The 72089-nt window shown below is 30.5% G+C and overlaps 3 protein-coding genes and 1 pseudogene across 4 annotated transcripts; 2 read left to right on the top strand and 2 right to left on the bottom strand.

Moving 5' to 3' along the window:
• Positions 1–7034: 7034 nt before the first annotated feature.
• Positions 7035–12994, bottom strand: LOC145957688 (uncharacterized; annotated as a pseudogene). The gene is made up of 9 exons (XR_014433716.1): positions 12988–12994; positions 12071–12200; positions 11895–11924; positions 8619–8693; positions 8388–8529; positions 8151–8183; positions 7923–8027; positions 7608–7758; positions 7035–7484 (listed from the first exon to the last, which is right to left on the bottom strand). The product of XR_014433716.1 is annotated as an uncharacterized LOC145957688 (transcript).
• Positions 12995–25205: 12211 nt separating this feature from the next.
• LOC109818148 (transcription factor bHLH18) lies at positions 25206–27030 on the top strand. Its single transcript, XM_020383551.3, has 4 exons — positions 25206–25391; positions 25480–25854; positions 26397–26699; positions 26810–27030. Exons 1-4 carry the CDS (start codon positions 25335–25337, stop codon positions 26906–26908), a joined length of 834 nt encoding a protein of 277 aa, XP_020239140.1. The 5' UTR covers positions 25206–25334; the 3' UTR covers positions 26909–27030.
• Positions 27031–39406: 12376 nt separating this feature from the next.
• On the top strand, positions 39407–41577 carry LOC109818142 (ethylene-responsive transcription factor ERF084-like). Its single transcript, XM_020383547.3, has one exon. It carries the CDS (start codon positions 39427–39429, stop codon positions 40039–40041), a length of 615 nt encoding a protein of 204 aa, XP_020239136.1. The 5' UTR covers positions 39407–39426; the 3' UTR covers positions 40042–41577.
• A 9977-nt stretch (positions 41578–51554) lies between these two features.
• LOC109818135 (uncharacterized) lies at positions 51555–56970 on the bottom strand. The gene is made up of 5 exons (XM_020383540.3): positions 55722–56970; positions 53558–53605; positions 53278–53340; positions 53119–53187; positions 51555–52931 (listed from the first exon to the last, which is right to left on the bottom strand). Exons 1-5 carry the CDS (start codon positions 56148–56150, stop codon positions 52572–52574), a joined length of 969 nt encoding a protein of 322 aa, XP_020239129.2. The 5' UTR covers positions 56151–56970; the 3' UTR covers positions 51555–52571.
• Between the last annotated feature and the right edge of the window lie 15119 nt (positions 56971–72089).

Genomic DNA, 72089 nt, shown 5'->3' with positions numbered 1-72089 from the left:
GATTGAAACACTTGAACAAGTGTTAGAATCATTGGACAACAAATCTGTCACTAACTTGGTCACTAAAGCCGCCATTTATTGCTTTCTAGGCTAGTTTAAATTTTTGCAATCTCTCTTGTATTTTAAACCAATTTTTAAAGCTTGGAGGGAGTATTAAGAAGCTGGTCAAGTATATCTAACCCTTGGTAGCCTACTCACGTGTAGTACTAGTGGAAGTGACTTGAAAATTTCATATGTTTCAAGCTTCCACTTAGGGAAAACCGACTAGTTGCTTATCCTTGTTTCCTTTAAGTTTCTTGTCTTTAAATTTGTTTACTTTGTTGCCCTAATTCGTCTAGACTTGTGTAGTTTAATTGCTCACGCTTAGTTTAGCTTTAAAAAAAAAAACAAATTGTGAAAAGCATAATCATAAAAAAATTTGTGAAAAGTTTTGGGGAATTGAAAGTACCACAAAGGAGTTTAGTGATTTCCACTTGAAAAGGCTTGGTTATTAAGTGGCTCTTTGTAGCTCACCTCCCTTGATAGTGCAACTTGTACACTTAGACTTCCAAGTGCTATTTTTGTTCCTAGAAAATACAAAAAAATATTTTATATCTTTTGCATAGCATATAAAATTCTTATTGCTTAATCATGAGTCATATTTTTCAAAGTAGTAGTGACTTTGAATCTCCTAAAAGTTTTAAAAGAATTGTCAAGGAGGTTGAAGCACTAAAACTTTGGAAGCAACAAGAGGTACTTCAAAAAGAAAAAGAAAAGATTGAAAGAGAAGTACAACTTATTGCTCTTGAGGAAGAGATAAACAAGATTAAGCAACGAGAAGAGAAACTTTTGAAAAAAATTCATAAAAATAAAAGTCCAAAAAGTTCTACAAAGAGTTCAACAAAAAGTTCTAATGATTCTCCTAGTCAAAATGAGGATAGTCTAAATCTTGATGCATATTACCAACCTCATCCTAGAAGAGTCATTAAAGAACCCAAAGGGAGGGAATCAAGGGTTGATCTCCCTTACTTTCATGGTAAAGAGGATGTAGATGCCTACTTGGATTGGGAGATGAAAGTGGAGCAAATCTTCACTTGTCATAAAGTAGGTGAGGAGAGAAAAGTTTCCCTAGCCACCCTATCTTTCCAAGGACAAGCTATGTATTGGTGGACATCCTTGGAGAGAGAGAAGAATTCACAATGACCCTCCTATTACTTATTGGAATGAGTTGAGGAGTGCTATGAGAAGAAGGCACATACCTTCTTATTATAGTAGGAAGCTTATGGATAAGCTCCAAAGACTCCAACAAAAGAACATGAGTGTGGAGGAGTATAGACAGAAAATGGAGTTGTATCTCATGAGGGTTGGGATTAGGGAAGAAGAAAGGTTGACCATTGCTAGGTTTTTTAGTGGTCTAAATTTTGATATAAGAGATAGAGTTGAGTTACTCCCTTATAGGGACCTTGATGATTTGATCCAACTTTGTATAAGGGTGGAACAACAAAATTTAAGAAAAAATTCTTTCAAAGGAAAAACTCAATCTAGCTCTTATGTCAAGAAGGACTACAAGAGGGAGGGTCAATATGATTCCTCTAAGAAATTTAGCAAGGGTCAAGAAAAAGAAAAAGAAAAAGAAAAAGAGAAAAATAAAAATGTTGTCACTTCTAGTAGTAAGACTAGTGACATCAAATGCTTTAAATGTCTTGGGAGAGGCCACATAGCTTCTCAATGCCCCACTAAAAAGGTAATGATTTTGAGAGGGCAAGACATTTATAGTAGTGTTGATGAATCTAGTTCCACTACTTCAAGTGATAGTGAAACAAGTGAGGAAGACCATCCAATTGAAAGAGCATATCCTTATGATGGTCAACTTCTAATGATTAGAAGGCTTCTAGGAAGCCAACCTCATGAGTCTCACCTTTCACAAAGAGAGAATATTTTCCACACAAGGTGTAAAATTCTTGAAAAGGCTTGTTCTCTCATTGTGGATAGTGGGTCTTGTTGCAATTGTTGTAGCACAAGGTTGGTGGAGAAGCTTGATCTTACTCTTATTCCCCATCCGAAACCATATCAACTTCATTGGATTAATGAAGATGGGGATATCAATGTAGATAAACAAGTGAAAGTCAAGTTCTCTATTGGTAACTATGAAGATCAAGTGGTTTGTGACATAGTTCCAATGGAAGCTTGCCATATTTTGTTGGGAAGGCCATGGCAATTTGACAAGAAAACCATGCATAATGGCCTTACCAATGAAATTACTTTCACCCATAAAGAAAAGAAGTTTGTACTTCATCCTTTGTCTCCTTCACAAGTGATAGAGGATCAAGTACAAATGAAAATGAAAAGAGAAGAAGAAGAAAAAAACTTGATAAAAAAAAAAAAGAAAAGAAGCATAAATCTTCAAAGAAGAAGAAGGAAGAGAAACCTCTTCCCATAGAAGGAATTCAACAAGAAACTTTAAAACAAACCCTATTTGTTGAAAAGCCTTCTTACCTTCTTCTTTGTAGAGGTATGCTTAATTGTCATAATTTAAGTATTGAGCCTAGTCCTTTACCTCTTGAAGTTTCTCAATTATTAAAAGAATTTGATGATATATTCCCTAGTGATGGTCCAAAGAGCCTTCCTCCTTTTAGGGGTATAGAACATCAAATTGATTTTGTGCCTGAGGCTAGTCTACCCAATAGACCAACCTATAGGACAAATCCCCAAGAAACTAAGGAGATAGAGAACCAAGTTCAAGAATTATTGGATAAGGGGTGGGTGCAAAAGAGTTTGAGTCCCTGTGTTGTGCCTGTATTGTTAGTGCCCAAGAAAGATGGAAAATGGAGAATGTGTTGTGATTGTAGGGCCATTAACAATATCACAATCAAGTACAGGCACCCAATCCCTAGACTTGAGATGATATGCTTGATGAATTACATGGTGCTACTATATTTTCTAAAATTGATATTAAGAGTGGTTATCACCAAATAAGAATCAAAGAAGGCGATGAGTGGAAAAATACTTTTAAGACCAAATTTGGATTGTATGAGTGGCTAGTTATGCCTTTTGGTTTAACTAATGCACCAAGTACATTCATGAGGCTTATGAATCATGTCTTGAGAGAGTGTATAGGTAAATTTGTTGTTGTTTATTTTGATGATATTTTAATATATAGTAGGTCTCAAGATGATCACATAGGACATCTTAGAGAAGTTTTGATGATCCTTAGGCAAAACCACTTGTTTGCAAATTTTGAAAAATGTACTTTTTGTGTAGATCGTGTAGTTTTCCTAGGGTTCATTGTAAGCAAAGATGGGGTTCGTGTGGACCCTGAGAAAATCAAAGTCATTCAAGAGTGGCTCAAACCAAGGAATGTTAGTGAAGTTAGGAGTTTTCATGGACTTGCAAGTTTTTATAGAAGATTTGTTCCTAACTTCTCTAGCATTGCTTCACCATTGAATGAGCTTGTTAAAAAAGATGTATTATTTGAATGGACTTCAAAGCATGACCAAGCATTTCAACTTCTTAAGGATCAACTTACAAATGCACCCACACTAGCTTTGCCAAATTTTGAAAAGACTTTTGAGCTAGAATGTGATGCATCTGGAGTTGGCACAGGGGCTGTGTTATTGCAAGGAGGACATCCCATTGCATATTTTAGTGAAAAACTAAAAGGTGCCTCCCTCAATTACCCCACCTATGACAAGGAGTTGTATGCCTTGGTTAGAGCCTTACAAACTTGGGAACACTACCTTGTGTCTAAAGAGTTTGTCATCCATAGTGACCATGAGTCACTTAAGTATTTAAGAGGGCAAGGTAAGTTAAATAAAAGGCATGCCAAATGGCTAGAGTTCCTTGAACAATTTCCATATATTATTAAATTCAAGAAAGGAAAATCAAATATTGTAGCTGATGCTTTATCTAGAAGGCATACTTTGCTTATGTCTCTAGGTACTCAAATTCTTGGATTTGATAATATTAGGGAGTTGTATGAGGAAGATCTTGATTTTGGTGATAATTATAAAAAAATGCCAACAAAAAGCTTTTGATGGTTTCTATATGGCTGAGGGGTATTTGTACAAAGAAGGAAGGTTATGTATACCCCAAGGATCCATTAGGAAACTATTAATTAAAGAGAGTCATGAAGGTGGGCTTATGGGGCACTTTGGTGTTGATAAAACCCTTAGTTTGCTAAAAGAAAAATTTTATTGGCCCCATATGTGAAATGATGTCCAAAGGCATTGTTTTAGATGTTTGGCTTGTTTACAAGCCAAGTCTAAAGTGATGCCTCATGGTACATACACACCTTTGCCTGTTGCTTCTTCCCCTTGGGTAGATATTAGCATGGATTTTGTGCTAGGTTTACCTAGAACCCAAAGGGGAATGGATTCTATCTTTGTGGTTGTGGACCGTTTCAGTAAAATGGCTCATTTTATTCCATGCCACAAAGTAGATGATGCAAGCAACATTGCAAAACTCTTCTTTAGAGATGTGGTTAAACTTCATGGACTTCCTAGGACAATAGTTTCAGTTAGAGATACTAAGTTCCTAAGCCACTTTTGGCGTGTCTTATGGTCAAGACTAGGAACCAAACTCCTCTTTTCAACTACTTGTCATCCTCAAACAGATGGCCAAATTGAGGTAGTGAATAGGTCTCTGTCTATTATGCTTAGGGTAGTCCTAAAGGGCAATCACAAATCTTGGGATGAGTATTTGCCTCACATTGAATTTGCCTATAATAGGGTAGTCCACAAAACTACCAATATTTCTCCTTTTGAAGCTGTGTATGGGTTTAATCCTTTGACTCCTTTAGACTTGATACCTCTTCCTAATATTGAACAATTTATTCATAAAGAAGGGGCTTCAAGAGCTGAGTTTGTTAAGAAACTACATGAAAGGATTAAAACTCATATCCAACTCCAAAATGAGAAGTATGCTCAACAAGGAAATAAAGGCAAAAGACCTATGATCTTCGAGGAAGGAGATTGGGTTTGGCTTCATTTAAGAAAAGAACGTTTTCCAAAACAGAGGAAGTCCAAACTTAGTCCTAGAGGAGATGGTCCCTTTCAGGTCTTACAGCGTATCAATGATAATGCTTATAGACTTGATTTACCCTCTGATTATGGAGTAAGCCCTACTTTTAATGTTAGTGATCTCAAACCTTTTGTAGGTGCTAGTGATGATGAGGAAGAGTCTTCAGATTCGAGGACGAATCCTTCTCAAGAGGGAGGGAATGATGGAAAAGCATGGGCTAAAGGCCCAACCACTAGAGCTATGGCAAGGAGATTACTTGAAGACTTGTCTGCTTCAGAGCTTAGTGGGCCCAATGGGCTTGGTAGGCCTAGGGTGCTTCTCACTTGGGCTTTAATAGATTGACACCATGTTTCTATTGCATATTCTTAGCATAGGAAGTTACTTTGATTTTTGGGCTTGTATTTGGGCTTCATGGGCTTTGGACTTTTGATACCCAATATTGGGCTCATTCTCCTTCTTGTAATTTTTCCTTTTTATTGTATTTCTTTGACCATTGTATTTAGGTCATTAGCTTAGGATTTAAGGAAGAGTTTTTAATTCAAAGGATTAGGCAACATTAGGTTAAATTTAACTTGCATTTAAGTTGAATTTGGAGTCACATTGTTTGCGCCACCTTGGCTGAACATGTGTGACTCAAATTCAACCCTAAATGCAACTTAAATCCAACCTAAATGTATATTTAGCACTAATGTGACCGGACCTTAACATGTGAGTTAAGTTTTGAATTCAAATTCAAATTTGAATTCAAAACTTGGCGCCACATGTGAGGCTTTCACATTGGCGCCAAGTGTGAGCCATTCCGGATTCATTATAAGCTTCATCCTTCCCATTTTGTATTCACTTTGATGCATATTGAAATTTGAGAGCCATTGAGCCGAGTTTCCCTATCAAAGTTTTCTAGCTTCTCACCTCAAAACCTTAGGAGAGTTCCATTCTTTCCTTCTCTTTGAAGTGAGTAGTCCATTGCTTCTTAAGCTTGGATACTTCCCTCCATAGCTTAGGAAACCTATTTCCGAGAATCTCCTTTCTTCAATTGTTCATAGCTGCGGATTCAAGTCTCCTTTGAAGAGGTCCTAGCATTGTTGAATTCAAGGAGGAGATCATCTTCCACTTCTCTTAGTGTTCTCCATCATCCAACCGATAGATTGAAACACTACTAGAAAAATTAAAATTAGAGAGGGAAAAAATCCGTCACTAAACTTCATAAAATCCGTCACAAATAAGTTAGTGACGGAATTTGTGACGGAAATGATTCCGTCACAAAATTTGGCGTCACAAAATATTTAGTGACGGATTATTTTCTCCGTCACAATTAGTGACGGAATTAAGGCGTCACAAACAATATAATTTCCGTCACTAATTTGTAACAATAAATGTTTAGAAATTAATAAAAATCCGTCGCAATTTGTGAGGGATTAAATCCCTCGCAATTTGTGAGGGACTAAATCCCTCGCTATTTGAGAGGGATTGAGAGGTATGTGAGTCCGTCACAAATTGTGATGACACAAAATCCCTCACAAATTGTGATGAAAGAATCCCTCGCTATTTGAGAGGGATTAAATCCCTCGCTATTTGAGAGGGACTGAGAGGTATATGAGTCCGTCACAAATTATGATGACACAAAATCCGTCACAAACTGTGATGCCTATAATTGACTAGAATCCGTCACAATTAGCGACGGATTTTATCCGTCACTAACTGAGATGAATCCCTCGCTAATTGTTTGATGACTAAATTTGAGGAAACTATTGTTTAAGAGTCTGGTAATCGATTACCTATACATGTAATCGATTACCAGACAATGAAAATCATATGTTCGAAATTTACTTATTAAAAGGTTCTCTGGTAATCGATTACTCATTTATTGTAATCGATTAGCAGAGCCTATTATTGAAACAATTTCAATCAAAACAAACATATCAAGTCTTTTTTATGAAAATGCATGATATCATTTAAAATGAAGATAAAAGAACAATACAGACATCATGAGGAGTTCCCAAGTTTAATGATGTGCTTAATCGACAAGACAACACATGAAAAATAATGAATGACCTCTATCAGTGTAACTATGACAATAAAGCTTCATTGGAGTATATCCATAGCCATGATACTTTTCATCATTTAGAGATCAAAATCCACAAGGCACACATTTAGGCAAAGAAACCCCTTCAAACAATACACATGAAGCAACCTAATTTTACTAAGCTAGATTGCTTATATAGTGATGACCTTATACCTATCTACCAAACATACAATTAATAGAGGCAACATGTTCCAAATCAAATCATACAAAAATTCAAATACAGGGGAAAAAATTCTTAAAATTGATTACCTTTTTTCCCGGCCTAACAAGCCTCAAGGCCACCTCAACAGCAGTATTTGCAATAGCAATAACATCAGTTGCCCTTCCTGTGACAGGACCTTCCTGAAGAACATGAGTGTGAGCCACAGCTGCGATGAAACCATTTATATGACAAGCCAAATCACTACAAACAACCAAAGAAACTACCATCAACTTCCCAGTAATAGCGAAAAACACAAATTTCATTCCCCCATCACTCATAACAAAATTCCTACTGAGAAAAAAAAAACATGCTCAAAAATCTTACATTTTCAATATATCACCTTCTTCCAACACTGTCTCGTCACTGGCTAGTGGAGAGAAATGGCAGACCACATTGTTTACAGATAAGCAAAGTTGGGAAAGTAACACCTCTCTCAATCTTCCTCTTCACGTTCTTGTACACATTTCCAGTTTGTCTGTACACACACATAAAACAAACTCTATAAGCTATAATCCAAAAATATTAAAAATAAATAAATAAACAAAACAGCAATTCCGTATGCATATATGAACATGTATGTTAAAAAAGTATCACAATTCACAAATAATGCTCCTTCATATATAAATAATAAAACCTTACTCTCTAATATAGGAATCGTGTATGTTTACAGACATTCACGATTATTTTCTCTTGCTTGCCATGGTTTTTTGGGTGACAGGGGAGATCTTGGTGATGATGGTTGGTCTTCGAAGATTAAAGGACCCGGTTCACTATCCTGGCCATGGAGCAGAATGAAAAACATCAAAAAATCAACTGAAGTCGTCAAACAGTTTATAACAGAGCAGGATATTATAAAGGATTTCAAACCTTTCCACTACAATCACCAACAGCAAGCTTGACCTTCTCACACACATTAGATTTACAAGTGAAATAACCTCCATGTTCTTCCTCATTTCCATCATATAAAAAGACAATCCCTCTATAAATGTGCTTGACAATTCCTTATTTACCATGAAAAATGACATAATAGATAAGATATCATGTGAAGCATGAAGATTCCAAATATACCACAAAGAAAAACCTGCTCATTCAGAGATAACAGACCTTAGATGGACCCTCCAGAACCTTGACAGTATCATTAACCAATATAGTCTTACAGTGTTGATCTAGGGCAGTAAGTTTCAAATCAAATAGCCCACTCTTTATTTCTTGGCGTTCAATAGTTACAGCAACAGGTCCATCTGAACTATCTTTAAGAATCCATTAGACAGGGAAATTAGAACAGAACTTCCATTAAACAACAGGTACTCAATCAAAAAGCTTGGAACGAATGACATTGTATAAGCTGAATCCTGTACCTTGTAAATATCATCTTTCTCCATGCCTACTATTACACCGAAATCCTTCTCACTGCAATGACAAAGATTTGTCAGGAAGGAAAACAAGTGTAGGAACATACAGGCCCACACATGTGAATGCATCTGTATGTTTGCCCGTGTTTGAGCGTGTACAGGTGCATGCGCACACAAGAGAAATAATATATACAATACCATGAGTGTACTGCAATGGTAAAGATTTCAGCAAGTACATATGTGCATGGACGTAGATGTGCGTGCAGCAGATGAATCATGTGTATCCATTTTTGTGCATGCTTGTGTGGGTGTGGGTGTTCACGCATGCATGAGAGAAATAATTCATGTTACCATTAATTCTAGCTACGTAAAACATGGACTTACCCAAAACATACTAAATTTACATTCACTCAAACAAACAGTGTATGAGTACTTTTTATGCTTCACTCCAGAACAGAGACAACAGACAATCACAACCAGTTACACAAGTCCATTTTCACTTCATGGTGACTTACAACCATAAGTTTACATTCACTTCACGATTTCACAATATATCATATTGCAACGTTAAAATTGAATCACAGTTCCAGAACAACTGGAAAAAAGATGACAATCGTCATACTGTTGAATAAATGAAATGTTGAAACAAACTGTTGCAAATTAAACCCAAAGAATGGGAGACTAATAAAGTGGTTCCTCTCCAAAGAATGGGAGACTAATAAATTAAATCCAAAGCACTATTCTCTATCACACGGCAGCAGGATCGTAAGATCACTAGATTGCAACTTTAATTTTTAACAACATTCCATGGCAAAACAAATATAGTACAAGCAGATACCAAATGGAAACTAAAGGAAAACCAGCATCATCAAAGCAAATATATGAACTGACAAATTAAAAATATATATATAAGAAAAAATCATGTGGGCATAAGTCTTAATACAAGTGTTGGGAACTTCCCTGCAAAATGGTGCAAAATATCAAAATAAGGTTCAGCTAAAGCAATATTGAAATCAGAAACCCAAAATATAACAATTCTAAAAAGTAAATCCACAAACATACGGTCAACCAGTTGCTTGACAAGTAAATCCACAATTTCTGCTGCATCCAATGAAGGTAGTAGAAAGAAAAATAAAATTATCCAAATACTGTTGAGAATACTGGGATAGTTTATCAAAGTCTAAATTGATAAACTAATAAAAATTGACTGCTCATGCAATATATGTGTGTGTTCCTTTTGTCATCAAGTAGAATGGCATTTTTTTTTCTAATGATGTATAACAATATGTTGGAGTTTTACGATGTTTTAACTCAAGCATGTGAAGTAAATTAGCTAAAAAAATCTTACATGAGAAGAAAAAACAATCAAGCCATTTGTTTATGGAGTTTAAAGCTTAAAAGAACTCCAATCATACATTCGTTTCCTTTTCAAACAAATCTTACAATATGGATAATTTATTTTTAGAGCGGAAATTTAGAAAGACCATATCAAGACCATTCATTCCAAACTACTTTTCCTCAACTGGCAAACTCTGGTAGTTTAGATTATCCTGTGCAGCTAGCTATCAACTCAAAGATGCTAATCAGATCATACAAATACATTAACAAGATTAAGGAATTAAACCTTCTCATTTTGGAAAATTATTCTCAATGGGGAGGCATTTTTTCCAATGTGGCAGAAAAATCCATGTGCCTGCAAGAATCAAAAGGAAATGCAGTTGCAGCTCTTGAATGCATTCTACTGATTGAATGCATAGACAAAGGAGATCTTAATATAACTCATCAGGACAGAAACTAAAAACTTCCTGGTCATGTGTTGATGATGCCAATACGAAACCCATACATAATATAACTCATCAGCACATTAGACTAGATTGATGAAAGTAATTCATATCAATGTTTCTCATATTACCATCTCCAAAACCAAAACAGGGAATTAAGTTATCCTCATATTAACGTGATTGTCTCAAATAGAAGATTAACACAAATATAAGATAAAAGAGTCAAGAAAACAATGTTAATTATATGATTTTAAATAGAAGATTAACTCACAAATATTTTTTAAATGTTGTATATTGCTACAGAGCCCCAAATATAAAAGAGTCAAGAAAACAGTGTTTCCATGTTTTGGATTAAAGATTATTGAACTCGTGAAGCATGTCCATCAATCTCATCCAGTCATCCCACTAATGGCCATCTGATTTAAAAATCATAAACAAAAGAAGGAAAAAAAAAAAGATACGAAACAAGTGTTTGTAGGGCAAAGCATTTATTTTTACTAGTGGCATAATCCCATGATAGTTCTTTATTCCTAACTCTTTTTTTTTTTAATATAAATAGACTAACAGAGAACTTATTAACAAGGGAAAAATGCAAGAGGATACAAAAACCTCATAAAACTACACAAACAATTGAAAGGAATAAAAAACTAAGAACATGATACATGTAGCACGAAATTGTGATCTTTCTTTAGCTGTACCAAGGAAAAGACTTTATCAGAAAACCACAACTAAGCTAAGTGAACTGCTGAATCCCAAATGAACTCGAGAGGCAAAGTTTGACTAATAAAAATGCTAATATTTCTTTTCAACCATGTACACCAAACAACCCCAAATCAAGAATAATGTCAAAGCCTTTTACCATCTCTATCTATTGGTTCAAAACTTATAAAATTAAAACATGAGAATTTCTAGAGAAGGGAAACCACTGAGCAATGCAAAAACAAATGAGACGCATTTTCATAACTTGATTTGCACATGTCACAATGATGAGGAAACAAAGCAGTTAGAGGTCTTCAAAACTGAAATAAATCTTTCATATTAATTTGTTTTAGAAAAGCAGGCCAAACAAAAGATTTGACCTTTGAGAGAGCGATTGATTTCCAAGTTGACTTATCTAGAAGGAAAAAATCATTGCTATAAGATGAAGTGAGAATCTAAAGGTAAGATTTGCTTGAAAATAAACCTGAGGTATCAAGAGATCAAATTCTCTGGTCTGGATTTAAAGAGATATGGCTTGAATTCAGTAAGACAAAAAGAGTCTGTAGTTGAGAGAATTCCCTACATGCAAACTTCTAAAAGAGTGAACATTCCACAAAAGATTCAGATGAAGAATAAATTTAAATAATTGGAGCATCCTGCAAATTAGAGAGATAAAGAAATCTAGGAAAAGGAAGCCAATTCTTTTCCTATCTATCAATCATCAAATTCGTATCAAAACCATTCCAAAAACCTCAAATCTTAATTGATGTTATCAGAACCTGTTTGGGCAAGTCCTATCACATATGTTCCTGAAAAACACAAACCACAAAGAATAATCAGAAATTTAATAGGATTTCACCATTGTTAATAAAGCCAATCCCTAGAACAAAAGATAGAGAAAAATATAGAAGTTGGAATGGGAGACTATTGGAAAAAATAATGCAATCAACTAAACCACTCAAGCAGGAGGGAGCCGAGGCCGGAGCCGGTGCCCACGGCCTTGAAGACGAGGAAGCCCTGGAGGCCGGTGCAGTTGTCGGCGAGCTTGCGGACGCGATCGAGGCACAGATCTACGATCTCCTTGCCTAATGGAAATGGAAATTAGGGTTAGGGTTACGTTATTGGAAAAAGAAAAGGAAATGTAGAGAGAGGGGGGAGGTTACCTGTGTAGTGGCCTCGGGCGAAGTTGTTCGCGGCGTCTTCCTTGTTGGAGATGGGTTGCTCCGGGTGAAAGAGTTGGTGATAGGTGTCGGCGTGGACCTCGTCGATGACGGTGGGTTCGAGATCGACGAAGACGGCGCGTGGCCAATATGAGAGGGGGAGGGGGAGTGGGTTGGTTTTGTTTGGGGGGTTTTGGGGGACGGTGTTTGTTTAGAGGAAGCAGGGGGTTTGGGGGCGGAAGAGAGAAGATGAATTTCGGAGGTTGGGGGTAGTGTGCACCCTACACGGTATATTTTTTATTTTTAAACTCGTTCCTCTCCTCTCTGTACGTTTTAAAAATATATTTTTTATTTTGAAAAAAAAAACTACCATTTTAACTCCTATAAATAATATGAAATAAATATCTTTAAAATACAATTATTTTTAAAATTACTACCTTATATTTTTATTAATTAAATTAATATATAAATAATATTTTGAATTTAAACTTGAAAATAATGATTAATATAATTTTATTTAAATGCAAAATAGTAGTATTTCAAATTTAAAATAATAATATATTTATAAAACAATAATAATAGTTCAATTTTGAAATTTTAACAAAATTTTAAAGTTTTATGTACAACACTTTTTCTTTGGATATAAAAAAATTATATTCTCTCTAAATAACTACATAAAATCTTCTAACAAAAACACAAGATCGAGTAATACCTGTCATATTAATATTCTCTCTAAATGATTTAACACAGCTGGAGGTGTGGTGGCCGGCGAGAGACTGTTGGAACGGTTTAACACAAAAAGAGGTGTGGTGGCCGGGTGAGGGACTGTTAGAATGGTTAAACGGAGAAGGAGCTGTGGTGGCCGGCGAGGGAGTGTGGATTCGTTTAACAGAGAAGAGAAAGAGGTCTGCTAGGGCAAGAGGGAGTGTGGATTCGTTTAACAGATTTTAAATTTTATTTATTATGTTTTATAATAAATAAAATCCAATATTAAATCAAAAGATTATAAAAATCATAACTCAAATCTAGGTAAATATTTTGATATTAAATTTATTATATTAAAATTAATTAAATATTTTTATCAAACAAACTCATTCAGATTTTAAATTTTATTTACTATCTTTCATAATCAAAAGAAATCCAATATTAATTCAAAAGATAATAAAAATTATAACTAAAATATTTATAAATTTTCTAATATTAAATTTAGTATATGTTAAAATTAATTAATTAAATATTTGTATTTAAGAAATTGTTAAAGATTTTAGATATTTATTTTAAAGTTTTTATTTTATTAAATTAATTAAATTTTATCACTTTTTAATAAAGTGAGTGAATGATAATGAATTAACTAAAATTCAAAAATATATTTTAATTAAAAATAATTTTTTGGTTAATACGGTAACTAAAAAGTATTATAATAAATAATTAAACTAAAAAAAATAAATTTTATAATGGTTATTTTTTTAATGATGTTAAATTAAATATTTTAATTATTTTACAATAAATTAAATAAAAATAATAATAATAAAATATGTTAATTGATATTTTAAATAAAATATATTAAAATATCATAACCAAAAGAAATCAAGTATTATATCGAAAGATGAATAATTGATTTAGTATGTATATACCTAATTTTATTTAAATTATATATTGAATTTAATTTTTACGTATGAATTTTTTATTACCGAAACAATTAAATTCTTTGTTTAAATATGTTTATATTATAAACAATATAAATTGTTAAGATAATTCTATAAGATATAGTTTAGATATACTAGTTTATACTCTCTTAATTTATTGTTTAGTTTCCTTAGTCAGTTTTATCTAAATTCCTAAACTTTAGGGATTGATTATGTTTTATGCCTATTTATTTTATTGTATCTATCAATTCAATAACATGAAAATCATTCAGATTCAAGTACTAAGGAAACTAAACTAGAAATTAGGAGAGGATAAACTAGTATATCTAAACTATATCTTATAGAATTATCTTAACATAAATATATAATAAAAAACACAATATTTTTTAAAAATAATGTAATTTACTCTGCTCACATACAAAAATTAATAAACGTACAAAGTAATCAAATATATTTAAAATTAAATAGGCTAAAGTTTTTACTATAATATGTATTTAGTTTAAAAGCATAGGCTACAAGTTATTTAAAAAAAAACTTATATTACACTTAAAAGATTGATCTACCTGAATAAAAATGAATAATAATATTAGTTATTATTATTATTATATTAAATTTAATGACTATATATAATATATTAAAATTATATATACTATAATATATTAAAAGATTGATCTATTTCAATAAAAATGAATAATAATAATAATAATTATTATTATTATTATTATATTAAGTTTACAATAATATATTGAAATTATATATACTTTTATTTATCTTTTTAAATATTAAACTTGTTGATTTATATAATAAAGTGAAATTTATAAGTCTAAAAATTTGTATACTTTATAATGAGTGTGCATGCTTTGAAAATTATCACTTGAGAGTACAAACGAGAGGTTAGAGTTGTTTGAGGCTAATTTGATGGTGTTTCATTCTACCGTTGACTGTGGATAGTTATTACAATGTCAATTAATTCATATGTTATTTCCCTTCCTTTTTCTTTGAGATACATATGAATATATAGTTCTAATATTTATTCATTTGAATCAATTCTAACTCATATTTTTCACAATATTAGGATACTTGAAACACAAGATCGAGTAATACCTGTTATATTAACAACTTTCATGCAAAATAAAATATCTCCATTTTTTAGGTTGTGCTTATTTCTTTCATATATCTAAATTAGATTAATTTATAAGTTTGCTTTTAAGCATAAAAAATAAGAAATTAAAGGATATTATTTTATTAAAAAAAATAAGAAATTTTTAATTTTTAACTAAAAATTTAAATTTTAAAATTAAAAATTATGAAATTAGAAAGATATTTTTCAATAAATAACTAAATTAGTTAATTATTATTTATTTTAAATTTGTGGACATTATCTTCTTATAGTTAATGACTTTTATAGAGCGTTTTAAAGGTTTTTAATAATTATTAGTATTTTAATAATGAATATTTATGAAAATTAATTTTTATAATATTTTGATTTTTAAGTAGCCTAGAACGGGCCGTTCTCACACTGGAACATTTGTGAAATTCCTTAAAATAGTATAATTTCAAATTCTCGCAAAAATAGGAGAATTTGAAATATCTCATATTTGTTTTTCTTATTTCACCTATATATTTTATCTTTTCTTTTCATTATTTTAATTATTAGATATTCAAAAATATTTTTAAAATTATTAAATATTATCTTATATTAATTTTTAAAATTATTAAATATTTAAAAATTAGCTAATATTTGTTTTTATAAAATTTATTTTAAAAATCTCAACATATAAATATATTTTTAAAATTAATTTTATCATGATGGAATCAAATTATCATATCTAACCTAATAATTTAAAATTTGAGATATTTGAATTGACTTAATTATCCAAACAAAATATTTTAAGAATGATAGAAATTGAAATCAAAGTAATTCAAATACCAAGAATTTAAAATTCCTTGAATTTGTAAAATTCCTCATCCAAACACACCATAAGGGAATGCAATTGTAAGAGACAATTATATGAGTAAGATGTTTATTGTATGGATTAGAGTACTAGGTAGGTTCTTAAGAGAACCCTGAGAGAAACAAACAAACTATGCAAGTTTATATTTTGCTTTTTGATTGTTCTGTTGTATTCTTTGTTGCATGACATGTATGAATATCTATTTAATTCCACAAATACATGAGTTTTGATTTGAATTAAACATGTTTGGTATTTCAATTATGAAAAATATTATGTTATTCAATTTTTGTTATTTGTGTTATGGTATGTGGAGTAGAGGGTGTCACACAAATGATATATATTTATTATTAATAAATACATAAAATATATATATATATATATATATATATATATATTATATTTTTATAATATTATTCATAAATTAATATCAACAATATTATTAGTATATTTATACATAAACTAATAATTTGATAAATATAACTTATTATATATTAATATACTTTTACAAAAATATAAAATACATATCTTATCTACTATATTTATATTTTTGTAAAAGTATATTAATATATACTAAGTTATATTTATCAAATTATCAATTTATCTATAAATATACTAAAAATATTATTGATATTAATTTATTAGCAATATTAAATTATTAATAATATATAAATTTTATTTATTTAGTAATAATAAATATATATCATTTGTTACATTAATAAAAATTATAGTATATGTTAACTTAAATAAGCAAATAATTGTATAATTTAAAATTATTATTATATATATATATATTAAAATTTTAAAATTATTAAATTTTAATGGGAGAGATTCAAATTGTACAATTATGATTTTTGAGGGACTATAATTGTTCAATTAAAAATTAAACGACTAAAATTGCACAATTACAATCCTTTAGGGACTAAAATTATCCAATTAAAATCTTAGGGATCAAAATTGCACAATTACAATACTTGAGGGATCAAAAATATAATTAAGCCAAAATTAAATTAATATTCTTTTTTTTTAATTTCACAAGTTTTTTTTTAAAATATTTTTAATAAATGTCTTAGTTTCTTATGTTCAAAATTGACAATTTTTTATTTAATTAAATGAATTTCATAAATTTTTGAGTCCTTTAATGAAATAAAATATTTTTAATTTTATTATTTTTTTTTAAAAAAAATTTAACATATTTTCTTTAATTATGCATAATTCTTAAATATAAAATTTTCATAAATAAAATTTAATATTTTGAGAGCGAACAATTTGTCACAAATTTTTCACAAAATATTTTAACCTATTTGTGACGGAATTTTGAGAGGGAACAATCCGTCACTAAATTTTTTCATTTTAGTGACGAAATTTGTGACGGATTTTTTAGAGACGAAGTTCATTCCGTCACAAAATCTGTCACAAACATTTTTTTTTATTTAGCGATGAAATTTGTGACGGATTTTTGGAGACGAAAATTTTTCCGTCACAAAATCCGTCACAAATTTTTTTTTTTGATTCAGTGACGAAATTTGTGACGGATTTTTAGAGACGGAATATATTCCATCACAAAATCCGTCACAAAAGTCAATAAATTCTAGTCCGTCACAAATCATCTTGAATTCATATAAGATTCTGTATATATGATCTAAGAGTAAAAAACTTTCAATCTAACAGTTGAATATATAAAATTCACATTTAATATAAAGTTATTGAGCGATGTAATACTTAGTAAAAGTTACATCGATGTTATTATAACCCTTCTCTTTTAAAATATTATTTTTATAAATTAAATTTTAATACTTTAAATAAATTATTAATTAACTTAATATATCTATTCATCTTAAATCTAAGATATAAAATTCAAAAAATGTATTTATCCTTGTTTTATTTTCTAATTATCAACCATTAATAAAATACTAATTTAAAATTTAAATATAAAAATTCATTTAAAAATAAAGTTATCATAAGTTAGAAATATATATTATAAATATGAATCAAAATAAATAAGAAATTTTAAAATTCATGTACTCTAATTAAAAAAACTGCCTAAAAATCCAATCGTAAAACAAAACCTCTAAATATTTTTTCACATAAATAACTATTGGTATTAATTATGTAGGAGTGCATATAAATATTTTTTTAATATAAATTAATGTTTTGCTCTTACAAAAAAAAAAGAAAATGGGATTGGTACTCAACAAAAATATTATCATCACTTTTAAGCAATTTATAAATTTTTTTAAGTTTTACTTAGTAACCGAATAGAATTTCGTCACTAATTTTAACTAATATTTAGCGACCGAATAGAATTCCGTTGCTAATTTTAACTAATATTTAGCAACCGAATAGAATTACATCGCTAATTGAAAGAAAACATAACATTGTACAAGTATATAAATATGTACAATAATCCAATATTGAAAATAAAAAAACTAAATTGTCAATCAAGCAACCCATCTAAACTAGCTACGTCAGATTATCTTAAAAAGGCCACAACAACAATTACCAGACATGCCTCAAAAAGCATTGCCTCTAGCCTAACCCTACTTAGTTCCTATATAATTATGATTATCACAATCTAACCACAAGGAAAACATGCAAGAGTAAACTAGTTTTCAAAGAATAAACATATAACAAATATAGAAGCTACTATACTACCAAATGTCACACCCTCTACCCCACATTCATAATTACACAATAAATAGGAATAATTAAAATCTTTCATAAATAAAACCAGAATCTCAAATATCTTACGTAGAGCACGCCCAAATGACATCCTAAACTAATCTTAACTACGCCCCGATGTCACATATCCTATCAGAGCACGCCCAAATGAAGCCTAATTAAGCTTCATCATCACCAACATCCTCATGTTGATGGTCATCTGCAACACAGTAGAAGACACACATGGAACAAACACGAGAGTAGGAAACATCTCACTCAGGTTAAGGTGTAAAAATAATAGTCAGACAACACACCCACAAATCATAACAAAGCATAGCACAAAAAACACATTAATCAAGCACAACTCAAGTCATACATACATTAGTAGCACATACACAATCACTTATTATGCAATGATGTCATGGACTCAACTCACAAATGCATGCATGTGGCGCCAATCACATATCACATATCACTGGTGTGCTGCCTAAAAAACACACCTAAGGTAGTCTAGGAGTACATGTAGGGAGCTACCCATACACTCTTAACTAGAAGAATGTACTGCTAGGGTCTGGTCGGGATAACGAAGTTGCGCAAGTTACGTCTCGTGCTTACAAACGGGCGGAATGAGATATCCAAACTGCACTATCCCCTAGGACTCCCCTAAGTTGTTACATGAGGATGGCCTTCCCTAATGGTGTACTCCACATCATACCCGTCACATAGATGCACATGATGCATGTCACACACTCACACTTCATTGACTCATCATTTCACTTGTCATAATTACTCATATATCATGTCTCATTGTCACATATCATCATGTCTCATGTCTCATATTCACTTTTCACATTGTCTCATCATATTCACATAGTCTTATACAAGGGACTTCTCATAGGCATATACATCATAATAGCACACAAACCATAACAGGAAATTGTTGCAACTCGAATATTTCCGATCTTGCAACTAAATGGTTTAGACTTCATTTTGAAAATCTCATCAATTAAGGAATGCCCGGAGACCAGACTAATCCTTAATTAATGGTTTTGAAAATGGTTCGTAGGAGTTGCCACCAATGTTTTGCTCACAACATTGGAAAAAGATTTTTTTTTTAATAAAAAAAGTCCAATAATGGCCTTGACAACCAGAATCGGATTTGGGGGTCGGTTACATGTTGGGACGGTATTAAGCACCCCCTAAATTGGTACCCTTAAGATGAAGTTAACATGACAAGAATTAATTAATTAGACATCAGATCCCCTTTCATTAACAATTATTCATATATGCGGAATTTAAATTTATACAATTATTCTTCAAGAATCTACATGATGATAGTTGATTTAGGATGATATTTATTAAAATGAGATATATATAAAGAAAGTAAGGATATGATTGAAGTACCTCGTAATTGAGCTCTTATTAGATCTTCAAGTTTAGGAGTCAATAGACGCTTTTTGACTACCTTTCACACTACACTATTCCTCATATGATCTTTAGAAATACAAAAGGGAATAAGAAGAGAGAGAAATTTCGAGCTAGATGAAGTCCTGAAGCAATTTTTCTGACCCTGGGAGCAGTGCCTAAGTCTACTATTTATAAACGTCAGACCTGACCAGAATGACCTACTCTAGATTCAGAACGACCCATTCTAGGTTATTCAGTTATGAGATAAATTTAAACCTAGAACGGCCCATTCTTATGACAGAACGACCCATTTCATATTTGAACGTGTCTCATAACAAACTACACTGGAACGACCCATTTTGGGCTGTTCTCAATTGGGTTTTTAGGCCTTTTTAGTAGCTTGGAACAACCCGTTCCAGTTTAAGAACAACTCGTTCTAGCTTGGGAACGACCCGTTCCGATTTTGAAATAGCCCGTTCTAGGCTACTAAACCAAGTTTGTTTGGGCTTCAAATTTCATTGTTGTCATATGGTGCCATCTCCATGCTTTGGGAGCTCCTTCTTTTCATAGTAGAAGTCCACTTCATTATTTTGCGGGTTCGGACGAAATTGGGTGTCTACAGAAATTATTCAACTTTATACACATTCAATTCGTAATTCATAACATATGAAGCATAAAGGTCATAAATCCAACTTCATAATTTCACGCATTCTTTTACAACTAGCTAAGTAATATAATATTTCAATAGGTCAAAACATTTCAAATGTTACCCAAAACATGAATCCATCATCAATTTTATATATAATGCCTCAAAATTCATCCAAAGGTCATATCCCTAATTTCAATTCATAGGGTTTCCCAAAGGAACCCACAAAATACTCTAATTCATATCAAAATTTGTCTATTTTTGAAATTAAACACATATTTACACTCAGCAAACATCAAGGAACACAACAAAAAACTCAGAAGCCAAAATAGAAAATATTCAAAATTTGTCTGTTTCTCATAGGGTTTCCCGTAGGAACCCATAGAGCACTCTAATCCATATCAAAATATATTCAAACTCAAAATTAAACATGCATTCATGCTTAGTAATCATCAATGAATACAACAAAAAACTTACAAGCCAAAACAGAAAACATTCAAAATTTGTCTATTTCTCATAGGTTTCCCATAAAAACCCATAGAGCACTCTAATCACTACTAGAATTTCTCTTATTACATGCGACTTTTTCTGCAAATTTTTATGAAAAATTTGCAGGAAACGTTGTTTCTATAAATTTTTCTGCAAAATTCTATCTGCAGGTAATACCTTGGTGGATAATATATTTTTGCGAATTTTAAAATTCGCAGGAAATTTTCCTGCAAAATTTCTTGCGAAAAAAATTCGCAAGAAAGTTTCCTGGAAAAAAAATTCGCAGGAAATTTTCCTGCGAAATTTTTTGCAAGAAATTTTGCAGGAATATTTTTTATGAAAAAAATTAAAAAAATTACTATAAATTCTATCAATAATTCTTCAACTTTTAAATGCTCACAATGAATTCATCCGAAGCATTTGCTTCCATGCCTCCAATATGTGATACATAATCTTTTAAATTCTATGATTGTAGATTATAAGCCTAACACTCAACCATACAAATCAACTTATAAGGTAAATGTTGCCCCAACTTATATACTATTTAATTATTTTATTTTCAATCGATGTGAGACTTGAAATTTTTTTAAAATATTAAACTTATAAATTTAAATTTTTTTATTTTCATGCGGATTAAAATTTGCAGGAAAATCCGCAGGAAAAGTTACCTACAAAATTTTTCTACCATTTAGTAAACATTACTTGCAAATTTATTTTTGCAAGAAAATCTGCAAGAAACAAAATAAAATTCTAATTACAATATTTTCTGCAAATTTTTACCATAGAAAAAAATTTCTATGATTATTAAAATTGTAGCAAAATTTGTAAGAAATATCTGTAAATTATTTTTCGCAAATAAATTTGCAAACAATTTCTGCGAATATTTTTTTGCAGGAAAATTCACAAAAAAATTCTACGAATATTTTTTTTACAGAAAAATAACACTTTTCTAGTAGTGAATCCATATTAAAACTTATCTATTCTTGAAATTGAACGCATATTATCTGAGCTTTGAAACACGTACGTGAAAAGTGAAAACATAAAATCTAATATGTTCTCTCTCTCTTTTAAAAACTTAACCCCCTTTAACCCTTTAGTATAAATACTTTAACCATGATTATCTTTTTCTTTCCCTCAAATATTAAAACTTATAATTAAATAATATATCTAATAAACATATTTCTTCCAATCCAAATAATTATAATAAAATAAAATGTTTAATAATTAAAAAATATATAATATATAAAATATATCTATTTCTTCTAACACAATTATAATTAAAATAAAATATATAAATAATTACAATAAAACACATAATTTTCTCCAAATACTTATTATAATAAAATATCATAAGAATACATAGCTCTCTAATAAATATTATACAAAATAATTTTCATAAATATTTATTATTTAATTAAAATACTCATAATTATTAAAAACCTCTAAAATATTCTATAAAACTCATTTAATTAATTAAAATAATTATAAGAAAATAATCTCAATAAATATAAAAATAAATAATAATTATATTAATAAAAAATTCAAGCCGTTACATATACAATGTCAATCCACCAACATAATCAAGTTTAAAACTCATTACAATTTAGCATAGTTTAGGGTTTAGGATTTAGGGTTTAGGGTTTTAACCAATCTAGATGCAAATATCATATAACACTTGTAAATTGTAAAATTATACAATAATTTGTGTCCAATAACAATGTCATCATGAATTAAATCTAACGATTATAACTCAATTCAAATCATGAAACTGTCACAATAATTTTAATAAATATAAATTGAAATTTAACTTAATTATAACAATTGATGTAAATTAAGGCAAATTACAAACGTTCATGCACTATACAAGGATTAGAATAGTAATAACCTATCAATATCATGAATGTACATATATTCATTCCCATATCATTTTCTAATAAATATATTTTTTTAAAAACATATCAATTGTGAAAATAGTTTTTTTACTTAAATAATACTATTTAAAAAAAATTACCCAAATAGCAACCGTGCAAATTTATTTTCCCAACTAGTACTATTTACTGTTCACGTTCAGAACAGGCCGTTCTGAAACCAGAACAAACTGTTCCAGATTAAAAAATAACACATGACAAATGGATCAGAATTGGTCATTCTGGATTCAAAATTAGCACATAAAAAGTGAAACCAGAATGGGCCGTTCTGAATCCGAAACGGGCCGTTCTGGCTTAAAAATAAAAAAAAATTTGTTCGATTTTCACTTATCAAATACCAAAACTCAGGAACTAACATCAAATAATTAAATTTATTGAATATTAACATTATAAATATAACTAAATAAATTTATTAAAATTCAATACAACAATAAAGATCAATGGTGGCTGAAATTGAATTTATGACCAATATTTGGATATGTCTTCCTAGTATGATTAGGGGTGTGACCATGCGAGCAAGGAATATGAACTTTCTAGAACTACCCGCAATCACACTACATTACATTTAGCCTTACTGTAAATCTCCCAGCGGGTCATGCGAGCAAAGGATATGAACTTTTTGGAACTTGTCGCAATCATACCACATTTCATTTAGCCTTACTGTAAATCTCTCAGCGGGTCATGCGAGCAAGGGATATGAACTTTCTGGAACTTGCCACAATCATACCACATTTCATTTAGCCTTACTGTAAATCTCCCAACAAGTCAAACTTCTCTCGGATGTTGCATTTCTTCCAACTTTGTGGCCAAATCCATAACTCAAGAGAACTTTCAAGTGTCGACCAAAGTCCAGCCAGATTAGAACAGAGATGGATATTAGAGAACAACATAATCGTGTAAAAAATTGTTCTTATTGTCACACCCCTAGTCATACTAGGAAGATATATTCAAATATTGGTCATGAATTCAGTTTTCGCCACCATTGATTTTTATTGTTGTAATGAGTTTTATAAATTTATTTAATTATATTTATAATGTTAATATTCAATAAATTTAATCACTTGATGGTAGTCTCTGAATTTTGGTATTTGATAAGTGAAAATCGAAACAAAAAATGGTATGAATATGTAGGCCAGAACGGCCCTTTCCGAATTCAGAACTACCTGTTCTGGTTCCACTTTTTGTGTGCTAATTTTGAATTTAGAACGGCTCGTTCTGGTTTCAGAACGGTCCATTCTGAACGTGAACAGTAAATAGTACTAGTTAAGAAAATAAATTTACACAGTTGTTATTTGGGTAAATTTTTTAAAAATAATATTATTTGAGTAAAAAATTCTGAAAATAAAGATTAAATATAGAAGATATATACGTTCAATTGAAATAATTCAATACAGATGAACTTTACAGTCACCACAATTTAAATTTTAAACAATATTAAATTCATTCATTTAAAGTAAAAATTACATATCATTGATCATTAACGCATGTCTTACTGATATATAATAATATATCAATTGCAACGATGACAATTATCGGGTGACGAGAATTCAATAAAGAAAAATATATAATATTTGATAATTTAAATTAATAGTCAAATTAAAATAAGTTAAATAACAAGACTATAAAGTAGGTTTTGATACTAAATGTTAAAAAAAAAAAAAAACATACTTGTGTTAGTCATTATTATCAAACTACTAAATATATAATTATATTTAGATATTTAGATAAATAAAAAAGTTCTTTTAGTTTTTGTCTTTCCTTAAATCTATTAAACAATAAAAATATCACAGATTTTTTTATAAGTAAAGTTAGGACTCTCTATTTTATTATCATGATAATTTTCTATTAATTCCTTTATTAAAAATTAATAAAACATGTAAATTATAACTCTTAATAATTGATTATTATTTTATAATAACTTCTTATAATCAAACAATTAATTAAATTAATAAAATAATTAAATCAAATGTAAATTATATGATTCAGATAATATTTTTCCAACAATGAAAACATGTGAGTGTATGTTTAGAACTAAATTTAAAATGTGGATAATGAGTCACGAGTCTGTCTTCGCATCAATCGGAAGTTGCCGTGTTTGGAAGTTGGGCTTGTTTGGTTCCTCCCTAGGTGACCCATCACCACTGGTCCCACAGATCCTCTGATAAAAATGAGTGATGGATCCAACGGCTGACATATAAGTTGCATGAAAAACGAGTAAAACTTGTCTCTATCTATTGTGCAACAACCCATGAATATTATAATTAGAATCATCATTCCAGATAACATTAACAACGCACAAGTCAGAACACACAACACACATCCACATTCCGATGGAGGAGGAGTCTTTCTCATACTCATACTCATGGGAGAATTGGGATCTTCATATGGTAAGTAAAATTAAACCTTCATTCATATTATAATTAAGGATCCGTGTCTTGTTTCTTAATTTTGTGATTAAATAATAAATTGTTGTAGGAAATGGATTACAACGACGACGACGAGGAGTTTCTGAGAGACATCCTTCAGCAACCAGCCTTCGATGACTCCAAAGTGTCTGAAAATGATTCCAAAACGCCTCGTCGTTTTGCTTCTTCTCCCCAGACATTCATTCTGTCCTTCGATGACTCCACCATGGTACCGGCCACACCCGAACCCTCTTCGAATAACTCTACAACTTTACCTGCCAAACGGGCCTTGGGCCCAGAAGCGGTAGCAAGGCCCAATCAAGGAGCTAAGAAGGTTAGAAGCTCTTCTCAGACGGTGGATCACATAATGGCCGAGAGAAGAAGGAGACAAGAACTAACAGAGAGGTTCATAGCACTTTCAGCCACGATTCCCGGCTTGAACAAGGTAATCACTTCTCTTCTATTTTATATTCTCAAAATTCAGATGCCTCAGATTTTCTTACTTTAACTATATATTATGATAGTAGGTATAATATTATTAATAATCATTCATGTTACTCCTACACGATGAAATCTGACTTATTTTAAATTGAATAATAATTCTTCTGGTATTTATCAATAAATGAATAGAAAAACATTACTTTTATTAAAATATAAATTAAATTATCTTACTTTGACTTGATATTTATCAAAATCATTATTTGGGAGTCGTTGCGGGTGCGTCACCGATCACATGCAATATTCTATAATATACACTCATTAATTAATTCCTCTCTGTAGCAAAATTTAAAAAACTGTTGGATTGAAGTAGGGGAAAAAGGCTGCAAAATTTTTAGTATGAGTAGAGAGTGGCTGTCATGTTATAAATATGAGTTTATATAAGTCACCGCTGGATGAAAGGCACGTGGCACATGATTAGAAAATAAAGTTGCATATATATGCTAGCTAGAGAGAGAAAGAATGTAATTGTAAAACTGGCATGTATAGACAGACAAGGCCTCGGTACTGCGAGCAGCAATAGATTATGTGAAAGAACTCAAAGAACAAATTCAGGAACTCGAAAAACAAGACAAAACAAGGAGCTTGCTGAAGAAACGGGATCCATCTAATATTCCCGAGATAGAAGCAAGAGTGTTGGGAAAGGAAGTGCTCATTGAGATTCACTGTGAGAAACAAAATGGTATTCAGTTTATATTATTGGACCACCTTGAAAATCTTCATCTCACTGTCACCGCTAGCAGTGTCTTACCATTTGGAAATTCTGCTCTAAGCATTACCATCACAGCTCAGGTATGCAACTTTTATGTTCTAAATGCATAATTATTACTAGAATTAATTAATTGCGTCAACACTCTTTAGAGTGTAATTTAATCACACACAGTCTTATATGTTTATTGCAGATGGGTGAGGCGTACAAGATGACGGTGGATGATCTAGTGAAAAACATCAGACAAGTGCTCCCAGACTCGCATGTGCTCAGCGACAGTGATCCGTACTAGTGTATCAAACAGCAAGTTGTATGTTGTCTATGGAATTAGAAACTTTTGTTTTTCTTGCTCTCTTTCATTTTGGCTTGTATTCTTGTTGATCTTAACTAATAAACAAAATGTATGTTTGGAATGAGTTTATGTTCCGTATCCACTGGAATATATATCATAAAAGTTCTTTTTACTTGGCAAATATATAACCAAATATACGGGTAGACGAAAATATTTTTTAACCGACTTTTTGAAATTGATGTCCGCTATAAAAATTAAAAGGAATTGAACTATTTTTATAAAAGAATAAAATTTCAAGGTGTAAAACATTGTATAACTCAATGGATTCTTAAAGAATAGTGTCGGATTTTTCGACGCTAAACTTAAAATAAATTTAAATTAAATATTTTAAATTTAGCGTCAGAAAAGCTGAAGCTATATTAGCTTTTCCGACACTATTTGTGTTGGCTATTAACCGACACTTATTTTTTACCGCTTATTTATTTTGTAGTGTTATAAATCGATTTTATGAGGATGAGTTAGGTCCAAATTCATTATTCTAAGAGGGAGTGTATCAAGAAAAAACTCAAATTCCTCCTTTCTTAGATTATTAAAAAGGATTACTCATTATTTATCCACTTAAAAATAAGTGGGGAATCTCCCACCTTATAAGTCAATGTTGTAGGATATGATTTAATGACTCATACTTCAAAAATAAAAATATATAAAAAAAATTATGCAAATTTGATTGAAGGATGAACCAATCGAATCAAGTTGAATTACTAATTTTTAGGCTTAAAGCTAACAAATTTATCTAACACAATAATTTTTATATGTTTTTTTTTATAAAATTTAAATAAAATAAAGGATCTTGATATTGTCGCCTTTATGTTGTCATAGCCGCCATATAATAGCATGCGTATCTTGGATTAGGCATTTGTGGTCTCCATCCTCATTGCTCATTTCAATATTAGGAAATATGATCTGTATCAAGAATCATGGTGCCTGCAAAACTCGCATAAAATGGCAAAAGCATACAATACAAACTGATCAAGAAAACTAAATCAGGTAAAATAAAAGAGAGTTGCTATAAAACCTAAATAATTCTAAGAATTTTGATACAATGATTATTTTTTAACTAATATTTAATATTATATATTTTTAGTTAATTTTTAAATAATAAATTTTAAAAATTATAAAAACAAACAAAATTAAATCTCAAAATATTAATTTGGTTTAGATTTCAAATATATTTAAATTGATCTCAATCGAATCGCACTTAATTTTTTATTTAATTTAAATAATTTTAAAATCAATAATTGATCTAAATTACATTATAAACACTCCGATTATTATTATTATTATTATTATTATTATTATTATTATATATAATAATTTATATCACAGTACAAAAATAAATTATGTCTCATATGTCCACAAATATATGTTGGTGTATGGTTTAAATATCATTTAATGATTCAAGAGACTTGAATTTTATACCAATCAAAAGCTAGATCTCTATTTTTTTAATGTATATATTTTCTAATTCGATTAGGTGGCCGAGTATGACAACACTCTTTTAATATATATAGAGAAAGAAAGAAAGAAAGAAGAAATACACTTACTTCAAGGGTTAAATATATGTTGGTGTATGGTTTAAATATCATTTAATGATTCAAGAGACTTGAATTTTATACCAATCAAAAGCTAGATCTCTATTTTTTTAATGTATATATTTTCTAATTCGATTAGGTGGCCGAGTATGACAACACTCTTTTAATAAATATAGAGAGAGAAAGAAAGAAAGAAGAAATTCACTTACTTCAAGGGTAAGTCTTGATAAACTTATTTCACTAAATACTTCATATTCTACATTAAATTTCAATTATCTAACCACTAAATTCAAAATTTTTAAGTATAGATCAAATCTACAAAATTTTAAAAATTTTGTAAACTATTTGATACTTTATTTTATTAATTTAAATTGACAAATAATCATAAAAATATCTTATACATTGATTTGAATTTATATATAACAAAGTATCATATATTTTTTAATTTTTAAAAATTTGTAAATATAACATTGTGCAATTATATTAATAATTGTTGATCTTATTGATTAATTGTTATTGTGATTAGTTGTTTATTAGTTGTAAAACTCTAAGGATTTGGGAATCCTAATGAGTTTTGTTGTATTAAGAGTTATTGTGATCTGAGATCAAGTTGACCAATTAGGGAAAAGTAGGATTGGGTAGATGGACCTGGGTCTGCTGACCGGTCCTAAGTCCGCGAATTTCGCAGATAACGAACCCATTTTTTTCAAATTCGTATGACTATGTTTAATTTTTGAGCCCGGCTCATGAAGTCCGCGGACTTGGCGAATTTAATCCGCAGACTCGTGGGCTAGTCCGCGGACTTCACTAATTAATATTTTTAAATATTACGATATTAATAGTAAGTTGTGTATTTAATTTTTTAAATTATTATGACATTAAAATTATGTTTAGTTGGTATGTATTTGTCATTTAAATTGCTTTTATGACATTTTGATGCTTTTATTATTGAAAGTTTGGTACTATTATTTAAGTATTTGTAATTATTTTTATTTTAATATTTTAATATTTAGTATTTTAAACCATTTTAACTATTGATAAATTTTAGTATGATAAAATTTAGCTTATAAATAAAAAATATTATTTTTTCTAATTTTATGTATTTTTATTTTTTTAAAATTTATTTTTTTGAACCATTATTTAGGCCCGCGAACCGGTCCGTTATCCGCGGATTTTGGCAGGCCGGATACGGACTTAAAAAATAAGTCCATTTATTTTACGGACGGGACTTATCCGACCCATATAAAACGCGGGTTTTACGGACCGGGCCTTAAATGGGTCGGACTGGCTGTCTGTATACCCACCCCTAGGAAAAAGTATATAAGGTATTTTTTTAAGTGGATCTCATAAGTTCATTTCATTAAAGAAGTTAGAAAGAGGAATTTGGAGTTGAAGAAAACCACCTTCACTTTTGACTTTGCATATTTTCTTCCATTATTCTTCCCTTGAGAGTGGATTTTGGTGGTTGGTTGGAGATTCAGAGCTTCATAGTCAAGAATTATAGTTGTTGTGACCATCCCGAGTTGGTAAAAAAAACTCCATTTTCTTCCTTCTTCATCTTTCTCAATGACTTAAGGTGAAGGGAGCTAAAACTTAGATTATTGATGAATTATAGAGTTGAAAAATGCTTGGTTCTCACTAAATTCATGATTGTGTCGATGATTGAGATTAGTACTAGGTGTCGGGCATGAGTTAGACAAGAGCTCTTTGACTTGGTCACATTGGACGCAAGTAGATTAGCACCGAGTGTAGGTGAGCCAAATACTTTCTACCTCAATGACGTCGAGCGCTAGGAGAATGACATTAGGCATGAATTGCTGAATGAAAAATTTGTTGTTTTCTTTTAACAAATTGTTGAACACGTATGTTTTAAGTTGGATTACTCACATGTTGTATGTTTTTGTATGATTCTAGTTCATTGAATATTGATATAGGATGATGTATATTGACAATTAAGGTTCTTAAAGTTGTAAGTTGTTGAGAGTTGAATTGTAGTGGAGTTGCATGTTGCGTATTGTGGATAGTAGTTGTGTTGATAATACTTAAGCCATGAACTTGAGTTGTGTTGATTGACTTAGAACTAGAGAATATATGCTTTAAAATATGAATATCCCATTGAGTGGATATGGTGTTGAGGTGCTCTACAAGCCTAATTGTTGAAAAGTCTTCTTGAGAAATTCATTCTTGAAGTGGAGTACTGAGTCTCCTCTAGGTCCTTAGTTGATATAATATGGGGTAGGTCGAGCCATATTGAACATTAAACGACCAAATGTAGATCTATATGGGGCAAGGTTGATTCATATGTGTATGAAGTGATCAAATAGAGTAAGGTACAAAGTTGGGGGTGTATTACACTTAGTACAATACAACAACTACGCAATAGAATACACAAAGAATTTACTAAACCAGGGTTGATTCATATGGGGCAGGTTGAGCGATATTGAACATTAAACAACCAAATGTAGATCTATATGGGGCAAGGTTGATTCATACGTGTATGAAGTGATCAAATCGAGTAAGGTACAAAGTTGGGGGTGTATTACACTTAGTACAATACAACAACTACGCGGTGGAATACACAAAGAATCTACTAAACAAGGGTTGTCATGCAACAACACCTAGACATTTATACAACATATATATGTATAAGATGCAAAAAACATAAAACAGTCCTTATCAATTTTGACTTTAAAACATAAAGCCCCTTATGGGGTTATAATTAAACCATGTATGTATATACAAGTATACATCTAGTAAACCATACTAAAAACATAGAAGCCATGGTGTTGGTCAAGTGTCTCAAAAACAACTACTATATCATAACCGCACAACAAAACAAAGCCATCTCCAACATGGTCATCCACCAAGTGTGCCCTCCAACCTAATCTTGTCATGCTCTTATATTAAGTATGATCATTGTGGTATAACAATATAAAAAAATAAAGGTAAGCTTATGAAAAAAAATGACATATCATAAGATATAAGAAATAAGAAACTTATAACAACATATACAACTAAAGCAACAAGTTAGCTTTTCAAATTAAAAGCATAGAAATAACTTTAGTAATACTCAAAATTTAACAACTTAAATATGTTGATCAACTTAAAAGCATTGAAGCAATATAAGTAACTTAACATCAGGTTAGCTTCACAACATTATAGCATAACATCAATTGGAACAACATTCCAATAATCAATTGAACATAACTAAGTAATTGAACAACGAGGTCAACTTCAACCACAACTAAACAACATTAATCACAACTTTCAACAATTAATACAACTTATAACATGTATAACATTCTCAACATAAACAACTTTAATCACAACTTAAACAATAAATGTGTTGTTGCACATATCAACTTATGGAAATCTTTCACAACAAAGGTGAGTAGTCTAAGTGACTTGACCTTATCGAATCACTATGTTTGACCTATCATAACCAGATCAAGTATTTACACTTCACACCTCCTTGAGCACCTAGTAAACAACTTAAACTGGTTTCTCGAGTTTCACCATTTAAACTAGAAGTCTAGTACTATTGTCAAGGTAAAACAATTTTTTAGGTGTAAGCCTAACAGAACCTTAACATGCATGTCTAAGTCTCATATAGAATCAGTCCATCGACTATCATCCAAATACTACGCATGTTTTCAACAATCACTTATAAATTTTATTCCTCGACTTCATACCTTACTGAATTGGTCACTTCTTAATCAATATGCCTCGACCTCCATCATATATATTGTTTTTAATTGAAAAATCAAGAAGAAACAAAAACTTCCCACTTAAGAGGCAATTTACTCACTGAAGGATTTCAACTTTGGTCAGCCTAAGCAACACAACTGATATCCATGCAAATGGATATTTTGATTTCAAGACTTCTCTTTCCTCAAGTTTTTTTATACAACTTCATTTCATACATCTTCAAACAATAAAAAACTTACTTCTTAATCAACTTATATTCACAACTTAAGTATAATGAAATAATTCAACACAATTTATACAAAAATTGAAATATTATCCAATTTATATAACTTAAACAATTTATCGTGCTTCATTTCAACCTTCTACAAAATGATTCATCAATCATAAACAACATAATATAATACTGCTTCACAATTATTCAATCTACAATAACAATATGATAGGTAAAAACATAAATATATTGAATGATTGAAAAATTTCCAAGCCAATTTGGCTTCAAAATGGCCTTTGGCTTATTTTCACCCAGCCAAGTTGACTTCAATATGGTCTAGATCCTATTTTTGTCCATCCATAAAAATTTGGCCCAATCAATTTGACTTGAAACACCTTTTCAGGTGAATTTGTCCAAATTTCACCAGGTCAAGGAAATTTGGCCCAACCAAATTAATTTCATAATGATCTTGGCCCCAATTTTTCCTAACCTTAAAACTTTGGACCCAACAAAATTATGTTGATTTGACATGCAAAAACATCACTTTTGATAATGCTTACCTCATCAACTTCATCTACAAGTTCAAAAATTGAAATTCAAACCATGGAAAGGATTATAAACAACTTAGATAATACAAATCTAACCTTAAATTCAACATGCAACATAATTACATCAAGAAATCATCAATTTTTGGGTTTTGATTCATCAACCCCAAAACCCCAATTTCACCATCTTCAATAACTACCTTAAAAATAACAAATTAAGCCACCAATGGACAAATTAGCAACAAATACAATATGCTAACACTTCAAAGAATCAAACATACCTTAATTGCTCTAGAAAACAAGGAAGAAAGGAAGAAAACTTGAGACCTCCAAACTTTCATACTATGACTTCTCTTTAAGATTTTCAACTCCTAAACTTGAATCTCAGTTTCTAACACACCAATTAACGATCAGGGAAAGAAAAGAGGTCTTCAAATGAAATCAGATCGAAGATCAAAATTTGTTGGCTTTAAAACACCTCTCTCTAACTTCTCTCTAAGATTCTAGAGTCATGAACTTATAAAATTCATTTCTTAGAATTCGCCTGATATGCCTTAGCCTTCCTCAGTCAACTCTCACACACTTAAGCTATATCTTATATAACTTAAGTTTAGAGTTATCTCAACTCTAACTTTGATCCCATAAAGGCTAAAAATAACTAAACAACATTAAATATAATTTTTAATTACATATATCACAAATATACATAATTAAGAAAGAACGTGGTGTTACAAGAGACCAAAATTCCTAACTACGTACTGGAAGGGGTGCAATATTTGGAGGGTAGTCGACGGATTAATTCCATAATAAACTTAATTATGGTAGATTCACACGCAAGTTATTCTACTTTGACAAGAATACTGAATTTTCTTAATTTAAGTGTTGAAATCCGAGAAACCATGTTGTGTTGTGAATTTTTATCTAATTTTGTTGTTGATCTAATGAGCCCAAAAAGATCACATTATTAAGTTAGTTCAATAGGGTCAAGCCACTTAAATTTCTTACTTGTGTTATAAACAATCCCTTAGTTGAATGCGTAATAACGGCGCATATAATTGATGTGTTATATATGCATATGATGTGTTAATATGTTGTGTTGTTCATATGCTAAGTTAAGATGTTGATAAGTTGTATTGTAAGTTGAGTTGTTACAGTTGAAAACCTTGATGAGTACGCACGCATGTACACACATTTTGTTTCATGTATATCCATGAATTACTTGCATTGTAATTCTAATTTAGTTAAATTTATGTTTTCTGTTGCTATAGTTACTGAGCTATAAAGTGTAGGGACATGTCGGGTAGTTACAATAAACTGGATTTATACATTAAATATCCAAGAATTACTAGCATTGTAATTCTAATTTATATATTAAAAAACTTTTAATTCATTGATTGAATCATTGAAATTTAATGTAGATATGAATTATTGAGTGGAATAATAAGTTTATCAAGACTTTATCTTAAAATAAGTTGATTTCTCCTCATATATATATATATATATATATATATATATATATATATATATTAATCGAAGTTATTGGGATCCTTTCCTTTGACCACCAATCATCTTTGCCTTCGGAAGTACTCAACTCTTTCCAATCCCACATCTGTCCCGGTAGGCTTCTTAATACCATTTTCATGAATAGGACACATGGATGTGCAGGAATATTCAAAAGCAGCACCGGAAAGATAACACACAAAAATGTTGCATTATTTAGGGAAAGACTCGCAATTCTCACAAAGCCACGAAACTTGCAACAAAGAGATAGAAGCTAGCTTACACAAGTTTGCATAGCACTAAAGTACGAAAATGATAAAGATATCATTGAAGCACACTTTCTTTGTCTCTTATTCTTGGGATTTTCTGAGCCTCTTTCTCTCTCTATTTCTTTTACAAAATCCAAAGGCAAATAGCTACTCGTCACTCCATGCAAGCAAGGCCAAATCTCTTGGTCCAAAGAATGAGCATAGTGCAAAACACAAAACTTCGCGTGCTTCGTCCTCTAGTTCTCTACGATTTCTTGGAAAACCCCACCTTCTCTTTCTCCAATCGCACACACGCCCATGCTTGTATGCTTATTGTGTATTGACCAACATTCTTTGTAATTCTCATAGAATGTTTATTGAAAGAATAATGTTACGTGAATTAATTAATTATTTATAAATTTACAAGAAAATAATAGTTGCACACTATATGGGTGGTTTTTTATATTTGGTAAAAATATCATATGATCAATTATTAATGTTCTCCTTTACAACCTTTTGTTAAATTAAATATCTTACACGCCATTTATCAAAGTGATTAAGTGAATATAATATATATAAAAAAATAATAATAATTGATGGTACATAACCTAATTGTTCCATAGTAGACGCTTAGGACTACCTTGGAAAATGTCTAAACTATGCGGTGCGTGTGTGGGGGCGAGAGAGTTGAGTTATGTGGATTCTTTTGCATAGAATGTTGAGAAAGGCACATTTTTAAAGAGATTGACTTCTGATACAAGGTTCAACTAAAGACAAATGAGGATGAGGGAGATGGTTTACCTAAATTAATGCTTGCACGTACTATATGTACACCGTAGACCGAAACCGAAGATTATACATGAGAGAATATTCATTCATTATTTTATATATATTTGAAGCGAGAATTCAATTTTTTACATGTGTTTTTGTTTACCATATGGAAAGCTCGGTTTTCAAGTTTATACATGTGAAGTTGATGGGAAAGACACTTTGAAGGTAAGTATAAGTAATTATTGAATTTAGCAGTTAATATAATAAAGTGTTACCTTCTTCAAAAACACTATTAACTGCTAAACGCTAATTAATTGATTGTTCTCCCAGTAAATACTCTCTGCCCTCTAAGTATATAAGTGATAACAAATAAATGGATGTAACATTTATTATCAACGCTGAGTAGAGGTGAAATAGTAATTAAATCTCGTAACACATGTTAAACATTAATAATTGATTGTTATCACGGTATAAATATAGGCCAAAAAAGTTATCGTAAAATATTTTTTTAAAAATCGAGTAAGAGTTACTTCTTAAAAAAGTTTTGAAAATTAATAATACTTATTTTTAAAGCAAGTAATTTAGATAGACACATTAAAATATGAAAAATTGTTTATTTTATATTAAAATAAATAAACAAAAACACCCATTTCTATCCCCTAAGCATAACAAGTAGTAACTAATAAATTCAACACTTTATTACCAACACTTAAAAAAAGGTGACTAGTAAATCTCACATAACACAAGTTTTATACATATTACTCACATCTCATCACAAATTAAGGGGAAGTTTTCCATGCACCGTAAATTCTCACATCTCATTACATATTAGATGTGACAAAATTATAACATGCATGTGTAAAATTAAAAGACTAAGACCAACTATCTAAATAACAAACTGGTTATAAAAGCAAAGTTCGGCACGCTTTGTATAGTCCTCTCTCTCTTTTATTCTTCAGAAAATATATTTTTATACATAGATCATCTTATTCATATAATTACATTACATGCATGATGCATCTCATAAATTCAAGGAAGCGCGTTTTATGTTAAAACTATTTATGTTTAAAATGCAGAAAAATAATCGAAATACAATTTTGTATAAAATTTAAGAAAACTAAATCTGTATAAGTATAACTTAACGTACCCTTTTGATTATAATAATATTAATTTTATTATTAATTATTATGGATGATAAAATTATTCATACTCATGTATATATGTAAAAATTCATCATAAATAATAAACAGGTAGTCAAATAATAAACAAGTACTCTAAATGAATATATATATATAAATAATAAAATATAAATATTTTTTTATTTGTTTATAAATAAGATGGAGACATCTTTGCTAGTTTCATACTCGCTAGTACTTGTTAAATAATATTATTTAAATATTTATATTTTTATCTAATATTTTTATATTATTTTAATATTTAAAAAAATTATTAATTATAAGTTTAAAAATTAATATTAATTATTTACCTTTAAAATTTAATATACTTAATATTAAATATAAATTTAAAATTATTTATAATATCTTTTAATTTTTAAAAAATTTACAAATATCTATAAATATCCTTAAATATTTATTATATATATATATATATATGAAATAATTACTGAGCGGATTTTTAATTAATGGGCCGAATACGATGCCTTATTATCCGCTACCCGTCCCACGGGGCTATTGCTATCTCTATTAATTAATATGATTAATTATTACGTCTAATTAAGTCCTAACAAAGTTTTACAAACGTGATATAAAGAAAATACTGGGCAAATTTTGCAATCTTTGGTGATGAAAGGTAATGTGAAGGGGAAAGTCGAAATCAAATCTCTCTGCATTAATTGTTAGCAATGCATCTGCTTCTGCCCTATCTATTCCATCACCTTTGCATAATTGCTTTGTGACCTTTGAAAGACACCCCTCCTGACATCATGCATAAATCACTATGCAATCGCATCGAGCATTTTGCGTCGTGCATGCATTATTTTTTGGTTTAAATAAAGCGATGATCATAATTACTATCTATAACAATAATCATAATATTTTATTTTCAATCTACACAATCTTATAGCTTTACTAGAAAGCACAATTGAAAGTCGTACCCGATAGAAAAACTTTGAATTAATTAATACGAGGGCAGGTGTAATTAATTATGGAAAGTTTGAACTTATAATAGCAAGCTAGCACATATTAGTAATGGTAATGGTAGTGGATATATTCTTCAGGTGGTTTTCCCCTCTGGTTACTTGCGTGTATCTATCTGCTGATAGTAAAAAAGAAAAGGATTTGCACAGTTAATCATGTGTTTTGCAATGGCAGTCAAACAATCTTTTCCTTGACGTAAACCCTGACGCTCTTCTCATCTCATCGGATCAGATTATAATGTATTATTCTGCATAATTCCTTTTTCTCTCTCTCTTCCAATATCATCGTAAATTCACTAATACAAATCATGCTTTGTATTGTGACTTCTGAGGATCAGGATCTCTTAAATAATTTTGAATTATATGATATAAAGTAAACTGTATGTAGTTTTGTTTTTAAAAGGAGATCCATGTTCCAACATGTAGTTACTAATTTCAGATATATATAACATAACTTTCTCATCCTGCTGATCAATGATTTCCATTCCTCATCTCATTTCGTTGTAAAGATTGATTTTTGGTTTGGAATGTAAAATAATAATTAACATACGTTTGTCACGAACTAACTCATTAAACTATATGTTTGTTTATTCCAGACAAAATTTTAGCTTTGGACACTGATCCATTGGAGGTGTTTGGAATAAAAAATAAACATAAACTCGGTGTATGTTAGTCTTTTAGTTCATAACTATCTCCAAACATATATTTACATTACAATAATAAATCATTGCTCGTCGCTTTAATTACATAGAAAATTGGAATTTGTACACTAATAATTAAGCCATTAATTTAAATAATATTGAAATGAATCTCTTTAAAAATATATATATTAAATTTGAGTTTTACACTAAAAAAAATGTAGTTAAAAAAATTCACTAAAAGTAATTAGTTAATTTTTTAATTAATGTGAAATCAAATATATCATTATATAGCCTCTGACTTGTGCTTTTTTTCCATTTCTTTATCTCCTCTAACTTAACGCAAACATAGCCCAATCCCACATGGTGTACTAGAAACTAGAAAGTGAGCCTAAAAATATCTCTAATAGAGTTGTTTATAAACAATTTTCTGTGTCACATCATTATTATATTAGTTCTGATCTATTTTATGAGTTGTTTAAATTTTAGTAAAATTACTTTTATAAATAACTTTGCTAAAATTTAAACAACCTAAAAAGTAAACAAGAACTAATATAACAATAATATGACACATATAGAATTGCTTATAAGCAACCCCGTTAGATATACTTTAAGTTAAATTACATTTTTCATATTATACAAATACTCAAATAAAATTTGACTTGTATTCCTTCTTTCAAGATTTTTTATGATGCAATATTTATGTGCTTTTGGTTACATCTCTCTTAGTCATATTTTACATTTTTAATTTCTCTAAGACTTCAAAGAGTAAAAAACAAAACAAACAAACATGACACAAAAATATTTTTTAAAAACATGTAGTATAAATGAAGTTTATTACTGATATATAGAGTGGAGGGGCCCGGGCTACATTAGGTAGTGAAAGTTCAAAGTTGTGTGTATTCCTACAGGGCACAGGCTAGAAGCAGCCTAGGAAAGACAAACATGTAGATACGAGGGATTACAGTCTTATCATATTTTACATCAATATCTTCATCTACATTTCCCTAATCAAATTTACTATTATTTCTTTTTTCTAAATAATATTTTTATTTCAAACCAATTTCCTTCGACTCAAACCGTATTATAAATACCTTCACATTGCTTCCGCCACTGCCACGGTTGACACGACTTAAACCTTCCCGTAACGATGAACGGCGAAGTCTTCTTACACGCGGTCGCAACCACCGCCACCGCCACCACTAACTTTTCTCTTCCCAAGCCCGAAACGGCGTCGTCGGAGTCGCTCGAAGGAATCGCCGCGGTGGTGGGAGAACGCGTCCTCTTCGGTCCCCCGCACCGCGCAACAACGCCGGAGCCGAAGAAGAGCGGCGGCGCGCCGGCGAGCAAGAGCTACCGAGGAGTGAGGAAGAGGCCGTGGGGGCGGTGGTCGGCGGAGATCCGCGACCGTATCGGGCGGTGCCGGCACTGGCTGGGGACGTTCGACACGGCGGAGGAGGCGGCGCGTGCGTACGACGCGGCGGCGCGGCGACTGAGAGGCGCGAAGGCGCGTACGAACTTCAAGATTCCGTCGGTGTTGCCGCTATTGGCTTCGGAAGGGGTTAGTGGTGGTTCCGTGAAGGCGAAAAGTGGTCGCAGTAACGCGAGGAAGTGTTCCTCTGTGGAACAATTGTTCAGTGTGGTGCCTCAGCTTCAAAGAGATAATAACAACAATGGTGTTGTTGAGAATGGGAGTGTGGAGGTTGATTTGAAGCTTGGTGTGAATGTTAACTTTGGCGTTACGAGTGCTAGAATGGTGGTTTAGGTTATATAGTGTAATATATGTAAACATGTTACTTCTCACCTGAAGCTAGTGCTTTCTTTTTGTTTTAGTGGGCTTTGGTGGTGCATCAATGTTTTCACTAAACCTGGAAGAATTATATATGTACTTGAATGAGTGAGTTAAGGGCTTTGTCTTGAATGAACTATGCAGTATGCTTGAAATTAAGGCCTAAGGGACTCGGTATTAATGGTTGGAAACACGAGCAGATGGTGTCTTTGTTTGCCTAGTATTACGTATTATTAGTTATTTTAAGTTTTTTTTTCGTATATGTAGTGTAGATGTGAAATGATGTAAAGGCGTGGCAGAGGTATTTTGTGGCATCAAGAAGTGTAGAAGTTAACTGAGAGTTCTATTCCTGTGGTCTTGCAGTTGCGGTTGGAGAGAAGAGAAACTTCCTTAGGTCAGATATAAAAAAATGGGAGAGATAGAGAGAATTAGAGATTAAAAAAATATTGTGACAGGCCACTCTATCACAATGCAACAGTACAGCACTACAGCCGAGTCTTTTCCAAAAGTATATAATAAATTTAACTTAATATATTTTGGGAAAGAGAGTACGTTAGTAATTAGAGCATATGTAACGAGAGTTGTTTATAAGTAATTTTCTGTGTCACACTACTGATAAATTAACTCGGTCCACTTTATATGTTGCTTAAATTTTAGCAGAATTGCTTATAGAAGCAATTCTGCTAAAATTTAAGCAATTCATAAAGTGGATCAGAATTAATTTGACAATAATGTGATACTGGAGCACCCTCCATTGGAGATGCTCTTATAATTCTAAAATTTAACACTTTCCTAATATATTTTTATTATTTATCAAAATATAATGAGATTATAACATTGTGTGACTTTTATTTTTTATTTAATAAGTATATTCATTTTATATATTATTAAAAAATATTTCAACCGGTCAAAGTTTTGTTGCGAGTGTAATCAACTCTTCTTTCTTCTCTTTCAAAGAATTTAATGGTATGCATGACTCAAGAAAGTGGAAAGAAACAAATGGATGGAGAGTTAGATTATTTTGTAGGTTGTTTTATAGAAAAGAAAATTAAATTAAATATCAAAGTTTTCGATCTTTCCCATTTTATCTTATTGGAAAGGTGAATAATAAAATGTATGTGTATTAATTTGTAAATATTTTTTAGAAAAAATATTAACAACACATTTTAGCCTTAAGTTTGTTTGGGCTTAAAACCTGATAATTTAAAAAGAAAAAAAAAAGTAATTTAAAACTCGCAGCTCCAATTTAGTTGCTTCCTAATATAAGTAATTTTTTGCTTCTCTTTTTATGCTTTTGATCAGAATAAAATTATTCCATACATTTTTAAATTATCAATAAATGCTTTTACTAAAATACTTTTATTTTAGAATTTTTTTTAAGAAATAGATATATTATAACACGTTTTTTTTTATAACAAATTCTCTGTATTATTAACTGAAATATATTATAAACTTCGTTTTATTTCTTATTTAATATAAGTCCTCTAATTTTATAGTTTTGAGAAATTGAATAAAATGTTATATATTAAAAAGGAATCTCAATCTTACACAAAAATATTTTTTTTATCAAAATTTTTATAATAGTCAAAAAAAAGTGTATAATTTTTTTATGCATTTTTTACTTTCTAGTCGATGTGAGACTTGTAAGATGAGTACAAATATTCTTTAATTATCTTATCTCTAGTCGATGTAGGACTTGAAGATGATGGTTGTCTTCTATTCTTTAATTTTCTTATTTTTATAATTGTCTTATTTCCTAATTAATTATTTTATCAATAGGTGATGTGGAATTTAAATTTTTCTCAATACATCCCCTCAACTTTAGGGACTATTGAATTTAGTAATGGTGAGTAATCTGATACCAACTTAGAATAATAAATTATAGATCTAATTCAACCCTATAAAACAAACTGAGAGTTAACATCCATTTATATACTTTTTAATTATCTTATTTCTAGTCGATATGAGACTTAAGTTTTTCACAATAAATAATTATCGTTAATAGTAAATTTTAGTGTGATACAAATATATTTTTAATAGTCATTATATATTAGTTATTAATATTTTTATTAAATAATAAAATAAAGGCAATTAATTTATTATTGTTAAATAATTATTGCTAATAATAAATTTTGTTGTAATGATCATAAATTATAAAGATAAAAAAAAATTAAAAATATATAAATAAAAACTTTTAAAAAAATCTAAAAATGATGGGTGGAATGGTTCGACGCTGTAGGAACCGGTCGATCCGGCTTTCAGGATTTATTTCTTTAAATTATAGGAAATAAAATATAAAACAAGTGAAATTGAGAAATTAAAAAGTTTTTAAACTTTTTTTTTTTTCAATTTAACTCTCACATTCATACCGATGACAACATAAAAATTGAAACATATCACATTTTCCTTCCTTCTTCGAAGGAAATCCATTTTTTGGTAACTTTCTAACGAATCCATGCATTTACGCGTTCTGACATTGTCCAAACTGATTTAAACTTATTTAAATTTTGGTCTAAAGAATTCTCAGCATACTATAGTAATTCTCGAAATATGAACATCCAGGTAAATTAGGTTAGAAGAAAAATGGAAAATAAACAAAAGTAAATAACAAAATGATAATAAAAATAAATAAATAAAAACTAAATACATTTTTTATAAGCGACAAGTAATTTTTTATATATATAATAAGAAAGTATAATTTTTTCATATGGATTCGACTTTTATAAAAATAAAATAATACATCCTACTATGATTTTGTAAATAGAACTAGAAATTGAGCCTTAATTATTAATTAAAGAATTTAAGTATGAAAGTTACCATTTTACCTTCTATTCTATTACGAATTTGATTAAGTATATCAATTATCATAAGTAAATTGGATAGAAGTTCAAATTATCAAATTCATAAAGACTTAAGTTATAATTATTTAATTTAATTATAGTACTAGGACAGATGAATTAAAGAATTTTAAAATTATTTAACATGATCAAATATAAGAAATTTACAAAATTAAGGAATTAAAAAACATGTAATAAAGTAATGAAGAGTTTGAATTTAGATAATAATATGAACAGTTAAAGATTGATTTCACTAATCTTTCCCTTATAATCTACTCTAATTTTCATTCAATATTAGAAATTATATAGCTAATTCAATATTCCTAAAATATATTTAAACTATAGTTTCTTAGGCGAGTTACTATAGGTTGTTTAAGGAAAATCCTATTTTCTTGATAATTTTTGTTAAGCAATATGTTAAGGTCAAAGTCCTAAAAATTGACTAATAATACTTATTCATATTCCTAAAAAATAAGTGTTATCGGCGTTTTACCTAGATCGTAATTCTAAAAGGATTTTTCAACCTCACTTAAAATTATGAAAACATACACTGACCAAAACAAACATTAAGTATAAAGTAAAAAATGATTAACTGAATAAAAACAATGTATTAAATGAGAACAAAGAAGATTACATGAGTACAACAGTAACACTTATTACGCAAGAGAAGAAGGATATTCGATCGACCAAATTACAATAATGCTCTCACAAGAACTCTCTTTAATCTCTTTAAATTATGCTCAAAAAAATATTGATTGATCGAGAGAAAGACCTCCTAGAGACTCTATTTTTATTATATTCTTTAATGGGTTTTTAGGTGAGGTGTGCTCACTTGAAGCGCCCATGTGGCTTGTTTTGAGCGACTTTATGCATGCTCTAATGAGACTCTTTATTCTTTCTCGCTCAAAGCATTTTTGTAGTAGTTTTGAGCGAATTTCGTTCGCTATGAGCAAGTTGATGTGATCTTGTAGAAATATTTTTTGACTTCACTCACTCAAAGCTTTCATGTGGTAACTCTGACTGAATTTCATGCACTTTGAGCGAGTAACCAACTCACTTTAAACAAACAAAAATCACTTTCATGAGTTGGTTTCAGACTTAATTCACTTTAGGATGAGATTTGGTCGCTCTAAGCAAATTTCATTAACTTAGAGTGATCTTACATATAGTTTAAAATCATGGACCTCTTTCGAGATTTATATATAATTTCAAAAATATTAATTTTCTCCTAATATTATAGCTTAACAGAGAAGAACATTAAAAATATATAATATTTAAATAATTAAATTTTAAAATAAAATAAATTTCTGACTAAATATTTTGTGATAAAAATAAAATTTAAAGATATGAAATATATTGATAATTGCTTAAATTAAATAAAAACTATATCGATATTTATCATTATCATATAATGTTCCCTCTCGAAATTACAGTAAGGAAAAGACAGTGTTCCGTAAAATGCAGTGCGTTAATTCAGGAAATAATTTTATTATAAGTTGTCTATAAGATTACAAAAAAAAATAAAAAATTAATGACTTTTTCATGCACACAAAGAAATTGAATAAGTTCCTTCAGAGTTTCTTACAATTAAACCAGCAATATATTATCTAGCATTTTGTAAAAGTATTTTCTCTGTTTTTTGTTTAATTTTGTCCAAATTAAACATGGACGTATCAGCTCGCTGAAAAAGAGATAAAGATAGGAAGGCGTGTCTGAATACACAAATCTTTGACAACATCATGTAACATGTTCATATGTTATGATACTAATAAATGAAGAAGTCTTGGTTCTCTATCTCTAGCTAGCCATAGTCCATAGACCAAAATCGGACTTAGATTCTCTACAGTTTCAAATAAAACTGCATGGTATGCAATTCTATATCTAGCCCTTGAAATTAATAAATCCAATTTTAAATATCAATTTATCATATAATAAAATAAATTTAACGGATGAGATCTCTACAGAACTCTTTAAAGGATCGTAATCCAAATAAAATCTTCCTCTTCTAACAGGCCTCAGCAGTACCCACTGGGAATTTGATATCTGTAGCACCTTTGATTGACTGATTGGCTTGCACATCAAATAATAAATTAAAACTACAATATATATATATATATATATATATATATATATATATATATATTTTGCACTTTATTACATAATTCATAATATATTTAAGTGGGAAGAAACAAAATAGAATAATGATATTTTTTAATTTAATTAGAGAAAAAAAAATGGAGAAAAGTTTGTTTCTGAAATAAAAATTCATTTTTTCAGTTTTATTTTCTCATTAATTTCAATTTCAATCTTTTTTTCTCATCTCTTTTTTTCCTTGCACCATACTAAACAATCCTTTAAACATGAATCAATTCAGATTTATTTATTCTATTCCAAAAGCACAAGTCCAATATTTATTTCTAAATGGTACCAATAATATGGGTGCAATATGTTATAAAATGATGTTATTCTAACAAAAAAAAAATTGTTTCATATATAAAATGATATCGTTTTTTTAATATAAAATTTGATTTCATGCTAGATATGTTTTTAACTTTTTTTACAAGATTGATTGCATATCTCACTTAACTTCAAATTAAAGAGTTAAAAGAAATTTATGTCGTGGATTGTTATTTATTTTATTATTTAAATAAATTATAATTTATATTGTTTTAATGTTTTAAAATTCTAGAGATTTAGAAAGTTTTAAGAGTTTACTTGTTTAAAATTGTTTTATGTTGAGATCAAAGTTTACAATGTTTAAGGATAGATATATAAGATTTTCTAAAAGTTTAAATTTCATAAGTTCATTTCGCATACTTTCTAGAGATAAACTTTAGAGAGATAGACTCTCGAGTCGAAGGAGACCCTTCTTCTTTTTGACTTTTTAAAAGTGCTTTAATCCTTTTCTAGAATAGCGATTGCAATAGTTGAGTTGAGGTTCAACAATTGAGGTTCAACAATTAAGAATGGAGGTTGAGGTTGTCATACGACGAGAGCTTAGAAAGTCTCATTCTTCACGTTCTTCCTTATTTTTGGAAGATTTGAAGTAAGAGAAATTTATAGATTAATCTTTGTTGTGTTATATGTGTTGACTACTATGTTGATTTGACCATTGATGGCCTTGGTGTTGAATTGAGAAGTGGAAAACCTTTCTGTTTTTAAGTTTTTGGTTGTTTTGAATATCTTGAAGAAGAGTGGATGATGTTGGATCTTCCTATTGATGCATGTTGTTTATTTTCATGAATGTGAGTTGTTTATGATGTATATATTTTTATTTGAAGGTTACATGTGAAGTTGGCATGGATTAATGATTGAGATTTTTTAGATAAGTTGATGAATATGTTCTTAAAATATGTTGTATCTATTGCATATATATATGCTCACTTGGATAGCCTATTTGGTATGATCATTTCAGAGGTGGACTTTGACTTAACTAGTTTGGAGTGTTCATTTGGCCACTTTAAGAAAAATTCACTTGCTTAGAATGAGTTACTTAAGCAAGCTAATAACATCTCCCAAGTGTAGTCTTTGTCTAATAAGCTCGCTCAAAGTGAGTTGTTGAGTTCTTGGAACGAATTTAGCTCACTGATTAGAGTGCACCCAATAGAGCTTGGAGCAATGGTTTCTTTGAGACTCATAGCTCCTAAGTTAATTTCTTTCGATGTTGTGTTGATAAGATGTATAATGCATGTTGTTGAATGTTAAATTGTCAAAATGTTGCATAATAACTTAATGATTATTGTTTTTTTTTGCCTTAATTTAATAATAAACTTTTGACAATATTTCACTTTTTTCATCAAGTATGCAACAAACAGGGAAAATACAAAAAGAATGAAATCAATGTAATTAAGAGATCAAACAAAGCAATTTAATTTGAAGGTTGAAGACATCCACGACCGTGTTTAATTTATGTATGGTCATGCTTCAAATGAAACATATATACCATTATGCACGACCATGCTATGAAGCACAACCGTGCTTACCAATATGCATGGTCGTGCTTCCTTCAAAATGTCAAGCACGTCCTTCAGAGTGCTAAGCATGTCCATAATACATAGGGATCATACAATTTTTATCTAGTTTTCTCATATTCTTAGTTATAGATTTTCTTATAATTTCTTCTCTTATTTATTCATTATTGAGAGTCTATAGAAGGCTAAATGTTAAACCTTCAGAGAAGGATTACTGCTATCATAGTTAATTTTTTTTCCTCGTTTAATGGGTTCTAACAACATGTGTGGCTAGTTTTCTCATTCTAAGATTGTGATGTAATTGTTCATTGAGAATCCTAATAATGAATTCATGAATTTCTTCTTGTTAATTGTCATATTATTTTAATATTTTCAATTCTTATTTCAATTAATTAAAAGTTTCATGATCAAACTCTTTTAATTAACAGAACCTTAAAATATTTGAAATATTGAAAAATGGTATGATCAATTTGTTTTCTTAATTACTAATTGAATTAATTATTTAATTCAATTTTGTACGCATATTCTTTGTTTTATAGAATAAAACTCTTATGATTAATTTGAGTTTTTCTTAAGACAAAGACTATTAGTAATTTCATAAGTAAAATAGGTGACATTACTTATTAATTTATGAAATTTATCTTTGGGAAGATCAGGAATAATAAATCACAACTCTAGGATTTTTATCTCTGAATTTAAATAACAATTTCTAATCATGTTCTCAATTTATAAGTTAATACTCTCTCAATCAAATTTCTATTTCTTCAAACTATTACAAATCAAGAGTAAGTTGGTAATTGTTTGAACCTAATCCTTTGGGTTTGATATTTGGACTTTGTCCATTATTATCACTCAGATAAGGTATGTTTGCCTTTAAACGCATTTTAGATGTAACAAGTTTCTAGCACTATTATCGGGAACTAAGTTCCAAGTAATATCAATTGAAAAGGGTTTTAAGTTGTTTTTAATTTTTAATTTTAATTTTACTTTTGGTTTTTATTGTTATCTAATCTTGTTTCCTTGCATTGTATGCCAACCTATCAAAAAGACCTGTTTTGCATTACGACTTTGAAATTGAAAAACCAGCTAGCAAGTTAAGGAAGGAGACACGAAACACAACCATACTGGCAGAAGGGGGAGGAGAAGAATATGAGGAAGGAGTAGTCATGGCAGATGAACGTCCCTTAGAGGAATGGTTCCTTCGAAGCATTGAGATAACTGATAGCATTCGTCGACCAATAATGACTACTAATACTTTTGAGCTCAAGCCAACCCTTATATCTATGATCCAAATTAGTGGCTAGTTTTGAGGACAAACCTATTGAAGATCCGTTGAGACACCTCAAGAAATTCTTGAGGATCATTGATATAGTCAAATACAATAACATTCATGTAGATGTTATTAGGCTTAGCTTATTCCTTTTTTTCCTGAAGAATAAGGCATTGGAATGATATTAAACTTTTATCATTTTTAAAACTTGTGTCAACAAATACAATTTTTTTTATATAAAAGACAACATAAAAAAAATACACTTTTTACGTACCAATCATAAGGTTTTTATAAATAAACTGTGTTTCGTTCAACAAGTAATGGATAATACGACAATTTTAGAAGACGTATTTTGTTATAATAATAAATAGTATAAGACATTTTTTAAAAAATTAATACATATATTTAAAGATTTGTTAAAATCTTACTCTACCAACTATATGTACTAGTGAGAATTAAAATGTTTTCATATTGTGATTAATGTTAAAAAAAAAAAATTAACACATCTTTTATGCTCTTTTTATATTTTATTATTAATAACATCCCATGTTAATTTTCTTTTTATGATAACTCAATATTTATTACTAAAAACTTTATTTACATTATATATATATATATATATATGTCAATATATTACTTTAAAAAAATATCTTAAATCTCATTCAAAATTAATATTAAAATTATGTATAGTTATATGTAAAATATATTTATACTTATATGTATAATATTTATAACACTTTTATATGTTACTGTCCGAAAACAATTCAAATTTTTAATTTCAATTTCAAATCTCTAAGATATTATTTAGATATAGAAATATATTATTTATCTTTATGATATTGTTTAGAATTAAAAATATTATATTTAATTTAAAATTTGTTTTCCTTTTAAGATTAGAATGTTAAATTAATAAATAGAAGTTTTTGATATAAAAAGAATTATTCGATTTATAGAAGAAGTCGTCATCTTAAATGAGAGAAAGAGTCATACGAAAGAGAAAAGTTTCTAAGTTTCCTATAAAACTTGTAAAAGAAAAAATTTCAAGTTAAACTCATAGACTTGTAAGAAAAAGATTTCCTTCACATACAAAACTTAAAAGAAAAGATTTTTAAGAACATATATATAATAGATTTTAAGATAATAAATATTCTCGTGAACATATACATAAAAGGTTGAATTACGATATTTTATGGTATTTTTGTGTGTATTATCATATTGTGCATAAAAGAGATATATTTTTTTCTTCAACCGGATGTAATATTTCTTGTAAAAGAAAGTGTTTTCTAACGGATGTCCTTGCTACCTTAGTTACTGCAAACCCAGTTTGTATTTTAACGCTTCAAATCCAGCTTAGCTTTGAATAAAACCTTTGTTAAACATCAGCATTCAGCAACTTAATCAGATGGTCACGCAATAGAACCCCAAGTGGTTCAGTGATAGGGGTTGATCTACCCTTAAGCAAGGTCAGGGATTTGAATCCTGTCTTGTGTATGCAGCCGCGTTAAATCTTGGGGCCAACTATCCCACCCTTTAAAGTGCCTCCAACTTAGCAAGGAGATTAGTTACTGCTATCGGCCCTGAATACTCCAGGGACGAGCAAAAAAATAATGGTCACGCAATAAACCCACTTGATTTCTACTTTTTTTTGAAAAATTCTTTGACACTATATTAGATACCTTGAAAAAGAGAGAAATTGAGAAATATATAAGAAGTATCATTTAAATATTTGTGATAAATTTTAACTGTCCAAATATCATCGCTCTTTTTACTCTTCATGTAAGCAATTTTTTATCCTAAAAAGTTTGGTTTTGCTATGAAAAACAAGATCCTTCGAAATTGCAATTGCAGCTTTGATTGTCAACATATATAAATCTATGTTGGCTCATTAATTTTGTTTCAAGTTTTTTTTTTATCCAAACTGCTTGTTATACGGTGGCATTTGCTGCTACAAATTTTGCTTCAGCAGTACTTTGAGTTATAATTTCTTAATTTTTGAAGACCAAGAGAATGAATAATCCAATCATGCACCTTGAACCCTAATGGGATTGGCAAATATATATACCAAGGATGAATGGAGTTTATTATTGAGATCACTACTAATCGCTCTGGCAAAGGAGAAATATAGCCATTTTTTAAAGTCTAACTAAAAATTATTTGCTTATTACCCTCGACCCTCGAGTGAGAGTGTGCATGAACGTTGTTTCACATTGGATAACACCTCTGGTGGCATTCTTCATGCTCTGAAATTTGTGTGGAGTAAAGGCTTTTACAGGATCATTATTAAACTCCAAGTGTGACATCACCTTTCTGAACTCGGGTTATCCTTCAACACTTTCAGTCTATCCTGTGTGAGAATTTTCAGCTCTGATTGGGAGATTATTAGATGCTACCATATTTGGAGAGAAGCTAATTGTGTATCTAATGCTATGACTAACTTGGGTCACAAGCTCAACTTGAGTCTTCACAAATTTTCTGCTGTTCCTATTTGTGCCTCTATTGCTTATATAATTGATAGCTCTAGATCTTTATTCTATAAATGAATTCCTTTTAGACTTTGGCCTTTGTTACACCAGAAAAAGAAAAAAATTTAAGATCTTGAATGACTAGATTTGGATTATCAGAACCAATCTTCAATTCATTTTGCTTTGAACGCCTAATAGAGATGAAAAAGTAAAAGAATAAAGATTTGTTGACACACTCAATGCAAATCTACACTTGAGAGTGAGAAATATAAGAGAGAGCATTGATAATGTGATAGGTAATAGGATATATAAGAAAAATAAAAAGAAATGTCAAAATAATTGTTTAAATGAATACTTATATATAGTGTTTATATGTCATTAATTCTTCATGAAAGGAAAATCCTAGAGAGATATGTTCAGATATGAACCTGATTTTCGGTCTTATTTTTTTAAATAATAAAATCTCAACTTCTAGAAATATGTTAAGGTCAAATTCTAGGAATATATTTTGGAAGAATCTTATTATAATTAGAAGATAATTTTAGAGTAACATATAAAATTCTTTAGAATATGTGAATAGATTTACATCTATGAAAAACATTTTAAATAGACATGTATTTATTAGATTAAAATTGCATCAACAAAATCCTAATCATTAGTTTAGGGAAAATCATCTATATAAGTAGGAGTGGTGTACTAAAGTTTATATCGAGCCATAATTAATGATGATCAATTATATATATAACTTTTTCTTCCCCAAACTTATAATTTTTATTATTATCAAACATTTCCTTCACTATTAAAATTTTGTTCCAACAAAATAGTTACGAATTAATCCCTGATATTGTATCTACACTCAATCAATAATGTTGATTTTTGACATTTGTTTTGTACAGTTCATTTTATTTTTCCTTTGAGAAAATTTGAAAGAAAAAGGAGAAGATAGACATAAATAAATAAATATAATGAGAGCAAGAGACTATTTTATTCCCCCGAAAAGGGTTAGTCGCATTATTAATCACTAAAATATGTAAAATATTATTTTTGTTGAAGAACGGTGCCCAGATACCTATGTTACTAAAAATTTAAAAGAGAGATAATTAATGTAATTAAAAGAATATCAATAAAGTATATATACTATACAAGTGTCAACATGTCATTACTCTTTTTAATGTTTAAAAACAAGTCAATCAATTTAGTCCTTTATTTTGTTTACCAATTTAGTCTTCTTTTTTTAAAGTGTCCTTATTATGACTCCCCTCAAATCTTTTGTTTAGTTTTACAATGATAAGGATCTTCGGATCTGTAGCAAGTATCAACGCTTATTTGTCAAGTATAGTAGCAAAATTCATAAGGTACATCCACGCCTCACTCATGAGCTCAAAAGCTCTGTGAGAAAACTGTCAATAATGTCAGCTAGTTAGTCATAAGGTATGGCTCATATAAAGTTCAAAAGGGTGTGATTGGGCCAATATTCTCCAACTTTGCTACCACTCTCCTTGTGACCAATAGGTCTGTCAATGTGAGTCCAAATACGTTGTCAAACCAAATATTTGACCCAACAAAAGAGGATTTAAATCCATAACAAAGTATTTCTCCTTCAAACCACAGTGAACTTGAGACCACTCATAAATCACAAATCTTATCAGTCTATCATGTAAATATGTAATTACATCTATTAGTAAATATTTCTAGAATGAAGGAGGAAAAGGAAAGACGTTTGCCCCGAAGAATATTTGGACCATGTAAAAACAGGTATACAAAAAAATGGAACTATGACTGATGTATAAGGATTTCTAAACTACCCTCAGTATCATCATGAATTAAAAAATTAGTTCCCAATAATTTTGACTATGGGGGAAGGTGATCGGTTTGCCACCAACAAATACATTTAACACAAGTTATGTATTATGTTGCGCATGGCAAACAACGATCACAATCTAAATATAAGTGTGCTGAATATTCTTTACGAGCTTGATCCAAGAAAGTCGGTGTTATACTCATCTGGAAGTAGATTTAGATCAGGCAACAAGAATGGTTTCTGGCCTTTAATCTCTTCTTGGCTCGAGGGAGCACTTGCACTTGCACCAGCATCTGCACTTGAGCCTGCACCTGCATCTGCACTTGCACTTGCACTTGCACCTTCAGCTGCATCTGCACTTGTACTTGTACTTGCTGCACAAATAAGTGATTCATTCTCAGGAATCCTGTCTTGGACTGTTTGCGCTGAAGCTAAGTTAGAAGGATCACAGTGAGCCTCCACAGGCTGAGGTGGGTCGAGGACAGCTTGTTCTGAATTAGAAGTCTCTCGTGCCATCAATCGAATCTGTTATGAGAGGTCAACGGCATAATTAGATTCTAATACATCACATAGTTGTGTTTATATCAGTTCCATTTAGTAAAGAAAGGTTTCGAATTAGACAATGCAAAAGACTAGGATGATACTACTTAATTTTAGTTGTGTCAAATGCGAAAATAACAGGTCTTATAAGAAGGGTAAAAGAACAAGTTACCTTCAGTTTCTTTATACTTTTGCTCGAGTCTCTTTCTCTCTCAAATGAAAGATTCATTGCTGCCAGTTCCTGTTTAAAAATTTTGAAAACAAAGACAAAACAATAAGATGTCTATATACATAGGGAGAGATGTAAAGTAAAAATTAATACAAGTCGTACATCTTTCAAATTATTCCTTTCGATTTGCTTCATTTTCTCATCCCGTTGTAACTCGGTTAGATGCTGCAAACAGGATTCAAGTTAAAATAGTTAAGACATTTAGTACATATTGGAGATACAACACAACCTCATAAACTTGCATACACAAAGAAGGAGAAAATATTTCATCTTTTAGCCATAAATATGATGAAATAATTTTCATTATTTACTGCACTTCTAAGAGACAACTGAAACAAAGGTTTGTGTTGTACAAAATCCATTAACTAATTATGATACTTACCCTTTTCTTTGTCTTTTTAGCGACAACAATTTCACTTTGATCCGCAGCCTGCAGGACACCAAATATAGAAGAGCTTAGACATTCATCAAAGAACATGAATATTTGATAATCTCATCTTTCGGTGACAACAAAGTTGACACATCTCATTGTTAGATAATTAAGGAACAATATTCTATGACAAATGAAAATGAGTGACAAAAAAATGCTATACAAATACCAAAAAATTGTTTGCTTATAAGTATATTGCGGTTCAACTTATTTAATGAATAAATATTTAACTATGTATTAAGAATTAACTGAATATTAGATCTTCACCTCCTTTAACTAATTAACTAATCGAACTATATGATATTTACATAAAAAGAGCAAGTAAAGAGGTGATGCGATTATTTAGTTTACAATTGGTTACATTCACTGTTTTTCTCTTCTTACTTGCGAATAAGATTAGATTTTGTGCCATATTTCATAAAGTTTAATTAAAGAAGTGTTTGCTCAGCACAGTACTCAATGAATGTATTGAGTCTACTCAGCTCTGTTCTGTACTATCACGTAAATCCTTCCAATCTTGTATAAGTCACAAGATGTCGTCATATATAAAATAAATGCATAAAATAAATGCTTCGCTCATTCTACCAACTAAGTTCTAGTGATAATTAAAATATTTTCATATTATGATTAATGTTAAAAAAAATTACGTGTCTTTTTATGCTTTTTTTATATTTTATTATTAGATAACATTTTATGCTAATTTTCTTAAATATTATTATAGCCTTTTTGCTCTCTAGAAAAGTAAAGATACTTCATTCTTTTCTTTTGGTATCATCATCTTCCTATCAATTATTTTTTTCATACTCATAAAAAAAATCTTTGTATCAATTGAACACAAAATATATCAAAGAATCTCATTTTTGGACCCCCACTATTATCTGACGTAAAAGACCATATTATCCTTTAGAATAACAAGGTCACCTTAAAATCATGCCCACAATTACGTGGACTTCAATTATGTCAGTGTGCACCGTATTAATCCAAGAATATTTAATATATTATTGAGAATAACATTCATTACACCCAAAATATTAAAATTAATTAATATTAACATTTAATTAATAAAAAAATATTAACCGAGTATATTTATTTTTTTATCTACATTAAGTGTTGGTAGACCGTTATTGGAAAATAACAATTACAATAAATTAAATAATTAGCTTCTATTAATTATTCATTTAATTCAAACCAACACATCAGACTCTTTAGTAATTTGATATAGATAGATTTATTTTCAAATCTGCTGTTGTTTCTGGAAAATTATGAGTAAATGGAATAAAAAAATAATAAAAAAGAATGTCCCCCACTCACTAAGAGGTATTGTGAGGAAGATCACAGTAGATTATGTTCTACATGAACCTTACATCACAAACACCCACAACACCATAAAATAATAAATATATATATATATATAATTAAAAAAAGAAGAAAAAAAAATCTGCCATGTACGAATGATATTACAAAATTACCCATGGCCCTCGATCACAGTTTTTTTCATTGTGTTAAATGCAAAAACATTTAAGACAAATGCATCAAACAAATAAGTATATTAATTTAAACTGTTTTTATAGTGTTCCTTTTCCTTTCTTAAAGATAAATGATATATATTCAAACATAAAATAAGGAAAAAAATTTCAAAGAAATAAAATAGTAAAATAATAAAAGAATTTTAATACTATAACAATAACAATAACATTTTCAGATCAGTTAATAACCTAAAATACTAAATAGTTTATAAAACCCAAAAATAAAAAAAAATAAAAAAAAGAAGATATTTCACAGTAATTTCAGCCAGCCACAGAAGCAGCGAAGAAAAAACGCAAAATCCAATGGCAGCAGAATCCATCTGCTTAGAAGATCGGAAATCCAATCTCTCCAGTGGGGAAAAATTGTAAATATAAAAAAAAATTCATTACGTGTTTTATTTTTTTTCCGATCCAAGAAATTAAATCCTTTGAAACTGTATTTTGATAAATTTCGTGGTGTGAGTGTGTGTGACACGCTATAACGCAATACACAGACACGCACGTGCACATGCATGTGCACGCCGATAACAGTAGAAATAACCGAACAGAAGAAAGAGAAACAAAAGAAAAAGAAAGGAAAAGGAGCGAACCTTAGATTGTGAGGCATTGAGTGGCGGCGGTGCGGTGGCGCGAGTGGAGCCCTCGTAGCCGTCGACAGAGGTGGCGGAGGTCCAAGTGAGCGGCGTGGTGGGGCTGGCGCGGGAAGGTCGGCCCACGCCGACCAGTATCCTCTGGGTGCGGCGCTGATGGCCGCCCCAGCGGCGGAGAACGGAGGGCCTCTGGTATCGGAAGCGGAGGAGCTCCTCAGCGACAATGGTGTCGTCGGCCATGGCCTTGGTAACCCAGTTATCTCGGGACATAGACATGACTGAGTGAAGGAAGTGCGGAGAAAAAATGTTGTTATGGCACACTGTGACTGAACTGAGAATGTGGAATTGAAAAGTGTGGAATAAGGGTTTATATAGTGCGATGAATGAATGCCTTCTATTGTTGACAATTGACAAACCTATGGAGGTCATCCCTACGGGTCCCACCTTTCTCTCACGTGCTTTTCCTAACTCTATTCCTCACTTCTAAACAATAATTATGTATTACCAGCGTAATAAACATTATCTATATCTATCTTGATATATCAAATTCATTTTTTTAATTATTGTGTATACAATTATTTTTTGGATTGTTTTATCTTTGTAAGTTATCTCAAATAGTTTTTTTAATTATTTTTTTATCATTTTTTAAAATATATAGAAATAAAAATTGTCTCTTTTATGATAATATGTCTGAAAGAGTATTTTCAATTTTTTTAAATAATTATAATAATAAAATAATTTTTTTAAAAATAGTAGAGAATTCGATTATAGTTTTTGAAATAAGTTTAGAGAAAAAAATGTGTCAAATGAATTAATTATCTTTATTAATAGTATATATATTTTATTATATTATTGAAAAATCTTATATTTTTCATTTTAAAATAATTGTTACAAAATAAAAAAAAATTATCACAAAATATTTATTATTTTTATTTAATTTTAAAGTAATTGTTGCAAAAGAAAAAAAAACCTAAAATATTTATCATCTCAATTCTTTAAAGTAGTATTAACTATGATTTTCTTTTTATATTTTTAATATTGAGGTTCTCTCATTTATTTATTATTTATTTTCTGTCTGTGTAAACATCTAAAATTGACAATTATTTTCAGATAAATAAAATGATCCTTTGTTTTCTGTTAAAATTAAAATTTTATTTTAATAATAAACATTAATAAAAATAAAATACTTTATTATACAAGTTATCCAAATTAAAAAAAAAATGTCAATGCCATCTATGGTACTATATATAAATTTACTTATATTTTCGTCCATAAAATATTTTGGATAAATTTACTTTTATAATTGTTTTTAAATCATTTTCTCACAATATTAATTTCTCTTACTATTTTTTTTATATAATTTTCATTTTTTCTTATTTCATAAAAATATCTAATTAATAATTATTTTATTATTTTTTAAAATAATAAAGACGCATGATATCTCTTTTACTAATTAATAATAAAATAAATAAATTTATTTAATGTATATATTCTTTCTTATTCATTTTAATTATTTTTAATAACTGTATATATACTCAAATAGCCACACATAACTAAAATATATATATATATATACTTATTAACATAAATTACTACAATAAAATATTTTTTTAATAGAGACGTCGAATATTTTTTTTTAAAATAATAATAATAATATAGACATGAAAATAATTATTTTAAAATCTTTCTTTTTTATTATATTATTAATAAAAAATAATGAAGTAAACACATGTCCATGTCCAACCTACTTCTCTTATCAATATAGATAGTCTCACACTTTGTTATATAGTACTATACCATATTAGATTTCAAATATTGTTATTTGTTTTAAAGAAATTTTTTTAAAAAGTCAATAATTAAGTATTTAGTTTTGAAAATGGAAAAATATTTAAGTATACATTTAATATTGTGTATAACTAGTGTTACTTTTCTGTGCATATTTCAAGAATGATATCCAAGATAAAAAAGAAACCGTTTTTGCTATCATGATAAAATTAATAAAAATCAGATTAATTGTGTGGTAAAGTCTTTGGATAATTATTTTATTTCAAGCATTGACTCTTTCATCTTTGTGAGTTTCATTAATTTACGCTTTTGAGTTGGATTGAATGTAAGAGGAGCAGTAATTAATATAGAATTTTAGTTTTTTCTTTTTAATTTTATATTTATAGAGTTTTGCATGTATAATCATAAATTTTAAATTTAAACATATTTTTAATAATTATAAATATTATTTTGACTTATTTTAATTTTTTTAAAATTATTAATTTTAGATCTTAATAATTCTTTAGTGTTTATTTTTAATCCTTATCACTATCTCTAGTTAGTTTAATGTTTAAAATGGTTGACAAAATATAACATATTGATTAAGATAATTAAATAAAAAATATTTTAAATTATAATATTTAAATTATTTTTACACGCATAATTTAACTAATATATTTATTATTTATATAAATAAGTGATGCATTGTATTTAGTTAGGAATGAGAATTAGTCAAAATTAAGTTAGGTTTTGAATATGTAAATTAAGTTTATTTAAAAAAATTAAAATCTAGTCTAATTTATTATATTATATTTTTAGTTATATGTATGGTCTCACGAACATTAAAAATCTTGATTTGATCAATTAATCTATTTAAAATATATTTCATATTAATAATGATAAGTAGGATACTAAACTTAATTTTAATTAAGTCAGTTGATTTATTTTTAAATACATGTGGAAGTCATTTTTTAATCTTTATTATGAAAAAAATAGTTTACAGTATTGTTATTAAAAATTTATATTTTAAAAGAACAATATAAAATCAATATAAGATAAATTATTCGTGCATAATCGTGTATATATTCACGCACATATTATAATAAAAGAAAAAATTATAAATATTTTTTATATCCTTTTTGGAATTATTCTAAAAAACCAACCAAAAAAAATGCAAAAAATATGATTATTATAGTTTCTATTTTCAACTTTGTTGATTTTGTACGAATAGGAAATATAAAATGTTTAAGTTTAGTTGAAATATTGATAATTTAGTTTTTTTATTATTTTATTATATTATTAATAATATAATATGTAAATTAATATTTTACTATATTATTAGATAAATATATTAGTTTATTAATCTTAAGCGTGTGGTTCAGTGGTAGGGGTTGGTCCACGCTTAAACAAGGTTAGAAGTTTGAATCCAAGGACAAAAAAAAAAAATATATATATATATATATATATATATATATATATATATATATTAGTTTATCATGTTTTATTTTTTTATTTTTGTGTTTTTTGTGATATATATATTTTTTTATTTTTGAACCTATTATGTTAGAATGTTTTTTAATGAATAAAGGATAAAAATATTTAGATTTTGATGCATGAGGAAAAATTTTAGAATTACCTGGATCATGCGAGCATGATTAATTATTACGAATTTAAAAAAAAAAAAAAAAAAAAAAAAAAAAAAAAAAAACCCAATCAGCTATCAAATGATATAAACATGGAACTCAGATGCAGAAGAATCATATGGCAACAACCAACAACTCCCACTGACGAGCAATCCTCTTAATGACCTGTGAAACTGATGCTGAAAAGAGTTCTGCAAAACACTTAAATACTTATTTAATTATAATATTTTGCATTGTATTTTTCAATATTATTTATTATTTTTTAATCCATTAATTTATCTTTAATGTTCTATCTTTAAAAATTATATAATTTATATAAATATTCATAATTTATTTATAATATTTTTGCGTTTATTTTTGGAGATAACATACAACTCACAATATATATAAAAAATACAATTAATCTAATTAATAGATTGAAATCTATAATTTAAAAATAAGATATTAAAAATATGATATGAATATCCAAGTAAATTATGATATTTTTAAACAATACAATATTAAAAAATTAACAAACTTAAAATTAAAATGAAATTTTAAAAAATCACATGTTTGATCAAAAAATATAAAAAGAATTAATAAAAGTCACTATTTATAATATACTAAAAATTTAAAATAAACTAATAAAGTAAATTAAAAAAAAAATAACAAATACATCACTTAATTTTATTATGCGTGTAAAAATAATTTAATTATCTTCTTTTAAATTATTCTTTATTACCTTACTTATCTTAATTATTATTTTACATTTTATATCGATTTTATAAGTTTATTATGTATATAAAATAATTTAATTGTCTTAATTTAAATTATTCTTTATCATTTTAATAATTTTTATTTTTATTTTATATTATGTATAAATTTGTAGAAGTAAACTAACTAGAGTTAACCATAAAAATCAAAAATAAATGTTACAAAATTGTCAAATTAAAATATATATATATATATATATATATATATATAAATTAAAACAAGACAGAATAATATTGCAAAGAATTAAAATACATTTAAGTTTATATTTTATTATTTAAGAATATAAAAAAATATATAATTGTGGAATATAATGATAGATATGCTCCTAGTTTAGGATTTTATAAATATGATTCGAGATTATAATAATTTATTTTTTTTATAAACATTTTAATTTGTAGATGAACAATCTTTTTTAAGTGACTTGTCTTTTTATAGATGTCATGGGTATTTTTCTTGATTGATATTAGAGAAATTTTTAGAATTTTCTTTATTTTTAGAAATTTTTCCAGTATTTTTATTTCCTCCATATACTTTATTTTGAAACCATAATTTTAACTTTAATTAAAAGGCATTTTCATTGATAATGTAGACAAATCTTTTGGTTGTTCAATCACAGTTGTGTTGTGATTGCATGCATCATATTCAAGGGAATAGAAATTAGAATTTTCTCAACAATTTTTTTGTCAAGAATATTTTTTTCATAAGTTCTCATCAGACTAACTATTTACTTTTATTTTACAATAGTAGTCATTTATGATCTCAAATTCTTTCATTTTTATTAATTCAAACTCACATCCTTAGAGAATGAAGTCTAACATTGCATACCTCATCACTTTTTAAAAACTCCTCTTGTATTGTGTTTCAAGCTTCTTTTTCACTTATGGCACCCATTATTCTTGGAAAAATTGTGTCATCAACTGCTTCTTGAAGAACAAATAACATCCTTAAATCCTTCTGCTTGTTTTCCTTTAACTCCTTCCTCTAAGTTACAGTAAGAGTTGAGAAAATATTTTAAAAGTAGTATAGAATATAGTTAGAATTTTGAGAAGTAGTTGGAAAATTTATCTACGTCCAATAAATGGTTGAATATAACTCTGATACCATTGATAATATTACAATCTCCATTTGGAAAGTACAATAATATTTTAAAAATTTCTTATAGCCTCAATGGTATTTGATGATGTAGTAATGTTATTTGAGTATGGATTGATTAATTAACTAATTGGATTATAGTAGAAGTAATTGATGTGTAAGTATGAATTTGAGGAAAGATGAACTATGCAAATCGCGATTCTACGAAGTACAAATTATGCTATCTCACTAAGGATGAGGATGGCCATGCTAGGTGTGGAGCTATAGAGAGGTTCCAAACATCTCGGTACTAGGTGTGAGATGCTGCGCTTGATGCCATTTGACGTCAATTTTTACAAAATGAGTGGAATTTCCCAATACTCAATGGAACCTTAAATCATGCAAAGGGTGATCAATCCAAAGCAAGCATTACGCAAAGAAACAAACACAACAATGAATGAAACAACAAATATATATATCATAAAAAACGTAAGGATTACAATAGAATTCGTTGGTTACATCTAACCCCACAAAAATGGGTGAAACCACTCAACAAAGAGGGTAAATACAAAATAGAGATGAAGGGAGAAATGAAGAACCGAAGGAAAGACCCACACACGAACGGCTCCAAGCTCCGGGAATCCCTTCCACAGCTCCCAAAACGCGCCCAATGTGTGAATGGGGGTTTCTCCCCCGAAAATGGCTTCAAATACGAGCTTGGGGAGTCAGATTAGGGTTTCGCGCCCGGCGCATAAGTCTTCGCGCTAGGCGCGGGGCCTTCCAGATACTCTCTGCCTTAGGACAAGCCCGGCGCAATTCACATTACGCCCGGCGCAATGGCTCCCAGAGGTGAGATACTCTGTTTTGCTCGCCTGGCGCGGATCACCTTGCGCCCGGCGCAGAACCTCTTCTCTGCTCCTTAGCTTCTTAGATTTCCAATCCTAAGAGTCTTCAACTTTCCACTCTTCCTCAATACCTGCACAAAAAATGAGGTGGATTAAGGTATTGTTAGATGAATTTGGGTTAGTTATATCTGCACACAAAATGAACCAAAAAGAGAACAATTATATTGCAATGGTTCAAAGGATGAGTGGAATTTGTTCAATAAGTCTCATCCAAAAAGAGGTAAAATTGAGACTTAACAATGGCCCAAACCACATCATGAGAGACTGAAATAAAGAAGTCCCTGTAAGATAATTATGTCTCATGTGAGAAATATGTGATATATAAAGGGACTAATAAATAAATAATTAAAGACTAAATCATAAATGAGATTAATGGAGCAGTTATGAGAATAATTGTTATTTGATGGGAATAACAATCTTTAGGGGTTATAAATATCCACTAATGTGAGACAAGATCCACACCCCTGACAGAAAGTATTCTTTCAAACCCTAGCCATCACGAAAGATAGAGAGAGTAGAAAGAAAAGTCAAAGGGAGTGAAATCTTGGTTCTCTTCTCAAGAAGATCATAGCACTCTAAGGATCAAAGGAGTTTTCTACTATGGAGAAAGGTACACACTTTCTTATTATTATGTGAGTATCATGAATTTCAAAGATCCTTTAATTTTCTATAATTGATGTATTAGAAAATCATAAAACTTACATGTGGTATCAGAGCATGGTTTTGAAATTTAATGATTCTCCGTGAATGATATGTATTGTAAAATTGTATAATTCTCCATGAATGTTATATATATATATATACATATAAAATGATTTTGCAATGATCCAGAAGACATTGTCAAATTAAGAAATTTTAAGCATTCTTTTTTCTCTCACCGGAAGTGAGATAATTATGCAATAATAAAAAAATAAAAGGTATTTTCTCACCGGAAGTGAGATAATTGTACGAAAATGAAAATAAAAGAATATTTTCTCACCGGAAGTGAGATAATTGTGCAACAGTGAAAATAAAAGAATATTTTTTCACTGGAAGTAGGATAATTGTACGACAATGAAAATAAAATAATATTTTCCTCACCGGAAGTGGGAAAATAATATGAAAAGTGAAAAAGGAAAAGGATAGATAGATAAACGAATATAATATAAATATTATGTTTGATCCTTTGAGTGCCACTGGAAGTGGAATAATTTTGTCAAGGTCATTGTTGCAATATTGAATGATATTTGGGACAATTATATGTATATATATAAATCCCAATTCATATGAACGCTAATTTCATGAGTTAGGAATTATGATTTAATTTTTTGTTGCGTATTGTTTGTTTGGATCATGAATATAATTCTTAATTTTGAATTATGATCAGTATATTAAATTCCACATTATCAAAATCCTAGTGGTAATTGCGTAAGAATTATTTTCTTGAAAGTTTTTTTTTTTTTGAAATACCTAAATTTGTATTTCTAATTGGAAAGAATTGATTTTTTTAATCAAATTTTGGAATTAAGTGTACGATGAATTTGTTAGTCACCAAAGTGGCCAAATTTTATACTTATTTAATTCCACATTAATGGTGATTTAATTCAATTACCCATAAAATAACGAATGTTAAATAAAATAATTTATTTTTTATGGGTATATTAAAATTCATTATTATAAGACATTTATGTATCGCCCAAAGGTTGATTAGTTGTTCTCATAATTAATGAATATAATTGTGTGTGACTTATGTGTGCTATTAGATTATTTATATATCCAAAGGTATTAGATAATTCTAATTGGTGCATGTTTAGTTGCAAAATAATGATTAAATTTATTAGCATCATTATGTTTGTACGTTGTATATTGATGTATCACCCAAAGGAGAGCATTAATATACTATTAATTGACATTTGAATATATTATAAAGCATGTATTTTATGTCTCAAAACACTCATGTGAAAATTTTTATTATGCAGTATTTGTTCCCAAGGAAAGCATCAATATACTAAGCATGTGGTGCTTGTTTTAGACCATACAGAGCTTTGTGAAGTCTACATACAATGTTGTCATTACCATTACTGAAACCTGATGGTTGTTTCATATAGATGTTTTCCTGAAGAGTGCCATTGAGAAAGGCATTATCAATGACAAGTTGATGGATTGGCCAGCCTCTTGATAGAGCAATGGAAAGGACTACCCTGATGGTGACTGACTTGACTACAGGGCTGAAAGTTTTGGTGAAATCAAGCCCTTCCTATTGTGTAAATCCATGGGCAACCTATTTGGCCTTATGTATGCTGATTCTACCTTCAATATCGTATTTTATTTTAAACAACCATTTGCAAGTAACATTTTTCCTACCGGTGGAAGTTAAACAAGACTCCAAGTTTTATTGTGTAAAAGGGCATTGTACTCAGCTTGCATGGATTGTTTCCATTCAAAAATGGCAAGAGCTTGTGTATGATTGGATGGTTCTATACCAGCAAGAAGAACTTTGGGTTTAAAAATTCCGGCTTTGGCTCGAGTAGTCATGGAATGAGTGTTGTGGATAGTTTGAGATATGTTGAGAGTAAGAACAAAAAAATCAGTTTGTGGTAAAGTAGATGAAGTTGTCTCAGGGTTGGGTTGAGCAGAAACAGAAGGAGATGGTGATGCAAAATTTGAAATATCAAGAGGTATACTTGGACAAGAAATAATATCAATAAGGGTCCTAAAAAGAACAAGATTAGTAATTACCTGGGGAACTAGATGTTGTGTTGAAACTACTGGAATTGTAGGCAACATTGTCACTGGTTGTCATAAGTGGACATGAGAATAGCAGTTTAGACTCTATCTTTATAAAGAAACTCAATTTCATGGAACACCACATTTCTTGCCACAATTATTAAACCTTTACTAGTGAGACACTTGTACCCTTTATGTTGAGGGTTGTAGCCAATAAAAATACAAAGTGTGAGACCCCTTTCTTTCTCTTTTCTTTTTCCTTCCCCAAAACCCTACTCTCTCTCTCTCTCATTTGAACTGAATTCACTTTCTTCATTCCCTAAAACTCTCTCTTTCCCTTTTTGCTTGAACTCAAGGTGGTGGTGCTGAGTAGTAGGGAGTACTAGCTGGTGTTGGATTCCTCTTCTCCTTTCTCCTTCATTCAAGCTCACTTTGTTTCCTCTTTTCTCCGCTTCTCTTCCCGAACACTCGAAAATCTTCACCCGAGGTAAGGGAAGCTAGTTTTGTATTTAGTTTTTAGTTGAAAATGAATCGTTGTAAGCTCATTAGCTGTTGAGATTGGTTGGTGTTTGATGATTTTTTTGGATTTCTGAAATCGGAAGTTTTGGGGTTTTTGTGGGTTTTGGAAAATTTTGGGTCTTTTGATGATTTTATGGTTGCATGTGAGAAAGGTTGACGTTTTCGAACTGCTAGTTGAAAATGGGGTAACTTGAATGGTTTGCATGTTGGATTTCTGTTGAGTTGTGCAGGTTTTGGTTGAAATTTTCGAAAATGGAGTGTTGCTTCTGAGCTTCGCGCTTCGCGCTGTTCATCGCGCTGTTCATCGCGCTGGGCGCGTGACCACCAGGAGACCCCATTTGGCCAAGCTCGCCGGGCGCAATGATGGGTGCGCTAGGCGCGCTTGAGAATGTGGGTCTCTGGTTGGCCCGCGCTGAGCGTGATTTGGACCGCGCTGGGCGCGATACTCGTTGTAACTTGCTTTTGGATTCTTGAGGCTGCGCTGAGCGCGACCCTTGTCGCGTTGGGCATGAAACTCCTTGGGAGTCTCTGCCTTGTGGGCGCTGGGCGCAATTTGAATTGCCCTGGGCGCGAGACCAAGGGAGGTCTCTGCCTTTCCCGCGCTGAGCACAGGGTTGGGCTCGTCGGGCGCGCGAGATTCCTTGAGTCTCTGCCTGGCATGCGCTAGGCGCAATTGGTTATTGCGTCAGGCGCGTGAAAGCCATCGGCTCTCGGGTTGAGTCCTGCCGGGCGCGGGCATGCTCGCGCTGAGCGCGCTTGTCCTTGGTACCCTCTGGTTGCACCACGCTGGGCACAACCTCGAGTGCGTTGGGCGCGGAGATGGGGTTCTTCTACATGTTGGTTAATGATGTTGTATGCTGAGTTAGTTGAGATGGATGAAGATAACTTAATGACTAGTGGAGGATGTTGGTTGATTTATGTTGAGTTGTATAGTTGTGTTGTGTTGCAAGTTGATGTTGAGTTGTACAGTTGTGTTGTGTTGCAAGTTGATATGTTGAGTTGTAAAGTTGTGTTGTGCTGTATGTTGATATTTGATGTTGTAGGCCGCAAGGCTGAGTTGTTGTAGGCCGCAAGGCTGAGTTGTTGTAGGCCGCAAGGCTGAGTTGATGTAGGTTGAAAGGCTGAGTTGTTGTAGGAGATCTCCGAGTTGATATGCGTGACGACGCATTGTATGCTTATTGGTGATTATGTTGTAAAGTTGACGGAATGTATGTTGATGAAGTGTTGATAATTGTAGTTTTTATATTTCCTAAATCTTTATATATATATATATATATCTTGTTCCTTTTTATGCTAGTTTACCCTTTGTGTTTCCATGTGGTTGGACTGCTATGATCGTACTATGTACGGGAGCAGAGCAGGGATAGGTGGTGGATAGTGATGAGTCGGCAGCTGATAGATGGAGCTAACTTCTATGGATGCTTTGTTTGTTTTGGTCACTTGGCATAGTGACTTTTGATGTAATTCTTGTATTGCATGCCCTAACTCTAGTCGGACTTGGGACATATGTATATATTTATATTCTAGACTCTATATTTATATACTTGTTCTATTCTGTCTAGTGTTTCCGGTGTGTTATGGTGGTGAGTGTAGTGGCCAGCTGGGTCGTTACACAAAGAATGGACCTAAAATCCATTTTATGTTTGTTATAGGGTCTCAAATGTGGAAAACAAGCACAACCAAAAGGTTTGAGAAAAGTATAGTCAAGTGATTTGTGAAAAAAGCTTATGAAAGGGCGTCTGAAACTGAAGATTAGGAGTGGGCAATTTGTTGATGACATAATTAGTTGTAGCAAAAGCATCTGCCCAGAAACTAAAAGGTAAATAAGAAGAAGCTAACAAGGTAAGGCCAGTCTCAACTATATGTCTATGTTTCCTTTCAGTAGTACCATGTTGTTGATGCATATATGGAAAACTCATTCTATGTATAATACCTTGATCTATCAAAAATTTAGTGAACGTACTATATCCTTTTCCACCATCTGTTTGAACACATTTAAGTTTTCTTTGGAATTGATTTTCAACAAAAGTTTTGAAATGTTTAAAGTGTGTAAAAACTTCAGATTTGTTGTGCATAAAGTCCAACCATGTGAACTTAGAGTAAACATCAATGAAATTTACCTAATATCTATATCCTAGTCTATAAGGTAAAGGTGAGGGACCCTAAACATCATTGTAAATAAAATCAAGAGGAGCCGTATAGCTAGTGGAAGAATTAGGAAATGGCAAAACATGAGACTTACCATCACAACAAGAAGTACATGTAATATTTTTTTTATTGATATTATTTTCAAGGATATTACACTACCTCATGACATATTCACATATCTTATTGGAAGCATGAGCAAGTCTACCATGCCAAACATCAAACACAATACGTCTATTTTTAATATTAAAAACACAAGATTGTACAAGAAAAATTTCATAATTATTTACGAGCCTATTACTAGAATCTAAACCATGTGACTTTGTAGAGAGGCATGTGACTTTATAGACCATTCCTAAGTCTCCCTTGAAGAAGTGTAGTCTTGGTTCCCTGAGATTTAACAAAACAAGTGTCTGGGTAAAACTCAAAGAAAACCTTGTTTTCCCGAGCAAACTGAGAAACACTTAACAAATTCTTTGTAATTAAAGGCGCATGCAAGAGATTTTTCAGGATAAGATTTTGATCAGTAATATTTGATTGAATATAAGAGGTACTAATATTAGAAATTCCTATACTTGAGCCATTACCCATATATGTATCTTCTCTAAGCCAGAATACTCAGTTCGTTATTGAAGGTTATTAACAACAGGAATTAGATGATCAGTGGCTCCCAAGTCAGGATACCAACTATCATCATTCATGGCTTGCATAACAACCAAAATTTGACCTATATTATGATAAACAAATGTATTTGAGTTTTGATTTGGATCAGGTAATTTATAATCATACATGTGCCAACAATTATAAGCAAAGTGGCCCATTTTTCCACACAATTGGCATTGAATTTTGTTATTCCTTCCACCAGTATTTTGAAATCTTCCTCCTCAAGCACAGTCACGACCTTAAAATCCTCCACCACGATCTTGATGGTTACCACGACCACGGTTATTTGAGTGATTTCCATGTGCAAGATTGGCTTGCATGTTGTACCATCAATTTTCTTTTGCAATTCTAATCTGTCTTCTTGAGCCATTAGTAGAGCCTCTATTTCTTTAATGGTGTAAGGATCTTTTCTAGATAGAATGGAAGTGACAAAGCCATCGTATTCATCAGGAAGCCCATGGACAATTACATTAAAATGTTTTTCAACATTCAAAGGAGTGATCGAGGACATTTTCTTGATAGATCACAACTGAATCTTGAGTTGCTTGATCCGAGCACGCGTTTGGGAAGTAAAATAGTTATCAAGGGTTTCCCAAATTTGATAGATCTACTCACAACCTACCATTTGAATCTTGAATTCAGCTTCCATGGATTCAAGAAGCCAAGATTTGAGAAGTGCATCTTGTTGCTCATAATCTTCGAAAGCTTCACTCATTTAATCTTTGATCTTATCCTTCGTAGAATTGTATTAGGGAGGGATTGATGCATCTCCTTGAATGAATTTCTTCAATTTGTATCCCTTAATGGTGAATTCAGCTTCATGTTTGCATGTGAGATAGTTGTCTTCATTAAGACGACAAGGAATAAGGGTAGAGAAATTTTGGACGAGAAGTTTTTTAGCGGAAGCTGTAAACCCCAACACATATAGCGTAATAATGTAATTAAATTAAGGAAATAAATTTTTCAACACTGGTAAAAGGGTTCACATAAAAACCTTCACAAATGTTCTTCAATATCCAAAATGATTGAAAATGAACATTGGAAAATAAAACGTAAGAGTTTACAAATTGTTTTTAAAGTAATAAGTACAACTCCAAATCCATATAAAAATCCATGTCCTAGAAATCTTCTGCCTCGATGTCACAATATCAGAGCATACACACAATTCAACCGTTGGCATTCTAGATGTCACTCATAGCCGGATCTTCCTCACCTAAAACATCCACAATTGCACGGTGAGAAAAGAAAACATCTATATGTAAAGCACACAAGGAAAAACACAATATAATCTCATCATTGAAGTCTTTACAAGCATATCCATACATTCTAATTCTATCAATCATGCATCATATTCATATCACAATTTCATAATCACACTAGTCTATCACAAATATTGCAATTAACACTGTAACGTAGAAAAAAAAATAAAAAATAAAAAAAATTCAGTAGCCAGAATGGGCCGTTCCCAATTTGGAACGGGCCGTTCCAAACTACTGATTTGGCCTTAAGAAAATGAAGGAGAACGGGCCGTCCTGGGAAGGAGAACGGGGTCGTTCCGGAGGGAGAACGGGCCGTTCTGGATGAATCCCGGAACAGGCCATTCTGATTTCAGAACGGGCCGTTCTGGGCGTGGATTTTGTGCGTGATTTGGGAGTTCGGAATGGGCCATTCTGGGGCAATTCGAAAGTCTATAAATAGGGGTTGAGGGCCTTCAGGAAAATGTGAGTTTTTAGAGAGAAGTTTTAGAGAGAAGGTCTCTGGGTCAGTGAGCTCCTTTCTCTCCCAAATTTCTCTGTTTGACTCATTTTCTCCTCTAGACCCCTAATGCCTTCTGGTTTTTCTTGAAATTCATATTAGAAAGCTTGCTTTGGGAGGATTGAAGTTTCGGGTTGATCTTTGGAAGGGAATTCTATTTCTTCACAGTTGTTGTTTATTCTGAGCCAATCTTCAGGTGAGGGAAGCTAGAGTGTAGATTGACTAAGTTGTTTTTATGTTGTTTATATAAGTTGACCTTATAGATGAATTTTAAATATGTTGTATATTGCTGAAGTTGTTTATAAAGTTGTTAACTTAAGTTGTTCATATGTTGTGTGTTGATAATATGTGATACGTTGTTAAAGTTGCTATACGTGGTAAAATTAAGTTGTTTTTATGTTGTTTATTGTTGAATTATTAATAAGTTGAGATGTATAAGTTGAAGTAATTTATTGATGTAAAAGTTGTTTAAAGTTGTATAGGTTGCCTATTGTTGAAAGATGCTTATTGTTGTAAGTTGCCTCTTGTTGTAAGATGTTTATAGTTGTATTGTTGAGAGTTGCTATAAAGTTGTAAGTCGTCTATTGCTGTAAAGTTGTAAGTCGTCTATTGCTGTAAAGTTGATGTGATGTCTATTGCTGAAAAGTTGATTATGTTGTTCAAGTTGAAAGTTGTTGAGCTGATATATGTTGTTGATTTATAAGCTGATTAAGTTGTGATGATAAGTTGTTGATCACTAGGACTAGAGGAGATGTTTTCGAAGTTGCTCATCCCATTGTGCGGATTGAGATAGTTGTGGTGCTCTGAGAGCTCAATTTGTTGAAAAACCCTCCTTGGGAAGTTGTCTCTCGGAGTGGACGTTGTATCGTTCTCCTCTAGGACTTAGTTGATCCCGTGTGTGGGCAAGGTCGAGGCACACATGTATAAAGCGACCACAATATAGGGGCTAAGCTGAGCTATACTGATTACAAGCGGCCAGAAGTCGAGATACATAGTACTAAGGTGATAAGTTGAAAGTTGTTTTAAAGTTGAAAGTTGTTTTAAAGTTGAATCCCTTAGTACTGTGTGGGCGACATGGAAATAGTCTATCCATGTCATGGTTGAATGACCAATTTGAGTAAGGTATCTAGTTAGAGATGCAGTTTTTGACTAGATACTGGAGGGTGCGTGGTACTTGGAGGACAATGGGTGGGCTAACTCCACATGTGGATTGGTGAAGCTAGCCAAGGCCGTGGTAGGCTCATACCCAAACCCTTCTGTCCTGACAGTAGTACTGGACCTCTGAGTCTAAGTGGCACACCTGAGAAATTAACTAATTGTCTATACCTGGTTCTCTTCGGAGTTCCTAAAGCTGTTCTATACCTGACTTGGTGGAGATAGGTCAAACGCTGGATTCGGTAGGGTTTATGCCACCTAGACTACTAAACCTCAGTTGTTGGAGATCTCACAGTTGTATATGCGTGACGACGCATTAAATATTAAGTTGTATATGGTTGTTGTTGTTGTTGTATTAAAGTTGCTTCTAAGTTGTATGAATGAGTTGTGTTTTTATGTTGAATTGTATGATCGTTTGTGATGATGATTGTTATGCATTTATTGCATGATTGTTAATATGTTGAAGTGTGTGGTGTCTTGCTTCATGTTTGATTTTGAACTCTAGCTTACCCTTCTGTTTCCATGTGGTGGAACTGCGATGATCATACTTGGTATGAGAGCAGGTCAAGGCTAGCTTGGAGTTGAGGTGACCGCTGCTAGACGGGGAGTTTTGATCCTCATGTTAGAGTTGCCACCTTGGGTAGCAGTTTTGTGCTTGACCGGCACTAGGAGATAGTAGTTTTGGATAACTGTATAAATACCTAATACTTAAAAAAACTTAATGATATATATATCTTTGTTTATGTTTTGTATTTATAAGTTATCCAATTTTATTATTTATCTTAGTCCACTATTTTTAGTGCGATTCCACTAAGTGTAGGGATCACGGCGGGTCGTTACAAACACTATGCCAATGGTCACGCCACCTCAAGGTCGTGCCACTCTAGACATAAGTGATATGTATTAATTGTCTCACTCATCCCACACTATGCCAGGGGTATGCCATCCCTGTAGCATCACTTACCCAGGGTCGTCTCATCCCTGGTCATATCTGTGAGGAACCACAATCACATCACAATCACAATCATCACAAATCTTACTATGTCAAGGTCACTCTAGCTTTTAGCCTAGGGTCGTGCTCACCCCTGACATAACATTGTGCCAAGGTCACGCTACCCTTTTAGCAGCCTAGGGCCGTGCTCACCCTGACATAACACTGTACCAAGGTCACGCTACCTTTTTAACAGTCTAGGGCTGTGCTCACTCCTGGTCATCAGTATGAGGATCCACAATCACATCTCATTCACATTTCACACATCTCATTTCATAACTCAAATTCCATATTACAT

The sequence above is a fragment of the Cajanus cajan genome, chromosome 5 (assembly GCF_000230855.2).
Source record: "Cajanus cajan strain Asha chromosome 5, NIPB_CcT2T_4, whole genome shotgun sequence".
NCBI lineage: Eukaryota > Viridiplantae > Streptophyta > Magnoliopsida > Fabales > Fabaceae > Cajanus > Cajanus cajan.
Note: the sequence above shows the minus strand (reverse complement) of the source record. Positions and strands in the feature narration are given on the sequence as shown.

Coding starts and splice junctions, on each gene's coding strand:
- LOC109818148 (XM_020383551.3), top strand. CDS start 25,335: ATGGAGGAGGAGTCTTTCTCATACTCATACTCATGGGAGAATTGGGAT. Junction 25,855..26,396: donor CGATTCCCGGCTTGAACAAG/GTAATCACTTCT, acceptor TGGCATGTATAG/ACAGACAAGGCCTCGGTACT. Junction 26,700..26,809: donor GCATTACCATCACAGCTCAG/GTATGCAACTTT, acceptor TGTTTATTGCAG/ATGGGTGAGGCGTACAAGAT.
- LOC109818142 (XM_020383547.3), top strand. CDS start 39,427: ATGAACGGCGAAGTCTTCTTACACGCGGTCGCAACCACCGCCACCGCC.
- LOC109818135 (XM_020383540.3), bottom strand. CDS start 56,150: ATGACCTCCATAGGTTTGTCAATTGTCAACAATAGAAGGCATTCATTC. Junction 53,188..53,277: donor AAAGGAATAATTTGAAAGAT/GTACGACTTGTA, acceptor ATTTTTAAACAG/GAACTGGCAGCAATGAATCT. Junction 52,932..53,118: donor AAAGTATAAAGAAACTGAAG/GTAACTTGTTCT, acceptor CTCTCATAACAG/ATTCGATTGATGGCACGAGA.